Source organism: Malus domestica, chromosome 16 (genome assembly GCF_042453785.1).
Source record: "Malus domestica chromosome 16, GDT2T_hap1".
NCBI lineage: Eukaryota > Viridiplantae > Streptophyta > Magnoliopsida > Rosales > Rosaceae > Malus > Malus domestica.
The window spans coordinates 34,511,341-34,583,429 of record NC_091676.1 but is presented as its reverse complement, the minus strand read 5'-3'; the positions used below and the strand labels follow the sequence as shown (position 1 = coordinate 34,583,429).

At 37.1% G+C, this 72,089-nt stretch overlaps 2 protein-coding genes and 2 long non-coding RNA genes across 4 annotated transcripts in view; all 4 read right to left on the bottom strand.

Moving 5' to 3' along the window:
- Positions 1–1,404: 1,404 nt before the first annotated feature.
- Positions 1,405–8,492, bottom strand: LOC103405777 (pentatricopeptide repeat-containing protein At3g58590-like). Its single transcript, XM_070816102.1, has 6 exons — positions 8,202–8,492; positions 7,549–7,684; positions 7,190–7,275; positions 6,681–6,710; positions 5,632–5,708; positions 1,405–1,805 (listed from the first exon to the last, which is right to left on the bottom strand). Exons 2-6 carry the CDS (start codon positions 7,555–7,557, stop codon positions 1,405–1,407), a joined length of 603 nt encoding a protein of 200 aa, XP_070672203.1. The 5' UTR covers positions 7,558–7,684; positions 8,202–8,492.
- A 31,030-nt stretch (positions 8,493–39,522) lies between these two features.
- LOC139192639 (uncharacterized) lies at positions 39,523–40,977 on the bottom strand. Its single transcript, XR_011576870.1, has 2 exons — positions 40,788–40,977; positions 39,523–40,710 (listed from the first exon to the last, which is right to left on the bottom strand). It is a non-coding gene; the product is annotated as an uncharacterized lncRNA (long non-coding RNA).
- Positions 40,978–49,552: 8,575 nt separating this feature from the next.
- LOC114822085 (uncharacterized) lies at positions 49,553–51,795 on the bottom strand. The gene is made up of 2 exons (XR_003770175.2): positions 51,401–51,795; positions 49,553–49,690 (listed from the first exon to the last, which is right to left on the bottom strand). It is a non-coding gene; the product is annotated as an uncharacterized lncRNA (long non-coding RNA).
- An 18,568-nt stretch (positions 51,796–70,363) lies between these two features.
- Positions 70,364–72,089, bottom strand: part of LOC103405810 (protein TORNADO 2-like) — a 2,512-nt gene continuing 786 nt past the window's right edge. Inside the window, exons 1-2 of the mRNA XM_008344819.4 lie at positions 71,780–72,089; positions 70,364–70,805 (exon numbers count right to left, since the gene is read on the bottom strand). The exon at positions 71,780–72,089 is cut by the window's right edge and continues 786 nt beyond it. Of these exons, the coding sequence (XP_008343041.2) occupies positions 70,494–70,805; positions 71,780–72,089 (622 nt within the window). The 3' untranslated portion in view covers positions 70,364–70,493. The remainder of the gene's footprint in view (positions 70,806–71,779) is intronic.

Sequence of the window (72,089 nt, the reverse complement as noted above, 5' to 3'; positions counted from 1 at the left end):
ATTCTTATAATTAAGCAATGAAGTTGTTGTGGTTCTAATGCCAATAACGACTAAGAACAGCTGAAAATGTGAACTCACTTGGTAGGTAACCCAAATGAAGCATTTCTTGCAGTAACAATATAGAAGCAGGCAAATAGATATTAAAGTAGGGAACTTTAATGAAAAGGGCTTGGACTAAGTTTATTTTAACAAAAAGCCATGCTATAAACTTTATTTAATGAAAAAGAATTAAATTTTAATGAAAAACCCTTAAATTTTAATAAAAAGGACAAAAAAAACTTAATTTTTAACGAAAAGGACACAATTTAAAAAAAAACAAAAAAAAAACAAAAAATCTGACGCGCGCACAGTACATGTACACTGTTTATGAAACTGAACACTGTTTATAAAACTGAACACTATTTATGAAACTGCACTATTTATGAAACTGAACGGTACTATACTATTTATTGGTTCAATTTTATAAATAGTGTCTAGTTTTTTGTCCACTTTCATAAAATGATTTCTAGTTCTTGATCATGTTTCATAAATAATGCCTAGTTATTGGTCCAGTTTCATAAATAATGTATAGTAATTGATACAATTTCATTAATATTGTCTCTTTCTTGGTTCGGTTTCATAAATAGTGTCTAGTTATTGGTCAACTTTCATAAATAATGTCTATTTCTTGGTCATAATTCATAAATATTGTCTAGTTCTTAATTCAGTTTCATAAATAGTGTATAGTCCAGTGTTCAAATTATGCTTAATTCTTGTTTTCGTTTCATAAATAGTGTCTATTTATTGGTCTAATTTCATTAATAATGTCTACTTATTGGTGAAGTTTTATAAATAGTGTTTAATTCTTGGTTCAGTTTCATAATGTTTGAAACTTAGACCCTTATTGGTCAAGTTTTATAAATAGTGTTTAATTCTCATTAATTATATTTAAAAAGCTGTTTTCAATTACCAAATTAAAATTTCCTCACTTTTTTCATATACCTACAATAATAAATGTAGCTTTCCATCCAATTTCTTGAGCTTAGGTGTCATCTTCGAGAAATTTTTCCTTGTGCCCGTAACACAAATGATATACCACATGTTATTATATAAGTGTGGTAGAAAATTTTATTTTTTATGTTATTAAATTTTTAACACAAGATTCTCACAACTTGTATGGAGTGCTGTGTTCTGGGTACATTGAAAAGTTTCTCATCATCATGATTACTATTAGAAAACAACACCACAAAAATAAAACAGGATAATGTAATTCAATTCGAAGTTTTTTTTTTTAATTCTTTGCAAAAAAAAAAACAACTATTAATGTAGCTAAATGATGGGACAAAAGGTAGGAGAAAAAAAGTGGACTGGGGTGGGGGGGGTATACGCCCAGTACTAGTGGGTTTGTTATGTTTTTTTTTTTTTTTAGTCTTTTGTCCTTATTATTAAAATAAGGTTAGTGGGTGATTTTTTATTAAAATGTAAAGATTTGAAGCCCTTTTCATTAGTTTTTCTATTAAAGTATCCCCAAATCAAAGCATTCCAGGAAACCACATTTTTCGCATATATCTCATTAAAACAGCGATGGGCATTGTTTAAGTTACTACAGTTAACATAAAAGTCAATCAGTGCACTACCTACAAAAACATTAGATTCAAAAGCATTATGGATTATCTTAGCATGAAAAGACTCGCCATAGCACGGCAGCTCCAAATGGTTACAATAGTTTATACGGCTGACAAATGTGATCTCACTAGGCAATACTGCATCCATGGACATTTTGGAGAAGAATTTGAGTGCTTTCCAAGATCTCTCAGTTTTTGCTACTGCACCAATGAAAGTATACCATGATACAACATCCTGAATAGTAGCCTCATCCAAAACTTTCTCAGCCGAGCATATGTCAGTGCATTTCACGTACATACTCATAATAGAATTCACCACAAGAATTTCACACTTAAAACCATTCTTTATGACTAAAGAACGCAGTTGTTCCCCAATCCCAAGTCCTGTTGGCATGAAAATGCCCAAAAAAACACCCACAAAAGAACCTACAGACAAAGTATAATTCTTTCTCGCAAGTTCTCGAACTAACACCACACTATAATCAGCAAACCCATGATTCCCAAGCACAGATATCACTGAATTCCATGTGACCAAGCTCTTACAAGGTATATCTTCAAATGCCCTAACCGCTTCCTTTAACAACCCATGCCTTCCGTAAAAACCCAACAACGAAGTCCCCACAAAAGCATCGACATCAAACAGACCATTCCTTATTACCAAAGAATGCAACTGAACCGCATGATAAACATCCAATGACCCACATGTCAACAACCCACCAAACACATACTGAGTTAGTTCAAACCCATAACACCTCATCTCAGAAAACATTCCCCCCAAGCTTCCCCTACGTACCCGCATCTACTGTAAGCACTAATTATGATATTATATGACACAGTGTTTCTATCAGGCAGTTTGTCAAACCATTGACGTGCAACTGACAATTCTCCAAGTGACAAATACCGGGACATGATGTTGTTGCAAACAAAAATGGGTTGGGTCAGAGATGGACCCATTGTGATGCTGAGAGCTTGGAGTGATTTTGTTGCTCTAAGGGACTGAACCCTTGAGCATGCTCGCAGTAGTTGCAGAAGACGTTTGTCTCGTTGCACTTACGAAATCTTCATGCGTGCTTATGCAGTTGGAAGCAAAATTTCTTTCACACTCCCCAAATTTCTAAATTCAGTCACATAGACAGAAATGAACCGAGAAAAACAAAGTATAGTTACTTACAAAACACAATCTGAATCAAAAACTGACTATAATCAAGGATTTAAATTTCAGTTTTGGTAGATATTTTGGTAGCCCATTTGTAGAAAAATATCGAAAGATATATCGTCTTTGTGGAAATATCGGTAAAAACAAAATAATAGAAAGTAGCAATAAAAGCATACAAATCATCTTTGAAACTTACAAACCCTAAAACTAACAAATAATGCACCCAGTTAACATATAAAATTTGTAACATAGTTGACTCACAATAAATTTGCTTCTCTCTCTCTCTCTCTCTCTCTCTCTCTCTCTCTCTCTCTCTCTCTCTCAAAAGATTGGACCATGCCTCCATAGAAGGAAAGGCCAACCGAAATTCCACTTGAGTTCACGACAATACACCAAAATACCACTGAAACTTCAACAGAAATTTCCACAAATTTCCTGATTTTGGGAGACATTAAAAGAAAACACAAATATTTTACCGATATCGCTGAAAACACAAATATATTCCAATGACATTCGGAGAAGTTCAAGAAAGATGTCTTAACCCCTATCAATTATCGGAACCCTGATTTTACCGATATATCAACCGAAATATCGGGACCGTTGGCAATTTTTAAATCCTCGACTATAATAAGCCTCTAGGCGTGTTTACCAAACCGAATTTGAAATGAAAGAATCGGAATTGCACTGTTTCCAAGTCATTCCGTTGTTTACTAAAATTTTAGGATAAAAAACATACCCATATAAAATCCGGAATCACACTCCAGAAATTCTCAGATTTGGATTCCTAGGAGGGACTTGGTATTTGGATTCCTAGAGAAACTCTCCATCCGGATTCCAACTTTTATACCGAAACAACCTTCATGATTTTTGGCTAATCGGAAGTATCCCAACAACTTCACCTTTCCAACCCATCACACAGTCCTGCAATTTCATATTTTTCAACTAATCAAAACAATTATGAGAATCAAGTTTCTAACAAAACCCAGAATGAGAGAGAGATATGGGCTCCTACGCACCCTTCTGTTTTGAGAACCCAAGAGGACGGAGAACTTTTTTTTTTTATCCCTGAGGACGAAGACCTTCATGTTCTGAGAACCAAAGGGGGCTCTAACCTCTTTTCTTCTTACTACTTATTGCAATTTATTTTTCTCTTTAATAAATTACTTTTATGAAATGTTTTTTTTATCTTAAAATCAAGTAGAGATAGATCTACTTCTACAGGGTAACAAAATGTAAAAATATTTGTTAAATGTTTGCCCTTTGATCTTAACTCCTAACTAAAATGTTATTGAAAATAAATATAGGATAAAATTGTTAGGTTTTTGGCTCATCAAATATGTCCTAGTTGGTTTAGGATTGTTTTAGGAAACCTAGAGGTATATACCGATTCTTGTCCTAGAGGGATTAGGAAAGAATTTCAGTTTCCTTATTCAATTTAGGTTTGGACTTCTAGAAGTCTATTTGGATTTGGATAGTGTAATTTCCTAGTCCACTTAGAAATAGGAATTCAATTAACCTTGGGACATGTAAGCCAACCCTATATCTATAAATAGGGTGCGGCAAGGCTGTTTTTATAGAGAGAAAGAAAACAGTCAGACAATCAAGAGTTTTGAGATTAGTTCTAGGGTTGTCAAAAGTTCTGTAATCTCTATTATTAATCAAAGGAGCGGTGATTTCTCTACCTAGAGAAATCACAACTGGACGTAGGCAAAAGTTCTGCCGAACTAGTATAATTCTTGTGTTTTTCTAAGTTTTCTAATATTTGTTAATTTAGTCTATTGCCGTTGGTTACATTAAAGAACAGGGTCTAGTGTGCGGGTTTTTTCAACAAAAATAAAACAAAAAATAATAAGGGTATTTCAGTAATCATATTGATTTATATTCTGATTCATCTGAATTAGTAAATAACTTATATGAACTAAAGTTCATTCATATTCCGATTCCAGAACATTTAAATAAACAGTTTCAACAGTAATTTGATTATGATTCCTCCTAATTCCAACGCCTCCTCAATTCAATCTCTCCTCAATCCAATTCCTTTTATTTTGATTACGGTTAAGAAAACAAGTTAAGTGTGATATATTCAATTATCTGGTTCTGATTCCTCCTAATTCCAACACCTCCTCAATTCAATCTCTCCTCAATCCAATTCCTTCTATTTTGATTACGGTTAAGAAAACAAGTGAAGTGTGATATATTCAATTATCCAGATATTTGCACTGCAGTTCTTACTTGGGCAACATCCTGAACTAATTTGCAAACTTTAGTAGCATAACAATGAATTTGTCATTTTACATCAGTTACTGAGACAACATTTGCCAATGAATTTTTTGTTAAGTGGAATTTCACTTGTAAGTAGAAGCACTACTAGAATTTTGGCTAGAGGACACCATTTTCATTGGTGTCTATTATAAAGATTGGCCACTGACATTGGTGGCAAACCTCAATTGCCACCATGCAGCCACCAAATTGGAGTGGGTGTCCTACGTAGACATCTCTATTGTAACAATAGCTACCCTTAATACATTGGTGGCATCTGAAAACAGTGCCACCCTAAATCATTGGTGTCAAAGTTGCAAATGGTGTTTTTTAAAAAAAAAAGGATGCCTCGTATGTTACAGGCACCCAGATTGCAATTTCATATTTCTTTGTTTTTTTTTTTTGGTGAGAAATCAAATTGTAATATCATTGATATAAGAATACAACTACAAAGTTGCATAACTGATCATTTATACAATTTTGCACAAATGTTGGTAAAGATGAGTGGTAACAAATAGACTGGAAATTTATAATCAATAAAGGTCTAAATGACAAAAGCTTCCCTTACCGAAATCACAATTCTGTTACAAGATTAAGTTACTTTAGACTTACATTTGCACGACTTTAACTTATCCAAAGTGCTCGCTTTGCAAATCCTTGTAAAATCTTTGCTCCACACTATTAGTGATCTGCGGGGAGAAAATGGAAACACGTGAGATGGAACATAGAAAGAATTTCTTTTATAAGCATGCACTTAAAGCAAAAGTATAGAATTGGACATGAACATGATTTTTCCTATTACAACTAATTTCAAAACAGAAATTGTCCTCATATTTTCTTTTATAAGTAAGCTAAATCAATTTCTAGGTGATTACGTGCCCTTAGAAAAAAGAAAGAGATAGACATGCATCGACTCTTACATTGTAGATCATATTACATTTGTGAAAAGGAAGAGAGACCTCACGGATTGCAGTGCCGAGAAAATGACCTTTGTCATCATCCAACATTCCAGCAGTCAATTCCAATATGATTTAAATTAATTATTTGTTTCTGTTGGTTTACTGGGAGGAGGGTGTTGCTAGATGTTCTTGTAGAATGCTAAAAAAATTATAATAACAGAAAAACCGTATATTAAAAAAAAAAAACATAACTAGAGGTTAAGTTTTTTATTTTGGGATTAAAAGATGATTCTATACAGATTATATTATAGCTTGGCAAGAAATTCAAAAATTATAAGAGTCGCAGATTTGCATATAAAAACCACATAAACTGCATTAATATTTCAAGATAAACCAAAGCCTCCACCAGAGAAACAATAAAAAAGTTCATATCTAAGATCTAAACATTATGCCACATCTATGGCTGCAAGGTATAATTCAACAAGAAGAGTCATTAGAGTAGGCTTCTAGTTTTCTTTACCTCTTCAGGCATAAGTTACAAAATAATGCTACATTTTATTTTGGGAGCACTCGAGAAAAAAGTTGTAATGCTTTCCTTGCAATTTTCTATACTATCTGCCTCATATTGTATTTTTCACTTTATTAAATTTGTTGCTTCTTATCCTAAAAGAAGATCACCATGAGCCAAAGACCATGTTCCAAAAAAAAATCCAATCCCTTGCGTCATCAATTAACTTCATGCACCAAGAATGAAATGAGTACCTGCTTAAGTCTTGCCTGAGTCCTCTCGGCCTGCAATAAAAAGATATTGTTACAAAATGGAATATGAAATAAATAAGGCAACAAAGGAGAGCAAGTACAACATAGACACCTCCCTGTTTGGTGGCATGTTTAGATGTTTACTATAGTTAGTTAGTTATTTTGAGTTTGGAAATCTATTTGGCCTGGCTGGTTAGGCCTCTAGCTCTGTTTGTTGTACTTTGGGGACTGCTTTGTAGTCTGTTATTAATAAATTTCCTTCTTTCAGAAGAAAAACAGGTAAAATGCAAACATAGAATTACAAGGTCTAAACATCAACTTGAAAAACCAAAATATCAAAATCAGATAACTTAAAAGAAAAATATAGCTCCCCCACATACTCATGAACCCAGGCATCATGCACAAATACAAGAAATCCAAACCCATTCCTCATTTCAAACCAATAGGCAGTCTGAAATATAGGCCATTGAACCAACAATCATATTGGGCATTCAAAAAAGTAATCTTCTCACCTTATCTCTAATGAAGCTTTAAACCTTCTCCTGAATGATCTCATATGTGCTTGGTTCCTCAACACTCCCAATGTGCTTGAATAATGCTGTCAAAGAAGTTGTGCATACAAGAAGATGAGGCACATTATGAAAGAGAGAGATTTCGATGATCCTAGATGTATCAATTGTTGAACATAAGGCTAGTAATAAAAATACATAAATCTGCATAAAATGTGTATGCGTTTGTACATATATACATATTTACTTATAAATAAAAATGCTAACTTACAATCTGATGTAATGAAACATCAGTTAATTTGTAAATAAACATGTAATCTGTAATCGTGCACCATCACTTAATTTGAAGAGCACAAATATACCTTTAACATCTTGCCTCAAAAGGGCAAGAAGTGCTTTATGCACAGCATCATGCTCCACAAATTCCTCTAAAAGCATCAACAAAGCCCAACATCAGACTTATATTACACAACCACCATACTCCCAGGATCACAATTCCTAACAAAGAAAGGAAAAAAAATTACCAATGTGTTGAGGTGTAACATATGCCAAGAAATAGAAAGTTAATTAATTAATTTACAATTGATTAATTAATTAAAAATGATGGGAAGCAGTCGGTTGAAACAGGTAGAAAATGGAGCAGTTCCTCCCCCACTTTCCTCCAACGTGCAAAAGAGGAGTTGAAAAAAAAACTGCCCACTATTTCCACGGTGTTTCACAAATAAGTTCCACAAACTCAAGTCTATAGAAAGACCTGAAACGGATTCAGAAGGGGGACAGAGAGGACAGCGGAGGAAGAAAACAACAAAGTAGAGCACAGCAAAATGCTAAAAGAGAAACGGAGAACAACTACAGGAGACAACCTTGATTCACCTTCTTCGTCCCCAATCTTCGACATGCATACAGAAAATGGAATTAAAATTCGAAATCTAGAATCTATCCAAAAACTGAAAGCTTTTATTTTGAGAAAGCACTTACACTAGAGAACAGCCCATGAAGAGAGGATCATTATTACCTCTTTGGTTGAGGTCCGATTTCGGCAGACTTCGCCGGAAATTGGCCGGATAACCCGCGGTCGCCGTTTCTTAGATCTAATTTTGAGGAAATTTGGCTTCGAATTTGTAGAAACTAACTTGGGGGTTGGAAAGAGGAAGGGAAGAGAATTTTGGAGGCATAATTTTACGGTCATTGGTGACCGGGGGACGGCGGCGCTGCTACATGAGAGGGAATAGGGAGAGAGAGGATACCAGAGGGAGCAGAGAGAGAAAAAAGAAATAAAGAAACTTCAAAAATATCTAAACAGACAAAACAAAAGAATAAAAAACAGTAATATTATTCGTAACATGTTTTTATATCACATTTCTATACCATATTAGATGGCATTTGATGTGGACAGCCACATCATTTGAAAAATTTGCAAAACCCAAGGAAATGAAGGAGAAAGACTCCTTATATACAACAATCATCATTTAATTAACTAGTTTTTCTTAATTATTAGTTTATTAAATAATGAACTAAATTTAAAAATCTGATTAATTCAAATGATGTACCTGTTCACATCAAATGTTATCTAAGATGGTATAAAAATATGGTAAAAAAACATGATATGAATAACATTACTCAATAAAAAAATATGTCTATAGATGAGTTTGGCATCGATGCACAAACTCGAATACATCTATTTGAAATTGTCAAGGAAGAGGAAAGTAAAAAATTGCCAAAATTCCAATTGTTAATCACATTTCTATAAGCCACACTGATTGTAGTGGCCTTATTTCAAGGCCCACAGATAATAAACTTAAGTGATTATAGAGTTAAGAAAGGCACGAATCTTCCTTAGTGTGTAAAGAAGGGTGTCCTATAGCCCTTTTTCTAGTAGTGAAGGTTTTAGGTTTGACTCCTATAAATGGCAAGTTTGATATCTAATTATTACGTATTATGTGATTTAACCCAACACCCCACACCAGAGCGTAAAAAAAAAAAAGATTTCATGTAATTACTTTGCTACATGATGATAACTTATAGGGTTGTTTTATTAGCACCTCACACATTGATGAATACACCTCACATAAAATTTTAATATCAAATGCCTTATATGCCTAATATGAAATTACTTATATGCCCTAATTCTTATTTTTCTCACTACTTTGTTTTTGGGTTATTCTAATCATCCGTTTTTGAAAATTTGCCAATAATTTTTTGTTCAAATTGATTAAAAACCCTGCTCTTTTTTGGAAATTTTGGTGTTGGATATGTTGGAAATTCGCCAATATTATATGTATCATGTACTGTGTAGATGCAAAATTAATTTCAAGAAATAGAAATAGAACTCAACAGTCTGTTCTTAATTAAGTATTCTATTTGCTTGATGTGTATATTAACGTTGCAAATATATGTGATGGCAAAAGAAGTATTCATGCAAAGAGAAGAAACTTTAGATCATGTTTGGTCTGATAATTAGAAGCCTAATTAAGGAAACAAGTGACTCGGTGAGTTCATAGGGCTAAGGGCAAAGGAGTAGCCAACAAGTGCATCTCCTTAGAATGGCTAGTGGGGATTAAGGGCCTATGAAGATGGGTGAGAGAAATTTTTATACATTAGTTTTCTATTTCATTTAAGTATGATGAATGATTTATTGATGGCAAAGAAAAGTAACCACAATGCAACGGAATTGTGGGGGTGGCTTAGCTATTTTGAGAAATGAAATATACTTAAAAAAATGTTAAAGTAATTTGCTTCTAAAAAGAGATAACGATAATCTCTTATAATTCAAGTTTTAAGGTATTGAAAGGTTGGAGATCGTCTTCTAGCAAATACCTTAAATGTGGGGGAGTTTACTCAAGTGTAATTAGCAAATTACTTACCAAGTCCAAACACATTGAAGGAATTACGTTGCAAAACAACTACTCTCGAATGAAATATAATTTCATAAATGGAAGTGTGCACCATAAGAGATAGTCATCAACATGAGTTTTCTATTTCTTTAAGTATGATGAATGAATTATTGATGGCAAAAAAAAGCAACCATAATGTAACGGAATTTTGGGGGTGGTTTAGCTATTTTGAGAAATGAAATATACTTAAAAAGAATTAAAAGTAATTTGCTTCTAAAAAGAGATAATGATAATCTCTTATACTTGAAGTTTTAAGGTATTGAAAGGTTGGAGATCTTCTAGCAAATACCTTAAATGTCAGGGAGTTTACTCAAGTGTAATTAGCAAATTACTTACCAAGGAATTACGTTGCAAAACAACTACTCTTGAATGAAATATAATTTCATAAATGAAAGTGTGCATCATAAGAGATAGTCATCAACCTAGTTGATCCAATTATTAAAGGTTTGACTAGAGAGTACATTGTATCATCAAGAGGAATGGATTAAAAGCCTAAGTCTTAAGAATCACCACAATGGCAACCCAACCTAGCTGACTGGAGATCCCAAGATCTGGGTTCAAAGGGACAACCGAATTGTGGATGATTCAATGGGAGCACTACGGAGATAATCTCCTACCTATGTCCTATGATGAAACGGTTCTATTTGCAACGCGTTTAGGATAAGCTTTGCTTTTAATAATTCCTATACTTGGAAATAACAAGTGGGGTATTACAAGATACTCTTAATGGGAAGTCACCTATGTTGAGTGAGGAATGCGGTCGTTCCTATGAGAATTTTCTGAATGGCTTAGTTCTCTAAAGCACTCATGTGAAACCTAAAATTGTTCAGGGCCAAAATGAACACAGCTGAGCAAGTGTCTAGATGAGTATTGTGTGATTACTATTGTCTTGGTTTACACAAACTGTAACAACTCGTCCCGATAGAAGGGGGTATTTTTGTGAAATTACACCTTAGGCTAGATCTTTTTCTTTTAAAATTTGTTTTTGGGTCTTAATTGGTGAGCCCAAGGGGCCTACCCCCTGTTTTTTCTCTGGTTCCCTTCCCCTTTTCCTTCTTTTTCTGATTTTTTTTATATAACTCTCTCCTTCTCTCCCTTTCGACAACTCTCTCTATTCTTCTCTGATGGACCCCCACACCCACACTCAGTTACACACGCACACCCTAGGACCCTCCCAAGCAAGAACTCGAACCCAGGACAGGTCTGTGGTGCACTACAGAGGTGGAGACCAATATTCTCTTCCTCTCTTGTCGAACTCCAGCGAGTACCTTGAATTTTCAACCTTGGTAAGCTTGATGACTCTCTCTAATCTTCCTATTGATCGATCAAACTCTACTTAGGACTTATTTTAGGTGCTTTGTTGAAAGTTTGTTGTGAGAAACAACTCAAAGGTTTATTTCCCAGTTTTACAAGCGAGTCTGACGGCTTTCGAGCCAATTTCCAGCCAAACCATGGAGAGTTGGCCAGTGTGAAAGTATGAATCTCTTTGTCTCACTGAGTACTACAACTTTCCTTTTTGTTTCACCCAATTTCGTTAAGTATTGAAGAAGTTATACTCATTTGAATCTTACCCAGTTTCTAGCGACCTCCATGGCTTTTGAGGCGTTTTCCGGTCAAACCATAGTGAGTTAGACATCAGGCAAGGTACCATTCTTTTTGTCTCTTCGAGAACTACAATTTTTATTTTTGAATCACTCAATTTCGTTGAGTATTGACAAAATTATGAGCATTTAAAGTTTGTCCAACTTTCCGGTCGAAATCCGGCCTTACCTTCCGTTTAGCTCCGGCGAGCAGCAACCACACCAGGCCCTTTAGGCTGTGCCAAACCGAGGGCTTAGGCCCGTTTAAACCCAAACCCTTTATTTTAAATTGTTTTTATTTTATTTATTAAACCAAGGCCTTTGGGCCTTATCTAAAACCCTAAACCCTTTCGAATTAGGCTCTCGGGCCGTGTGGGTCTGGACTCGAGCCCAGAGATCTCTTAACCCAATCCTAAAACCCCTAAGCCTAACCCACCTATTTATCTAAACCCTAAAACCCAAATTCTAAACCCTTTTCCCTATTTCCCACAAACCCTAAACCCTAAAGCCCTAAACCTAAACCCTAACCCTAAACCAGCCGACTAGGTTTGACCAAACCGATTGACCTGTTGACTTTAACCCGTTGACTTTGACTTTGACCGGTCAACGTTCAACGTTGACTTTAGGATTGACTTTTCGGGACTTCATTCGGGACCCCTCCTAAGCTAATTTCGACGTCCTGAATCCGTTTCCGACGTCTATTTTCCCAAATTCAATTGTTATAGTAGAGTTTTATTAATTGGACTATTTATGTGCTTAGGGGCAATATTTGTCACGTTTCCATGATTTGCTAGTTTGCGTGGCTCTTCGGCGGCTAAGTATCTGTGAGTGGACCATTCTAAAATTGCATGTTTTGATAGTAGAAATGCATACATGAAAAATATGATTTAATGATTATGTTCTATGAAACGCTTTGAGATAACATTCTTACTGAGGCTAAATTGAATTACTACTATTTTTCCTATAACATGTGTTCTTATAGAATATCCAATGGATGACGATATGATATTTATAACATGTTTCGAACACCTCTTTATAATATAGATGATGGATGACTTTATACTATGAAGTTGCTTTTCAATATATATATGTTCAATGGTTTTGTACTTACCTAATGGTCCTTTCCGCTACGGGACGTAGGGATAAATTCTGGTCCATTCCGGATGACGGTTTGGTATTGGCATAGGGCCTGGAGTGTGTTTCCTCTGGCTATTAGCACAGGGAAGGGGAGCCGACATGGGGCTTGGAGTGTATTTTCCTTTGACTGTCTGCTCAGAGACAAGGAGCTGACATGGGGCTTGGGGGTTATCGGACATTCACTAGTGATTATTGTAATACAAGTTATGATTTGAGACATTGCATATCATGCTAGGTTTCGGAAACCTATGTTTATCATGATATATGAGTTTTCATAAAACCTGGGGGTTAGTACGTTGATAACTGTTTAACTATATATATATATCAACTTGGTCTACTCATGTTTGTTTTGTGCTCCCTTTAGGACTTAGAATCGAGGCATACAATCCCTGCGTCAAGGCACTTCCGCATTGGCATCTTCAAGTCATCTTGGTGTGGGACCCATTCTTTTATTTATTCAATTTTATATTATTTCTTTTAGTATTCTAGTTAATTGTATGCTCTGAACACGTTCCTTAAATGCATATTCTTTATTCTTTTATATTTATAAACCTTATCTATTCCTTGTTTTCAACATTTGCACTCAATAAATGGCTTTTGTCACGCTCGGGTGTTGGAGAAATATCGGGATCAGGGCGTGTCACAAACGGCTGAGCAGTTCAAGACATCTCGTTCACTAATTAGCCAAGTAAATTCGATAGTAATTCACTACGGAAGGTTCAAAGCCAAAAGCTACATATCCCAATGCGGTACTTTTCCTACTGAATTCTCTCTTAGTGTCTGTATTGTCATTTGCATAGTGTTGAGTCAATTTTCATTCATGTGGGGGATTGTTGGAAAATTTAATATTATTTTTATTATATTAAATTAATTAATTGAATGGAAATTAGAAGTGATGCCTTTTGGTAGAAATATGTGTCTATCCTAATGAAGAGTTAAAGGTTTTGACTCTTCATGAATGATCACATGTTTTCCAAAAAAGTATCTCAAATTCTATAAATAGGGAAGCCCCCTATAAACATAAGATAACTTTTCATTATACATACATTCATACATATAGTGCACTAAATATTATAGAGTCTCATTGTATCCATATAACAAAGTGTTCAACACTTGCCTTGACCGTATTTTCTAGGTTTTTCTAATCCATTATGTTATGTTCATTTAACATTGGTTACTTATGTGCATGCATTATTTTGATATATAATTGCATGACTTAGTTCTTAATTTTTTATGTGATTTAATATAACAATTAGACCCTAATTATTTCAACAGTTAAACCACCAAAATTTGAAGATTGAAAGCTACGGTTTCACCATCACCATATTCATCTCAAGAACAAAAGTTACCAAACAGAGTAAAGCGTGATGAGAATAAAATAAACGACAAAGTCAATGAAATCCTCCTCTTTCCCCTAAACTGTCTGCCTCTTGATTGCATGTCATCCAGGTTTTGATGACTCATTTTTTGAAGAAGCCTTTGTGCGGCTGCTTGGTTTTGAACAGGGACAGCTTCCATCTCTGTGGAAGCCATAATACATCGGCATTGAATTACAAAGTAAAAACATGCATCTGTACCATGCATCGCTATTTTTTTCGTTTTTTTACAAAAGATATTTGTCGCGTACAATAACAATAAATATATTTTATACTTTTAACATATGGTTTGTACGTATGATTACGTTGTTCTAAAAACAGGCTCAATTATGTATTGGAAGGACAAGCTTAGTAACGAAGATATCCGAGATAAACTAGGAGTGGCTGCAATTGAAGAGAAGATAATTAGTTAAAATGGTTGAACATGTGATAGAAGACCTATAAATTATCTGCTAGAAAATGTAATTTTGCGACAGAGACTCATGGTAAAAAGAGTAAAGAAAAACATCACAATACTTGGAAAAAGACATTACATGGAATATTTGGAGCTGAAGGAAGATTTGGCGAAAAACCAAACACAATAATGTTCCAAGATTCATACAGCTGATCTCGTTTAGGAGAATAAGGCTTTGTTGTTGTATTTGATAGATTGGAAGGAATTATTGAGTTTTTACAACTATATATGAACCAGTAGTGGTGGTGTCACATTTTAGTGCCGGTAATTCTATTACTTTTTTGAGTTTTCATGAAATCATGAATTCTTTGGTATGTATTAGGCCTGGCAAACGGGTCGTGTATGTCGTTTTCATGTCATTTTGATGTAACACTTGTTATCTTAACGAGTCGTGTCATGTCATACCTGTTATCTTAGCGGGTCCTTAATAGGTCGGGTCACTTTACCCAACGGGTAAAGTGACTCGACCTGTTATGACCCGTTAAAAAAAATATATTTGTTTTTCTTAAATTTGCACATACCACACATTGCCACATAAATATTACTTCAAAACATTAAAACACATTTGTCGTTTAAGTACTACATCTCCACTTGAAAATAAGAGCCTAATCAACAAACATCTATACACTATTAGTCTATTACAAAATATTAAATGTGCAAGGATATGCAAAATGAAAGAGTTTTGTTTTGAAGGTTGTGAAGCTTTTCTCAAAAGTTTAAATATTGCCAATGGAACTCAAAGATTTCATTTTATTCCTTTTTACAAAATCCTCAAATTTTCATCGATCATCAAGACATAAGATTTTGTGGTATCTACTAGTGTAAATATTTTAATTGAAGATCGAATTCATTCATTGTATTCATATAGGCTCAATGAGTGTAGGTGTAAAAAAATCATCAAAATCAGAGTTAAAATAGCCCTTAAATTGTGGTTTTTTTGGTTCATAACCATCGAAAAGTTTTGTCCCGTTACTTGATCTCTGAATGTTTGTTTTGTTGCAATTTTTGGCGTATGCGGTCTCAAATTATATACAAACATGTTTGACGATTGGATCGTTGAAACTAGTTGCGTAGAATGCGTATCCCATCAAAACAATAGATTCACTAACACTTAAGAGTTTATTCATACTTTCATCAAGTATAACATAAGATTTGTGGTATCCACTAGGGTAAATATTTTAAATTGAAGATGTAGTTCATTCATTGTATTCACATAGGGTCAAGGAGTGTAGCTATATAAAAACATCAAAATCGGAGTTAAAATAACCGTTAAATCGTGATTTTTCGTTGATAACTGTCGAAATTTTTTGTCCCATTACTTGATCTTTGAATGTTTGTTTTTCACAATTTTTGGCGTATGCGATCTTGAAGCACGTACAAACATGTTTGAAGGTTGGATCGTTGAAACTAGTTTCGTAGAATGCGTATCCCATCAAAACAATAGATTCATTAACACTTAAGAGTTTATTCATACTTTCATTAAGTATAACATAAGATTTTGTGGTATTCACTGGTGTAAATATTTTAAATTGAAGATCGAATTCATTCATCGTATTCGTATAGGGTCAAGGAGTATAGCTGTAAAAAATCATCAAAATCGAAGTTAAAATAACTGTTAAATCGTGATTTTTCGTTGATAACTGTAAAAAAGTTTTGTCCTGTTACTGGATCTCTGAATGTTTATTTTTTGCGATTTTTAGGATATGCAATCTCGAAGCATATACGAACAAATTTGACGGTTTGATCGTTGAAATTAGTTTCATAGAATGCGTATCCCATCAAAACGATAGATTCACTAACACTTAAGAGTTTATTCATACTTTCATTAAATACTTTAAATTGAAGATCGAGTTTATTCATTGTATTCATATAGGGTCAAGGAGTGTAGCTATAAAAAATAATCAAAATCGGAGTTAAAATAACCGTTAAATCTTGATTTTTTGTTGATAACCGTCCAAACGTTTTGTCCCATTACTTGATCTTTGAATGTTTGTTTTTCGCAATTTTTAGCATATACGATCTCAAAGCATATACAAACAAGTTTGATAGTTGGATCGTTGAAACTAGTTTCGTAGAATGCGTATCCCATCAAAATAATAGATTCACTAACACGTAAGAGTTTATTCATACTTTCATCAAGTATAACATAAGATTTTGTGGTATCAACTAGTGTAAATATTTTAAATTGAAGATCGAATTCATTCATTGTATTCATATAGGGTCAAGGAGTGTAGTTGTAAAAAATCATCAAAATCGGAGTTAAAATAACTGTTAAATAGTAATTTTTTGTTGATAACCGTCAAAAAGTTTTGTCCTATTACTTGATCTCTGAATGTTTGGTTGTTGCAATTTTTGGTGTATGCGATCTCGAAGTATATACAAACAAGTTTGATGGTTGAATCGTTGAAACGAGTTTCGTAGAATTTGTATCCCATCAAAACAATAGATTCACTAACACTTAGAATTTATTTATACTTTCATTAAATATAACATTAGATACACTATTGTAAATATTTTTAATTGGAGATCGAATTCATTCATTGTATTCATATAGGATCAAGGAGTGTAGCTGTAAAAAATCAACAAAATCGGAGTTAAAATAAACGTTAAATCGTGATTTTTCATTTATAACCGTCGAAAAGTTTTGTCCCGTTACTTGATCTTTTAATGTTTGTTTTTTGCAATTTTTGGCGTATGCAATCTTGAATTATATACAAACATGTTTGACGGTTGGATCATTGAAACTAGTTTCGTAGAATGTGTATCCCATCAAAACTATAGATTCACTAACACTTAAGAGTTTATTCATATTTTCATTAAGTATAATATAAGATTTTGTGGTATCCCCTAGTGGAAATATTTTAAATTGAAGATGAAGTTCATTCATTGTATTCATATAGGGTCAAGGAGTGTAGCTGTAAAAAATCATCAAAATCGGAGTTAAAATAACCGTTAAATCGTAATTTTTCATTGATAACCGTCGAAAAGTTTTGTCCCATTACTTGATCTCTGAATGTTTGTTTTTTGCAATTTTTTGCTGGTGCGATTTCGAAGCATATACAAACATGTTTGACGGTTGGATTGTTGAAATTAGTTTCGTAGAATTCGTATCCTATCAAGTTCAATGGTGTATATATATATATATTTATTTATTTATTAAGTAGATTTAAATTTATTTATTTTGTACGTATAACAGTTAAGAAATTGAATGGTATGTATATTTAAGCCAAACCAATGGTCACCAATTTTTAATAAGTAATTTAATATATATATTGTCATAGACCGTCCCGAAATATTCAGTTTCGACGATGTGAAATGACTATTTTTCCCTTGGACGTTTTGTGTGATTATGTAATTTAAGTTTGGAAGTGATCTAATACCTTAAGTCCCTAATATTTGGAACCAATTAGGACTTAAAATTGTAATGGTTTTGTGGTTGTTTGGAAGTCAAACAATTTTGAACCACACACACTCTCTAACTCTCTCTCTCTCCCCTTCCCATGCACACTCTCTCTCCTCCTTCTCGATTTTCTTTTGTTTCCGTCAACTTTGTACAGACAAACTCCAAGCCTTCCATTTTAGGCACGGATCGATGTTAAAAAGGTAATGTTCTTGTTCCCTACAAGCTCTTGAGTCCATTCGTACTATTTTTAAAACTTGAAACCTTCGAAAACCCTAGTTTCTCTCGAACTCCGAGTTAGGTACTTTTCATGCACTAATTGTTGTGAGTTTTTAGGAGTTTTTAAGGGCATAGGAAGCTTTAGATTGTCTTCACGAAGCTTGGAGAAGAAAAATGAAGTGATTTAGACGTTGGAAAGTTGAGTTTCGACGAGTTACAGGTTTAGCAGGATTATCGAGGGATTTTCCGGCGAGTTCCGTGGGTTTTAGGGCTTTTGAAAGGTATGGTTGTGTTCTATTCGTATTAAGCTTTAAATTGGTTTAAGTTTCATGCAAATTGGTTGAGAAATGGATGAGAAATGAAGGTTTTAAAGTTTTCCAGTTTCCGGCGACGGTGACGGTCGTCGGAGTTTGAAGGTAGGGGATGACGGAATATTCCGTCAACTTTGATGAAATATTCCTAACGGCGTTGGTTAGTTTTAACGGTTTCCATTACTTTTAACCGAATATTCCTAACGGGGTTAGGGGATTCCGTTAGGGTCCCTACGCGTGGCCGCCCGTGTTGCCGTGCCCTTGCCGGCGCGTGGGACGTCGGAAAATTTTTCTAAAAATATGGGGATGTTCGTGAGGTTGTGTAGATCACGTTGGTATATTCAAACATCCCATTTGAGCAATGTATGAGAAGTTATTAGCTAGTATTGGTTATGTGCTTTAAATTAACATTTTTATAGTTGTTTCGCATATAAGGGAGACGTATCCCAAGGACGAGTGCAGTCAAGGGTGACTCGGGGGCTACTACCTTTCGACTTACCAGTGAGTGGGCTTTTGGTTTTTAGTATATAATTATGTACTTGATATTTTCCCAAAAAATGCGTTTAAATGAAAGTATGCTTTGAAATGCCATGCATATAAATTTATATTCAGTATATGAACTAGTATATGATGCATAATAAATAATTGTGGTGTTGTGGACACTCAGGTAAGCTCAGGTGAGTTTTGGAATTGTAAATGTGAATAACGGTTGTGATCAATTGAGAAGCATAGAGCTCATAAACCTGCACCCCGGGTGATTGTGATTTAGCCAAAGATATGGTACAGGCCTATGCTCACATTGGATCCAATTTAGGTACACAGTCTTGTCGTACATAGCATTATAGGTGGTTCCGACTCGTAGGTGACTAGTGATTTATTGCACAGCTATTATGAGAGCGTAGTGATGAGCATGACTATATTACACCTAGTCTTATCGTACAGACCTTTCAGTGGTTCCGACTTGTGTGCAGTGTAGTGTCGTATAGGTCATTTGTAGTGACTCCGGCTAGATTGACTAGTGAGCTATGAATTCAGCCGTGCATATTTCTGCAGGGGTTCCGGCTAATGTGTTATTTTCCATGAATTTATTTTAACCTGAGTTGCTTAACCTGTTTATATCTTGGCTTGACATACTTATGATTTTGAATTGATACATACCTAGATATATGTATATATTTATATTTTATTTCTTGGAAAAATTATGCATGTTTTACGGCGAGGGGTTAGAACTTTCGAAAGTTAAATGTAATCTCAAAACATTTGTTTTTGCCCGCTCACATTTTCTGTTTTGTGCCCCTCCAGGTTTTAGGTAGACTTGTTGTTGGTGGCATTGAGGATCACGGTGGTTCTGACATAATAAAATATTCATAGGATATCTTCTAGTATTGTATTACTAATACTTGTCCTACCGGACTGCACCTAGACTTTTTATGCTCTGATAAAGAGTATTTACTCTTGTATCTCACTCATAGCACTTTCTGCTTATTAGTGCACATTAGTAACTTTTGGCTTTTATTTATTCGTATATTTCTTATTCTTATCGTTTCTGCACTGTGCACATGGTTACGTCACCCCCACGTGACGGCCAGCACGCCCTGATTCTAGGTCGGGATGTGTAAGTTTGGTATCAGAGCCTAGGTTTAGTAGTCCTGTATATCTTGTAAATGATCTAATCATTGTGATTTCTTCTGTTAGAACTATGCTGCCTCGTAGAGAGCCACGTCACTCAGCTGAGCCTAGTTTTCCTGATATTGTTCAATTAGGGAAAGCTATAGCTAATGCCATTCAGTCTTCGCTCTGTCCTCCTCAAAGGACACCTCTTGAGACTGTGTATAATCTGAAGTGAATCATTTCATGGGAAATAAAGGACATGAGGGAGCAGAGAAGAGGCTTAATCATGTCGAGAAGACTTTCCTTATGATGCAGAGTTAGGGGAATCTTCCTCTTGATAGGTGGGTCGAAATGACTACCTGGTTTTTGGGTCCGGAGCCTACATCCTGGTGGAGACAGGAGTCATATCAGATGCCACTAGAGGTTGTAGCCGATTGGGAAGTGTTTAAATAGTTGTTTCAGAAAATGTTTATTCCCCCTGAGTACATTGATCGCAAAAAACAAGAGTTTACTCATTTAAAACAAGGAAAGATGTTAGCGAATGAGTATTACAGGAGGTTCACTGATTTGTCTCGATATGATCCGGAGGTTGCTGCTAATTCGGTTGAGATGCTCTATCGTTTCAGGTTGGGCACTAAGAAGAAATGGCGTTCCATAGCGACATCAACTCCCTGTGCCATTTACCAAGAGTTTTATGAGGTGTTACTGCAGATTGAGGATTCAGAGAACATGCCTAGTGAAAGTGAAGATGAAGAAGAAAATAATGGGAACCAGAGGCGAGATGATAAAGGTAAAGGTCAATCATCTCAAGGGCTTCGTAAGACCTAAAATTTCAAGAGAAGTGGTGTCAGTTCTAGCTCTTCTAGTGGAGGTTTGAGCTCTAATGTACAGAGGAGAGATGGTAGATTTGCTGGAGGCCCAAGATTTCAAAGGCAGAGGGACTTTGGTGGTTCAGGTGGTTCAGGTGCTCCTTTATGCCGCAAGTGTAATAATAAGCATTTTGGAGAGTGTAGGAGAGGCAGCAATGCATGTTATACTTGTGGACAGATGGGGCATAGGGCTGCACATTGCCCTTAGAATTAGCAGAAGCCTCAACAGCCTTCCTTACCTCCACATGCGCCGACCCAGCAAGTTTCAGGATCTAGTGGTTATGGCCAGACTGGTCGCGGAAGTGCTAATCATTATCAGGGCGACGCTGATCCTTCTGTTTTAGGGTAGTATCAGTACTCGCAGGACCCTCATTATCAGAGTGGTTACCCTCAGTATCAGGGAGGTTTTATGCCATATCAGCCACATTTAGTAGGTGGATCCCAGTGGTACCAGGGGGATAGCCCCAACAGGTAGAGATTACTGCTAGTAGTGCAGGATCTTTAAGGCAGTCTGGTCAGCCAAGACAAGGACGAGGTATTCATGCTAGCAGAGGTCGTGGTGGACGACAGCAGAATCAAAGACATATCCATAACATGACTCTGCAAGATGTTTAGAACAATCCTGATTTAATCATGAGTACGTTAAATATTCTTGGTCATTTTGCTAGAGTATTGATTGATTGTGGTGTTACGCATTCTGTTGTTTCTCATACATTTGCTCAAATGACGCAACCTCATCCTACACCTCTAGGATACGATTTAGAGTACTCTAAGCCTAGATGAGAGAGGTCTTATGTTGATCGGGTATATCCAGGATTTCCAGTGATGGTGGAGGATGTTATTATGCCCGCTAACCTTATGCCATTAGACATTGTTGATTTTGATGTGATTTTGGGCACTGATTGGTTACATTATAATCGTGCCAAGATAGATTGTTATGGAAAGACAGTTACTTTCCATTGTCCTGGATTACCTGAAGTTACATTTGTAAGAGAGCCTAGCGGGGTGAGGCATGGTGTTATTTCTGCCATGAAAGCCAAAAGATTGTTGTCGAAAGGTTGTCAGGGATATTTGGCTCATATGGTGTTGAATGTTGATGCTCCTAGCAGTGCGGAGGATGTGCGTGTGGTCAGACATTTTTCGGATGTGTTCCCTGATGATTTACCTGGATTGCTGCCAGACAAAGATGTGGAATTCGTTATTGATCTACTTCTAGGTATGGATCCTATATATTTGACTCCTTATAGCATGGCTCCTGCTGAATTAAGGGAATTAAAAGTTCAGTTGCAAGAATTAGTGGATAAATGTTTTATTCAACCTGGTACTTCACCTTGGGGAGCTCTAATTTTATTTGTGACGAAGAAAGACGGAACCTTAAGGCTATGCATTGATTACAGGCAATTGAATCGGGTAACAATTAAGAACCGTTATCCATTACCCCGTATAGATGATTTGTTTGATCAACTCTGAGGTGCCTGTGTGTTTGCTAAGATTGACTTGAGGTATGGTTACTACCAGTTGAAGATTAGAAATGAAGATGTCCCCAAAACAGCTTTCAGGACTCGATATGGTCATTATGAGTTTCTTGTGATGCCATTCAGGTAAACTAATGCACCAGCAGCTTTCATGGATTTAATCAATCGAGTATTCCAGCCATATTTTGATAGGTTTGTTATTGTATTTGTTGATGCACAAAATCAGTGAGGACTTTGGTACAACAGAAAATGTTAAGTTTGTGACCTTCGCTAGATTGCTTCGGTCACTAGTGTGGATAAGTATGTAAATGGATGGGGAAAGGGGGAGTAAACACAAGATGTACATGGTTCACCCAGATTGGCTACGTCCACGAAGTAGAGGAGTTCTCATTAATTGTGAAGGGTTTACACAAGTACATAGGTTCAAGCTTTCCTTTAGTGAGTACAAGTGAATGATTTAGTACAAATGACATTAGGAAATATTGTGAGAGGATGATCTTTATTTATAGAAGAGAGTTTCTAGTTTCATTCTGACATTGACACGTGTCGTGTTGTGATTGGCTTCTGATGTTGACACGTGTCACGCTATGATTGGCTTCTGATGTTAACACGTGTCGCGCTATGATTGGCCTCCTGGTTGGAAGGAAACTCTTCTGGTTCTTGACGGTATACATTGACCGGTGCTCAGTAGTTTCGGGATTGGTCAAGTATGGCATAAACAGTGCTCCCCTAAGTTCCTGAGTGAGGGAAGCTCCTTGGTTGGGGAGTTGCAAGATCCAAGCCATTGAGTAATCACGAAACTTCTAAGTACCGAAGTGTGGTATCATTTTCACTTGCCTTATCTGTCTCATATGTAGATGTGGCATCTTCTCTAGAAGTACTTTTCCTCTATCAAGGGGTGGTATCTTTAACCGATGAAGATGCACAAGGTAATGTATCAATTTCACTTGTAGCTTACTTGTAGTTTCGGGCTTGGTCAAGTGCAATACAAACCCTATAGTAGGAGTCCCCCAAGTCACCGAGCTAGGAGATTTGCCGAATGAGGTAACAGACAAGGTAAGTAATCAGACTTCCAAGCAAGCAACCTAGATCAGAGGTTCGACTTGGCTTCCGATTGATTGTTCTCCTTCTCCTTGTGTCGTACACAACAATAAGGATAAGGAGAAGCAAATGGAGAAGAGATGATATGAGATACTTTTACTTTTGAAGAAGTAACTTTCCACAGCTTATTCTTGAACTGGGCTGGAGGGTTTTCTGGTTTCCTCCAGAGTATAAGGCCAACTCAAGAATTTAAGGGTCGAAACAAGTCCATCAAATCAAGAATGCGTTCGACCTTGATGATATGGGATACTTTTGCTATTGACAAAGTAGTGGATGTATCGGCATGTGTTCTGTTACGCTTGTCTCCACATGTTTCATTGTGCTGAGGGTCAAAACAAGTCCATCAAATTGAGAGACTCTGCTGAGAGTGCCCTCTCAGATGTGAAGAAAAGTTGAGCATTTTTTTTTATTTGCAGGTCTGCCTGGCTGTGGAGGATGGAGGTCAACATATATAGGAGTCTCCCTAACAATAAGTAGCTGTGTTATTCCTTTACCCTTCTTGGTCATAGCAATGTAGTGGGAGCTGCAAGCCTCACGTGTTTTAACTTTGTCAGAGCGCTTTGAAAAAGTGGTCTGTGGTATCTGGAAAGCTGATGTTGCGTGTGAAGATTATAGACAAGCTTTATCCAAGGAAATCTGGATCTCGAAGTTCGGAGAGCGGTGCCTTTTCGATTTTCGAACAAGCAATCCTATCGAAGATCTGGCTCTCCAGATTCAGATAACGGTGCCTTTTTTATTTTTGAGAAAGCAATCCAGTTGGGAGTCTGACTCTTGAGATTCGGAGAACAGTGTCTCTTCGATTTTTGAGAAAGTAATCCTGTTGGGAGTCCGGCTCTCGAGATTCGAAGGGCGGTGCCTTTTTGATTTTTAAGCACATAATCCTGTTAGGAGTCTGGCTCTCGAGATTTGGAAAACGGTGCCTCTTCGATTTTTGAGAAAACAATCCTGTTGGGAGTCTGACTCTTGAGATTCGGAGAGTAGTGTCTCTTCGATTTTTTAGAAAGTAATCCTATTGGGAGTCTGACTCTCAAGATTCGGAGGGCGGTGCCTCTTCGATTTTTGAGCAAGCAATCTTGTTGGGAGTGTTTTCTTAAATGTGAGTAAAGGTTGGGCATTTTTGCCAGTTTGCCTTGCCACGGAGCATGGAAGTTGACACACATTGGGACTTTCTAGTTATCAAGCAGTAGTGTTGTTCCTTTACCCTAGTGGGTAATAGTAGGGTAGCTGGACCTTCAAAATTTATGTGTCTAAACTTTGTCAGAGATATTTGGTAAAGTTATCTGTGGTACTCGAGGAGCTGATGTTACGTGTGGAAAGTGGTGCCTCTTTGGAATCCGGATAGTGGTGCCTCTTCGATTTTTGAACCAACGACCCTATTACCCTTTCTTTTATAATAGCACCAATTGTGTGCAAGAAGTACATTCAGAGAGTTATTGCTTGTAGGAATTTTCCCCTTACATCAGAGATTTATTGCACTTCATTTCTCCTTCATCATTTCTGAGAATGTTTGGCCCATCCGACCGTCGTTTTGACTTGAACTTTGGTGAAGAGGCAGTCATGCCTTCTCAAGACAACATATGGCGCCCATCATTCTTATCCCCTACTGGTCCTCTTACCGTTGGGGACTCTGTGATGAAGAATGATATGACCGCTGCGGTGGTGGCCAAAAACCTTCTCACTCCCAAAGATAACAGACTACTTTCCAAACGGTCTAATGAGTTGGCTGTTGAAGATTCTCTGGCTCTCAGTGTTCAGTGTGTAGGTTCTGTGTCTAATATGGCCCAACCCCTATTTGCTCGAACTCGCCAAGTTGAATCATTGGCGGCTGAAGTGCTAAGAGGGCTCAAGTATGAGAATAAACAGTTGCATAGACTCGCACATGACCATGCAACAAACATGAAGAGAAAGCTCGACCAGCTACAGGAATCTGATGGTCAGATTTTACTTGATCATCAGAGGTTTGTCGGTTTGTTCCAAATGCATTTATTGCCTTCGTCTTCTAGGGCTGTACCGCGTAACGAAGCTCCAAATGATCAACCTTCGGTGCCTCATTCTTTTAGGGTTCTGCCTAGTACTGAGGCTCCGAATAATCATCCTCTGGTGCTTCCTCTTTCTGAGGCTCTGTTGACTGCTGAGACTTCTCCTGAGCAACCTTTGTGAAGGCACCCTCTTGTTTGTTTATTTTGATTCATGTATATGTACATATTTGTAACTTATCGAAGATATCAATAAACAAGCTTTGCTTCATTTCAACGTATTGTGTTAAATACACCAAGGCCTTCTTCACTAAGTTCTTTGAATTTTTCCTTTTGTTGAACCTTGTATGTTGAAGCTTTGTGAGTGAAGCATGTACGTTAAGGTAATGCTCTCTGAATTTCCTGAGTGGGGAAAACTTCTTGTTTGGAGACTTGAAAAATCCAAGTCACTGAGTGGTCGTGAGACTTCTGAGTATCAAGGTGCAGTAGCATATGGTAGGAGTCCCCCAAGTCTCCAATCGAGGGAGTTGACGAATGAGGCATTTCCTTTCTAAGTGGTAGCCCAAAACTCCTTCTTCATATATATTTGTTATGAAAGTTGTTAGGCCCAAAGAAGAGGAGACCTAGCAATTTTTTTTCGATTTTGTTTTTCGAATTTTTTTTTTCAAATTTTTGAATTTTTGAATTTCCGAAATTTTGAATTTTCGAATTTCCGAATATATATTTTAAAGCTTTGTAGGGGAAGCTTTGGTATTGAAGTTTTGTAGGTGAAGCTTTGTTGGGTACCATGAATTGATTTTGCTTCACATTATCTTGATCAAGATAGTGTGAAGCTTTTGTAGGTGAAGCTTTTGTGTTAAAGCTTTGCAGGTGAAGCTTTTGTGGTGGGTGAAGCTTTTTTTGGTGAAGCTTTTATGGGTGAAGTTTTTATGGTGGGGAAGCTTTTGTGGGTGAAGCTTTTGTGGTGGGGGAAGCTTTTGTGGGTGAAGCTTTTATGGGTAAAGCTTTTGTAGGTGAAACTTTTATGGTGGGGGAAGCTTTTATGGGTGAAGCTTTTGTTGGTGAAGCTTTTATGGGTAAAGCTTTTGTAGGTGAAACTTTTGTGGTGGGTGAAGCTTTTGTGGTGGGTGAAGCTTTAGTTGGTGAAGCTTTTATGGGTGAAGCTTTTGTAGGTGAAGCTATTGTGGGTGAAGCTTTTGTAGGTGAAGCTATTGTGGGTGAAGCTTTGGAGTTGAAGCTTTGTAGGTGAAGGTTTGGAGTTGAAGCTTTTGTTGGGTACCATGAATTGATTTTGCTTCACACTATCTTGATCAAGATAGTGTGAAGCTTTTGAGAATTTGTAGTTGTCTTCCATTGATGAAGCTTTTGTTGGTGAAGCTTTTGTGGTGAAGCTTTTGTGGTGGGTGAAGTTTTTGTGGGTGAAGCTTTTGTGGTGAAGTTATTGTGGGTGAAGTTTTTGTAGGTGAAGCTATTGTGGGTGAAGCTTTTGTAGGTGAAACTTTTGAGTTGAAACTTTATAGGTGAAGGTTTGGAGTTGAAGCTTTTGTTGGGTACCATGAATTGATTTTGCTTCACACTATCTTGATCAAGATAGTGTGAAGCTTTTGAGAATTTGTAGCTGTCCTCCATTGATGAAGCTTTTGTTGTGAAGCTTTTGTGGTGAAGCTTTTGTAGGTGAAGCTTTTGTGGGTGAAGCTTTTGTTGGGTACCATGAATTGATTTTGCTTCACACTATCTTAATCAAGATAGTGTGAAGCTTTTGAGAATTGTGGTTGAACTCCTTTGATGAAGCTTTTGTTGGCACCATAAATTGGTTTTGTTTCACACTGTCTTGATCAGGAGTGTGTGAAGCTTTCTACGAGTTGTAGTGTTTGCATTGTTACAGAGGGGAAATGTTTAAAGCAGATGCAAGAGGGCTGAATAGCTTGATCTTCGTATGCCATGCACTGAAGTTGTTGTTGGCTTGCAATAAGACTTTGTTGGTGACTATAACTCTTGTTGGGCATAAGTGCTCCCCTAGTTGAGTTGTCAAGCTTGAGGGTTTTTGATTATTGGTGAATACTAGGAGTTCACATGTACAAGTTGTACCACTCGTCTTCTGGTAGGTGGAATGAATGGTGAGTTGCTTTCATCACTTGGTTGGTGGTACGAATGTGAGTTCCTTCATCACCTTTAATCACATTTCATCATCTAGTTGGTGGCACGAGGCTGAGTTCCTTCTTCCCCTGGTTGGTGGCATGAATGGCAAGTTGCCAAATGATATTAGAGTACGGGTTGTTCATTTCATCACCTGGTTGGTGGCATGAAGGATAGTACGAGTTGTACATTTCATCACCTAGTTAGTGGCATGAAGATGAGTTCTTTCTTCACCTGGTTGGTGGCATGAAGATGAGTTCCTTCTTTACCTGGTTGGTGGCATGAGTGGCAAGTTGCCAAATGATATTAGAGTACGGGTTGTACATTTTATCACCTGGTTGGTGGCATGAAGAAGAGTACGGGTTGTACATTTCATCACTTGGTTGGTGGTATGAATGGCAAGTTGCCAAATGATATTAGAGTACAGGTTGTACATTTCATCACTGGGTTTGTGGCATGAAGGAAAGTACGGGTTGTACATTTCATCACCTGGTTGGTAGCATGAAGATGAGCTCCTTCTTCACCTGGTTGGTGGCATGAGTGGCAAGTTGCCAAATGATATTAGGCTGCGGGTTGTACATTTCATCACCTGGTTGGTGGCATGAAGATGAGTTCCTTCTTCACCTGGTTAGTGGAATGAGTGGCCAGTTGCGAAATGATATTAGAGTACGGGTTATACATTTCATCACCTGGTTGGTGGCATGAAGGAGAGTACAGGTTGTACATTTCATCACATGGTTGGTGGCATGAAGATGAGTTCCTTCTTCACATTTCATCACCTGGTTGGTGAGAATAAGGGCAAGATGTCTAGGCACATTGTAGCAAGTGTTGAATGACCCAAAAGATGTTGAACCCTTTCAAAGCACAGTTGGCTTATGTATGAATGTGTTGGAATGTATGATTGAACGAATATACTGTGAAGCTATTCGTTTATTTGTATAGTCTTGTTGACATATACTTAGACTTTGTTTCATGTTGGAAGCATTCATGTTGAAGCTTTGAACCCGAGTGTTTCATTGCTAGGAATGTAAGAAGATTAAGACCGAGTTGTCTAAATCACCTCTTTATTGAATTCATGCCAAATAGTCTTCATTACATAAGATGCCGAACGGCTAAAGCTTAACACTTGTACAATGTGAGTTTACTTGTAATAGTACTTCAAGTGATCAGTGTTCCATGGATGCCCAAGGGTCTTGCCATTAGAGCTTCTAAGCTTGTAGGAGCCAGAGCGACTGATGCCAGCAACTTCAAACGGTCTATCCCAGTTTGGACTAAGTGTTCCTTCACTCTGGACTCTGTCGCAGAGTAATCTTTTCTTTAATACCCAGTCCCCCACTTTGAAAGAACAAGGTTTGACCCTTGAGTTATAGTAGTTAGAGATATGTTGTTTGTAGGCTACATTCCTCAAGTGAGCCTGGTTTCTGTGTTCCTCAACTAGATCTATGTTAAGGGTAAGTTGTTTGTCATTTTCGCTTTGCGCGTAGTTCTAGACTCAGAACATTGCTTGCTCAAGCTCAACTAGGACAACTGCCTCTGTACCAAAAGCAAGTAAGAATGGGGTTTCTCCTGTTGATGTCCGATACGAAGTGCGGTATGACCAAAGAACTTGGGGCACAAATTCTAGCCAACAACCTTTAGCCTTGTCCAAGCTGGTTTTCAAAGTTCGCTTGATTATTTTGTTGATGGCTTCAACTTGTCCATTAGACTGGGGATGAGCTGGAGAGGCAAAACATAAGTTGATGTTGAACTTAGAGCAGAACATCCTGAACTTATTATTATCGAACTGTCACCCGTTATCAGTGACTATCGCATTGGGAATGCTGAATCTGCAAAGGATGTTTTTCCATATGAAGTCTTCTATTTGTACCTCAGTAATGGTTGCCAAGGGTTCTACTTCGGCCCATTTTGTGAAGTAGTCAACTGCAACGATTGCATAACGAACCTTGCCCTTCCCTACAGGTATTGGGTCGATTAAATCAACCCCATTGGGCGAAGGGCCAATGGCTGATCATAGGAGTGAGCGGCTTGGGAGGGGAGTGAGGAATAGTTGCGTAACGTTGACACTTATCACATGAGTGGGATATTTTGATGGCATCTTGGTGGACTGTTGGCCAGTAATATCCTTGCGAAAAGCCTTGTGTGGTAGGGATCGAGATCCAACATGATCTCTGCAGACTCCTTCATGTATTTCCCGAATGACAGTTTCGCCTCTGCAGGCGTAAGGCATCTTGGGTATGGTAGGTTAAAACCCCGCTTGTAGAATTGGTCATTAATGATTAAGTAACGGGTAGCCTTGTATTGAATTTGCTTAGCTTGGACTTTGTTATTTGGAAGGGTGCCATGAACAAGGAATCTATAAATCGGGGTAATCCAACAATCCCCCTGTTGTAAGTTGTACACTTCCGCAGCCATGGTGCTTAGTGCTGCCAACAATTTGACCTGAATTTTTCTCCCAATCTTGTCTTCCACCGTTGAGGCGAGGTGAGCCAAAGCATCTGCATGATTGTTTGCCATTCGAGGAATTTGGGTGATATGGTAGTGGAAGTGCTTGAGCAACAATTGTGTTTGTGCCAGATATGCTGCCATGGAGCTATCCTTAGCTTCAAAGTTATTGGTGACCTGGTTAACCACCAATTGGGAGTCACTGAAGATATCAATTCGTTTAACCCCAAGGTGTTTGGCCAAACATAAGCCTACTAGGAGGGCTTCATATTCGGCCTCATTGTTCGACGCCTTGAATTTGAAACGAAGAGCATACTTCATCGCCACTTTGTCAAGGGTCGTAAGGATTAGTCCTGCTCCACAACCCTGTTGGTTGGACGAGCCATCAACATATAAACTCCATGCTGGGGCTGTTGGTTCTATTTTCTGAGCTTCCGAGGGTAATGAAACCACTTCTTTAGGCATAGAAACAATGTCAACAGGATATGTGAAGTCGGCAATGAAGTCTGCCACTGCTTGGCCCTTTTTAGCTGGCTTTGGTTGGTAGGAGATCTCAAACCCACCCAATGCTATCGCCTATTTGACCATTCGCCCAGAAGTGTCAGGACTTTGGAGTATCTGTTGAAGAAGATGATTGGTAAGCACGATGATGAAGTGTGCTTGGAAGTAAGGGCAAAGTTTTCGAGCAGACATGACCAATGCTAGAGCAAATTTCTCAATGTTGGAGTATCGTGTCTCCATATCTTGTAAGGCCTTGCTAGCATAGTAGACAGGCTGTTCGACATCACCATCCTTTCGAATAAGAACTGAACTTACTGCTGAAGCCGATACCGACAGATAGATAATCAGAGTGTCACCAACCTCAGGTTTGGAGAGCACATTCATCAGTCCCTGTAATGTACTTCTTACTTCCCTAAAGTGCTTTGAAGAATGGAGCACATCTGTCTGTGGCTATATAAATGAACCTAGTTAAGGCTGCCACCTTGCCTGTAAAGCTTTAGATGTCTTTTGAAGTTACCGGTTCATTCATGTCGATGATTGCTTTAATCTTCTCAGGATTAGCCTCAATGCCTCGTTGGCTTATCATGAAGCCTATGAATTTGCCAAAGCCTACGCCGAAGACATATTTGTTGGGGTTCAACCTCATTCGATACATCTTCAAAATGCTGAAAGTTTTAGACAGGTTGGTGATGTGTTGGTCAGCATGTTTGCTCTTGACTAGAACATCATCAACGTAAACTTCCATGCTCTTCGCAATCTGTTTGGCGAACATTGAATTGACCAGTCTCTGATAAGTTGCTCTTGCATTCTTTAGGTTGAAAGGCATGACTTTATAGCAATATAGTCCCCTGTTAGTAGTGAAGGCTTTGTGTTATTGGTTCGGAGGGTTCTTAAGGATGTGGTTGTATCCTAAGTAAGCATCCATGAAGCTCAAAAGTTCACACCTTGCCGTAGAGTCTATCAATCTGTCTATAAGAGGAAGAAGAAAGCTATCATTCGGGTATTCTTTGTTTAGGTCGGTGCAATCGACACACATTCTCCAAATGACCTTTTGGAGCAGGAGACTTTCCTTGGTCGGATTCTTCTTAACAAGGACAACATTTGCTACCCATGTTGGATAATTGACTTCGCGGAGGAAGCCTATGCCTTTGAGTTTTTCAACTTCTGCCTTCATTGCCTCGTACCGTTCAGCGTCATAAGATCTTCGCTTCTGTCTCACTGGCTTGGTCTTGGGGTCAATACTTAAGGGATGACAGATGATATCGGGAGAGATGCTTGGCATGTCCTAGTATGACCAGGCGAATACCTCCGTGTTCTCTTGCAAAAAAGAGGTCAATGCCAACCGAATGGGTAGTGACAAGGTGGTGACAAGGTGGTGCCAATCTTCACCATGTCATCTGGATAATCTTTTGAGATAGAGACATTCTTCAACTCTTCAGCGGGTTGTACTTGTTAGGTGAAAGAGTCATCTCGAGGATCGTCGGGTTGACTGTTGCCATCGTGAAGATCTAAGTTGGCTTCGTCTGGGTTGGTCTTTATGACTTGGTCATGTACATAAATGGTTTCCTTGGGCACAGGCAGGTGCTTTTGCTTGACCGAAATGTTGTAACATGATCATGCACTAAGTTGATCTCCTCTGATGTAACCATTGCCATAGGGGGTTGGAAATTTCATCAACAACATATGTGTGGATACCATGGCCTTGAGATCATTGATGCCTATGCATTCGAAGATGACATTGTATGTCGTTGGGAAATCAACCACCAAGAAGTTAGTGGTAATGGTAAATGTGTACGGGCCTGTACCAATGGTGAAAGGTAAGTGTATGCTCCCCAAAAGTTGCACGATATCACCGGAGAAGCTTATCAGAGGGGAAATCGAGCAATCGAGCAAGTGTTCGGCTACATTAAGTGCCCTGAAAGCTTTAGCAAACATGATATTGATCGAAGCCCCCGTGTCTACCAGGATTTGTCGTACTTCAAAGTTGGCTATGTGAGCTTCCACGATCAATGGGTCGTTGTAAGTGTAGATGATACCTCTTTCTTCCTCAGGGTAGAAACATATTGGATCCCAGTTAGGCTTTTGATACTTACCTCCCTTGATGTCTTCCACGTGAAACACTTGGTGGCCAGACCTTAAAGCTCGTTCGCTATTTTTCATGGCCCTGTTGGAAGATTTAGATATGGGTATGCCACCGCTTATGGAATATATCACATTCACCTGGCATTGGTTACGGTTACCCCTTAGAGGGTGAATGAGGAATTGATCAATTTTTCCTTCACGTGCCAAAGCTTCAATATGATCACGAAGGGTGATACACTTCTCGCCGTCATGGCCGTTATGCTCGTTGTAGCAACAAAACGTGCTCGTGTTCTTCGTGGGCTTGTAATCCGGGTGCCTTGGCTTTGGCTTCGGTATCAAGTGTGCTATGATGGGGTAAATGGCCATGCATGTGGCATTTAAAGGTATGTATGCCTCATACCTCGGGGTAGGGGCTGTCCTGACATGTGCTTGACTTACTGTGTTGACTACTTGAGGTCGAGGATTGTCATGGCGATACCCTTGGTTATTGCGGTAGTGTTCCTTACTCCTTTTACTAAAATGAGACTGGTAAGGATGAAAATCTTTCCTTTTGCCCTGAGATTGATATATCTGTTGACTTGGCAAAGTATTAAGTAAGGCAGGGGGAGGCACCGCTGCCATTTGGAAGGTCGAGGTCTTCTTATTTGGTCGGATCTAGCTTCCACTCCCATGTATTATAGAGGGTTAATTTCTAGTATTAGAAGTCAATGTCTCTTAGTCACAGACTACAGAAGTCCTTTATTTAATGTCGCACTCCGGCTTCCTTTGATTTTGTTTTCTCATATCATGAGCAACTTGCTTTGTTATCTTCTTTGTTGACCATTTTCATTCTTTTCTAATCAGACTTGATGCATTTTGATCATAATTTGTCTGCTTTTCCAAATCCATATCTGTTCTGTGCTTTCATCTTCTTCAGAGAAATATATAGCAATTAATGTTAAATTTTATTAATGTCAGCACATCTGAAGGGCGAGCTATATATATTGCCTATTTTCCTGCATCGGCAACAATAACGGTTGTGGTGGTAAATCCTTATCAAAATAAAGATTTGTCACCATCTTTTCTGGAAAAACTATTCCGTGATGCATGCCAAGCATTATCAATTCAGCCACCTCCTAGGAATGGTATCGTTATAAAGGTAAACATATCGATTTCTTCAGGTGAAGATTTCCTGGTTTTTTATTATTATTTATTTTTAACTTTCAGTGGTTCTTGCCTCGGCGGAGGCATGATTGTAAGCCTATGCCATCACCTCAGAGTAAGTCTTCCAAGTGTTGGCATTGATCATGTACTTGAAGAAACAATCATGTAGGCCTGTCGTGAAGGCCTTGAGGGCAGTCTTGTCATCTGCCTCAGCGCAACGAGAATACTCGTGGCTGAAACGACAGGCATACTCTCGTAGTGACTTGTCTGGCTTCTGGCGAATAGTGTACAAGTGATCTGCAGAAAGCAAGCGATCGGTCTGGGAGATATGTTGAGAGACAAAGAGTTTCCTCAATTCCTCAAATGAGTCTACTGTCTCAGGTGGAAGACTGCAATACCAGTTTAGAGCTCTGCAAGAGAGGTTGGAGGGTAAGATAAGACATCGCTATTCGTCGGTGTGCATTCGATATGCCATGGTGGACTCAAAGAGGTTAAGGTGTTCAATTGGGTCTTCCCTTCCAGTGTAGAGTTGTAAACCAAGCTTTTGTTTTGTCTTTGCTTGAAGGGGGGTGTCGAGCCTCCTCCTTGTGAGAAATCCAGGCCTGGGTTGGTTCCAGTCAGGTATCTCGGCTCGACGTTCGGCCTTCAACTTGTTTACTTCCTCAAGGAGCTGTATGACAAGGAGGTCCTGAGTGGAGTCATGTCATGTACCACTGGGATTTTCTTTCATAAGTCTTCATCACCTCTTAGAAGTAGGAAAGTTTGAGCAAGGGCGTGTGATTTTTCCATGGACTCGTTGTACTAACTTCTAGGGCGAGTCTGTCGGAATACCTCAGAGTCCCCTGTACCTTCATGTTCCTCTAGGACCTGTCGTTCCTTCCTTAGATTGGCAGCTGGCCTGGGTCATAGGAGGGGACTGAGTCTTTCAGAAACCCTTGGGTCATTGATCTTCGAGCATATGTGGAGGGGATTCTCTCAACGTTGCTTTAGGAAGTCTCGGCAGTCACGATAAACGGCTTTCGATCCTTCCAACCCTTCTGCAAGGTGGTGTCTTCCTCCACTTCTCCTGCTTCGGGTCGAAGCAGTTGGGTTAAGAGAAGTCTCACGTTGATCAATGTTTTGATGATTAGCTCGCTCCTCATCAGGGATACCCATGTCGAAAGAAGGTGGCCCTCCATGTTGGGGGGCACCTAGATGTGGTTGATATCCACAATGGCAACAAGCTCGCATGTTTGAGTACGCCTAGTTTCGTGGAGCATCTCAAAAAGCTTCTCATACTGCTCCTAGATGACCTCATTCTTCATTGCTATTTTGTTGTTCTGAACTTCTAGCTCATCGACTTTAGCTTGAAGAGCAACCCTCTTTCCTTCATTCTTTTGTTGCTTCGCACTAGGTGAAAGAGGGGTGTCATTCTGTGTGTTGTGGCTTCCTTCGCTCCCCATGTTGGAGAGGGATGCCTGGTCAAAAGAGAGTGTACGAATGGTGGAAACCAGCTTGACAAAGCTAAAGAGAGTGAGAATAAGTGTTGTTCCCACAAACGGTGCCAAATGTTGATGCACAAAATCAGTGAAGACTTTGGTACAACAGAAAGTGTTAAGTTTGTAACCTTCGCTAGATTGCTTCGATCACTAGTGTGGATAAGTATGTAAATGGATGGGGACATGGAAGCAAACACAAGATGTACGTGGTTCACCCAGATTGGCTATGTCCACGGAGTAGAGGAGTTCTCATTAATTGTGAAGGGTTTACACAAGTACATAGGTTCAAGCTCTCCTTTAGTGAGTACAAGTGAATGATTTAGTACAAATGACATTAGGAAATATTGTGAGAGAATGATCTCTATTTATAAAAGAGAGTTTCTAGTTTCATTCTGACATTGACACGTGTCATGTTGTGATTGGCTTCTGATGTTGACACGTGTCACGCTATGATTGGCTTCTGATGTCAACGCGCTATGATTAGCCTCCTGGTTGGAGGGAAACTCTTCTGGATCCTTGACGATATAACGTTGACCGGTGCTCAGTAGTTTCGGGATTGGTCAAGTATGGTATACTCTAAGACTATAGCAGAGCATGCTAGACATCTTAAATTGGTATAGAAAAATTTAAGGGAACACTAGTTATATGCTAAATTTAGCAAATGCAAATTCTGGTTAGGTCAAGTGGCATTTTTGGGACATGTTATATCAGCTCAAGGTACCCGAGTGGATTCTCAAAAAGTGGCGGCAACTGTGGAGAATTAGGAACAACCTCGAACAGTCATTAAAGTATGAAGTTTTCTTGGCCTTGCAGGCTATTATAGACGGTTTGTTAAGGATTTTTCAGTGATTGCTTTACCATTGACGAGGTTGACCAGAAAGGATGTTAAGTTTGAGTGGGATGATAATTGTGAGCAAAGTTTTCAGTAGTTGAAGTATTATCTCATTCATGCACCTTTAGCACTCCCTGATGATAGTGGTAATTTCGAGGTCTACAGTGATGTTTCTTTGAATGGTCTGGGTTGTGATTGATGCAACATGGTAGGGTGATTGCTTATGCTTCAAGACAGTTGAAACGTCATGAAAAGAATTACCCTACTCATGATCTGGAGTTAGCAGTTATCATCTTTGCTTTGAAGATTTGGAGACATTATCTTTATGGTGAGAAATGTAAGATCTTCACGGATTATAAGAGTCTTCATTACCTTTTTACTCAGAGAGATCTTAATCTCCGGTAGCAAAGGTGGATTGAGTTACTTAGTGATTATGATTGCACGATTGAGTATAACCCTGGTCGTGCAAATGCAGTGGTTGATGCACTTAGTAAGAAGACTTCAGTTAGAATTAATGCCATCTATGATTGTCATGTTTCTCTCCTTGCAGATTTGAGGTCTACTAGAGTGGAGTTAGGAGTGGAAGATAAAGATGAAGCCTTACTTGCAAATTTTCAAGTTAGGCCAATCTTAATTGATCGTGTGCTCGAGGCCCAGACGAATGATAAAAAGACCCAGGAAGTAATTCAAGCAAGGAATCAAGGGAAGAAGAAAGATTTCAGAATTCGAGAAACTGATAGCATGCTTATGCAAGAGAGTAGAATGTATGTGCCGAATAATGCAGAGTTAAAGAAAGAAATCCTTGATGAAGCACATATTTCAACATATGCAATGCATCCAGGAGGTACCAAGATGTATCATACCATTTGACCATTTTATTATTGGCTGGGTATGAAATGAGAAATTGTCGAGTATGTGAGTAGGTGTGCCATTTGCCAACAGGTTAAAGCTGAAAGGAAGAAATCGTTTGGGTTGATGCAGCCACTTCTCGTTCCACAGTGGAAATGGGAAAAATATTACCATGGATTTTGTGTACAAGCTTCCTCGTACATAGAATGGTTATGACAGCATTTGGGTGATAGTTGATCGGCTTACTAAGTCAGCACACTTTATTCCAGTGAGGGAAAAGTATCCATTAAGCCAATTAGCTAAGTTATTCATATCGAAGATTGTGAAGTACCATGGTGTGCCAGTTGATATTATCTCGGACCGAGATCCTTGATTTACTTCTAAGTTCTGGATAGCGTTCCAGGAAGCTCTTGGTACGCGATTACTTTATAGTACGACATATTACCCTCAGACAGACAGACAATCTAAATTGACTATTCAAACATTAGAAGATATGCTGAGATTTTCAATGCTGCAGTTTGGCAATGGTTGGCATGATTGTTTGGATTTTATGGAATTCGCCTACAATAACAGTTACCATTCGAGTATTGGTATGGCACATTTTGAGGCACCCTATGGCAAGTCTTGTCGAAAGCCATTATGCTGGTCAGAAGTTGGCGAAAGAGTTTTGGTGGGCCTGGGGATTGTGGATGAAACTACTTAGAATATTCAGGTAATTAAGTCTAACCTGAAAGCGGCCCAGGATCAACAAAAGAGTATAGTACACAGACATGCCACTGACCGGATATATAATGTAGGTGATTGGGTATTTCTGAAGCTATCACCTTGGAAAGGTGTTATGCGATTTTCAAGAATGAAATTTCAATGCCTTGCTGTTGAAATTTCAACGCCCATTTTCAAGAATGAAATTATCGTCAATACTTTAGGTTTTAAAGCTAGAAGAATATTGCTTCCTACTTAAGAAAAACTACCGCCAATTGGAACACTACATGAGTGTAACATTAGTTCAGCGTCACGATTATTGATTTTCACATTCTCTACACATACAAAATACCTCGAACTAAGAGTATACAATGATACTTCCCAACTCCATTCATATAACAAAACGATTATAATCATTCGAACCATTTCTTGATAGATTAAAGGTAACTCCATATCGATACTCGTATTTTCCAACTAAAATAGAATAGGACATGCTGAAAGTGTTTGAGAGTAGATACACAATAGTGCACTCATAGATGCTGATTTAATTTTGCTATTACCGTTGTTAGAAACTTAACTTGTTCCAAAAAGTAAGTGTATTAAGAAGTTCTAAGGTAATGAAGGTTGGACACACTTTTCTACATAGGTGTACCAGTCGGTTTTTAATGAAAATGAAAATTGTTAATTCTAGGTCATAAATATGATGGTTCATCTTTAACGGTTCTACCGCTAAGAAACATAAGCGTTAACATACCACGATGTCTCTACACATCTAACCTCCCAAGAAAACGTCACCATGAATTTCAAATTTATCAATACTATCGAAAATGTAAAAAGGAAACCATAATTGGAGAAAGGACAACACTTAAGCTAACCGATAATCGATAACCTCAACAAAACTAAGAATATCTTAAATCTCTCATAAAGCTTGGTGAGAATTTCGACCTTCATCCTTAAGACTCTTTTTAGAATGAGAAAAGAATATCATCAAAAAGGCTACTACGAAGTAAGCAGATTAAGGAAAACAACTCGAGTTACAAAGGAGGGGTCGGCTAGACTAACAACTCGAAGTAGAGGATAACAATTTTAATCATCACTTAAAGAAGTTCCTAAAATCTAGGTATGACTCTAAGGTTCAAAGTTCCCAAATAAAAGGCTTGGTTGAATAAATTTTCTAATCAATAAGCTTTATTAATTGAGTTCTTCCAATGGTGTGAGCCACTTGAAAAATACATGGAAATTAGTTTGGTCTGAGGAAGTAGATCAATGATACAATCTCAAATAAAAACTTTGGAATGTGACACCTGAATGTACATCCTCAAAACATACCATAATGTTTCCCTTCACCATGCCACAGACTATAGAGTCTTCACAACTACCTCGATATTCCGTTCACTCAAACACCTTAGCTCTACTTTAGGGCCATCAACTTGTCACCACTCTACATCTTTCCATGATGAGGAAATTCTTCACCTTAAGGCAAAGGACGCTCGCCAACGTGACCTTCTAAAATGTCAGACGAGTAGACAAAACCGCTTAAAACTTAGGAAAAACTAATATATTTTTCGTATTCGACGAGATGGAAAAATTCAAGCATCCGGTTAAGAACCAAAAATGCTCACATCATGCATGTGATGAATGCAATACTGCCCAACTTATGCTCTAATACCAAACTGACACACCCCGATCCGGAATGTCCACTAGGACCCCAAATCGAGCCATGCTGGCCGACACCTGGAAGGTGATGAAGCCATAAAGTGTGATAATGTAAAAAAAATTGTGAATGAATTAAAATCTAAAATTTCATAAGTACATGAGTGTGCGATGAGCGGGTCTGGACCCATTTCACGTGTGAATTAAAATCTAAAATTTCATAAGTACATGAGTGTGCGATGAGCGGGTTTGGACCCATTTCACGCGTGATACAAAGCATAAGTAAAGTACAGTAAGGTAAGATAATGATTATACCATCAAAAGAAGCCACCTACACTGGGAAGTGCCCCGAATCCTCGTCGATACGGAACTCTATTGCTAGAACCTGGAGGGGTACAAAAACAAAAAATGTGAGTGAGTGAAACAAAACTCTTCAAACCAATTCCAACTACCAAAGATAGTAGCCCCTCGTCGCAATACCTGTTTAATTTCCCAGAAAATAATAGGCGTGTCTATAAATCAAAACCATAACCAAAATGATAGTCTTACAGTTATGTTACATCAAATATCTTAATAGGAATAAGTAACCCAAGTGAAATAAACCAATAGGAAATGGCAAGTTAGCTAGATCCACCCATCATGTACGGTTGAATCAATATCTCATTCCATATATGCTAGCATCTCATCACATATCTCATTATAAATATATGCTAGCATCTCATCATATATCATCACATATATGCTAGCATTTCATCACATATTTCATCATAAACATATGCTAGCATCTCATCATAAATATATGCTAGTATCTCATCATATATCATCACATATATGCTAGCAATTCATCACATATCTCATCATAAATATATGCTAGCATCTCATCATATATCATCACATATATGCTAGCATTTCATCAAATATCTGATCATAAATATATGCTAGCATCTCATCATATATCATCACTTATATGCTAGCATTTCATCACATATCTCATCATAAATATATGCTAGCAACTAGCATCTCATCATAAATATATGCTAGCATCTCATCATATATCATCACATATATGCTAGCATTTCATTACATATCTCATCATAAATATATGCAAGCATCTCATCATATATCATCACATATATGCTAGCATTTCATCACATATCTCATCATAAATATATGCTAGCATCTCATCATATATCATCACATATATGCTAGCATTTCATCAAATATCTCATCATAAATATATGCTAGCATCTCATCATATATCATCACATATACTAGCTTATTAGTCAGAGTCACCTCTAGTGACCTGTACGACTTATCCGTATCTCCTTATATACCTTATTAATCATTGCTAGTATATAAGTTAGAGTCACTTATAGTGACCTGTACGACTTTATTTATATCTCCTCATATATCTCATTGATGTGAAAAATAAGTTAACACACAAAATTAAACCCTCTTTTTATCAATTGTAGTAAAGTATGTAAGTAGGGATCGTTCTAGGCCGGGGATTAGGAGGGATTGCTAAATCACTTGGAAACTGACTTGAAAACGTAAAAACAAAGTTTAAAACACTAACTAGACTCAAAGAATGCAAAACTATACTTTAAAACACTAAAACAAACCAAAAGACTCAAAACAGCCCCTAAACACTCAAAACTACCTTAAACACACAATATGGGCAATTTTGGGACTCTAACACAAACTTGGACGAATTTTGGTTTTCTAATGAACTAAAACACTTAAAAACATAATCTAAGACAAGTTCTAATTAATATGACTCAAAGAAATAAGATGGGGATGATTTTGGACGAAAATAATTAAATTAAGACAAGAACAAAGTAAACAAATTCTTAGACAAATTTAAGTGAATCAAAACAGATTGTAAAATGAATTTGAATGAACTTATGGATGGAAGGCTAGCTAGGAGGTTCTTCTCCACACATGTCACACATGCATACAAAACGATTTCCAGTTGCTTTTCGATAAGCTATGAATACTCAACGCCCCAAATTAACCATGAATTGCACTAATTAACCCTCAGTTTTTCCACAAGTTATTGGATTGGATGATTGCATACGACAACCCAAGACATTCCCTACAAGTTCCCTACATGAATTGCATAATAGAGATACAAGCAAGAATCATTAAGTTCTATGAAAAACATAAGCATTGACGAGGCACTCGTTACTATGATTTGCATGAAACTTATGCCAAGAATTTACTTAACGTGATTGTGACTAGCAACCTTCACTACTTGTGAATATAAGTTCATAACGATTAGGTGAAACTCCCTTATATTCTAGCGTTATATTCATGCATGAAAATTAAGCGTGCACTCTCAACCAACATACACAAATCATTTTTTATACGATCGGATAAGTAAATTGAATTCACAACTTATGAATCACAACTGGATGTAATCAAATCATATTGCAAGTATGAACATGGTTTCGAATCACCCCCTAACTAAGAGGGGTTTAGTTCCTCATACTCACAAAGCAAAGATACATAAAATTAGACATTGAAATCAAAGGAAAGAAAACACCTAAAATGCTCCAACTTGGGTAGCAAGTGCATCCAAGAATTCTCCTTCGCTTGCTTGCGGCAGATTGCTTTGTGGACGGATTTTTGGGTAGTTTTATGATGTAGAATGGATGGGGAATGGTATGGAAAGGTTTAGGGTAAGTGTGGAGGAGTGTTTGAGGGTTGGAGGGTGGTGGAGAGCTAGGCAAAGAGGGTGGAAGAAGGTGGAGTGGCTGTTATGTTTTCTAGGCACTAGAATGGTGTTTTTGGGGTGTTTTGCTACCTAGGGTGAGTATGGACGAATTTCTGTGATGAATGGTGAATACGAGAGTGTGAACCCTTTGCCAAGGGGTGTAAACATGTATATATAGGCCCCAAAAACCTTAGAGAATCAGGTTAGGCTAGGGAGAATGCACGGCAAAGAGTGTATGTGGTGTGCAATGGTCCAAGGGTGAAAATGAAGTGATGATGCAAAGTGTGAAGGGTAAAATGGAGTGGTCTTGTAGCTAGGGAGCATGAATGATTGTGTACATTGCATAGAGATGGAAAGGGAGGTGAAAATGTGTCAATAAATGGGCCAAAGGTGCAGCAACATGTGGTACACAAGGCATGGGATTCCAAATGTGAATGATGGAGCATCAATTGGTGCATGTTATGGTTGTGAAAGTTGTATAAAATTTTGTGGGTGAAGGGAACAAGAGGTATCAAGCAATTAAGTGTAATAATTAAATGAATTGAAGCATGAAATCAGAAATTATGTAGGGGACAAGAGTGATCAAGCATGGCATGGGAATCCAAAGGGAATTCTATGTTGTTTTGCATGGCAATGAAGGCAAGTTGGGGTGACAAATTTTTGGGCTGAGTTCTTCATCTTTTGGACCATAATTCTTCACAATCTTGGCCTCTTTAGTTCTCAAATTCGTCCATCCACTTTGGCCCAAATATGTGACATGCATTCCAAGCTCCATTTTGCTCCAAAATGCTCCAAAATGCATCTTCTTGCCTACTTTGTCCATAAAATCTGAAAACACACGAAAATGACTTTAAACATTAAAATAACTAAGGAAACACGACATAAATGCACAAGAACAAGCCAACTAAGTCGCATAAATATGCTCCTATCACTCATCAATATACTAGCCGGAGTCACCTCACGTGACCTGTACGGCTGAGTCAATATCTCATCAACTTGCAAGTCAATTAATATCTCATTAACATACTCGCTACCATCACTATCATCAACAAGTACTCACCTGAAGCTTACATGGGCATCCGCAGCATCATTTAGCACTTCGAAGCATCCACAATAATTAGGTTCAGGTAATACACATAAATATGTCATGATGCAATCTAAAACTCAACCATAACATAGTATTTTCAAGTATATATATATATATATATATATAACATGGCGTGAAATGCATAATCCGTAATGCCCTACTCCCGAACTACTTATTTTTGGAGATAATTATGAATGATAAGCCCAACTAGATACTAGTTTAATTAACTATCATTACTTACGTTTCCTTACTTCAAATTCCTGATTATTCATACATTGATTTATGACCAATATTTAACCACAAAATCATAAGGTTAAATTTTATATTTTCCATCAATGTCCCTCACATTACTCAATTCCCTAAACAAGGCTATTGTCTCAGTTATTTAGTCTCATTTATTGTATGGCTGCATCTAACGTCTCGTTAGACTGCCTATGTACCCTAAATAAGGATCAAGCCATTCGTAGTTCACAATAACTAGTTGTCATGCATAATTCACTTTAGAAGCATTTGTGGAACTATCAATTATATACCTATGATAAAAGGAAAAGATCCACTCACCTAGAGTCCACGCTATGATTCTCTAGCATGCGCATCGAGACGTCCCCAAAGATTGGCGCCTATAACAATTATCGGATCACATCTCAGAACTCTTATTAATAGAATACGAAATTCACATAAGGCACATCCTCAAGGACATTCTAAAATAGTTTGAGACTCATTGACCACAAGTCAACTGTCGATCTTTGATCAACGATAGGGTCTACAACCCTGTATAACTCGATCCAGAAGATCCGCATATCGGATTTTCAATCCGTAACTTCCAAATATACACATTATGCTTCTAAAATAACATACTAAAATTTCATTACGATCCAACGGTCGGATCTCGACCAATTGCCCAAAACCAAGTGGTGGTTAACATTTATTTTATAAACTTACACATCCAATTCGAGAAGATCCGTACGTCGGATTCCCAATCTGTAAGTTTCTATGGTCCTCAAATATTACGTACTATAATGTATTAAAATTTGGTGACAATCCAACGGTCAGATCGTCGATTACTATTCTAATCAAGTGGTGAACCTAAATGGGACTTTGCCGGATTCTGCAGATTTTGCAGATTTCCTGGGTGATCTTTAGAACTCCATATCTCACTTGTTTCTCACCAAATTCAACCCATAATATACCAAATCAAAGATAGAGATATTTATAACAAGATTATACCAGGTTGGAGTCCAAATGGTGTCCAGAGGTGGCTGGAAAATGGTCTGAAACACGGCTGTCCGCGGGAAAACTGGTAACTCGCCGGAATTTCTGGGCAACCATTCAATGTCCATAACTTTGTCAATACTCAACGAAAACAAGTGATTCAAAAACAAAAATCATAGTTCTCGACGAGAGAAAGAGATTGATACCTTACAAAATGACTATCTTGCCGTGATTTGGCTGTAAAACGCCTCGAAAGTGGCGGAGGTGGCCGGAAACTGGGCAAACTTTAAATCATTATAACTTTCTCATTTCTCCACCAAATCACACGATCCATACATGAAAATTCATCTACACAACATGAGGAATCGATTTATACCTGTGGCCAAGTTCAATTTGGCCAGAAAAGGCTCCAATTTCACTTAAACCCATCGGAACCCTATAAAGGGTGTGCTTCGATTCGATTTCTTTGGTGTTCCAACACCCCCCATAACTGGTTGGGTCTTGTTCCTGGGTCCAAGGGAAGTTGATTAAGGGTGATGGTGGGTGGTAGAACTCGCTGGATGGTAGGATAGCCGTGGAACCCACCCGCGAACTCGGTGAAGTTCTTCGTGAATTTTGGCCTAAAACCCCTCAATCTTGGGTGGATATGGTAAAGGAGAGGTTACATAAGAGATTTCAGGTGATGGATGGGTGTATTTGGCCTGAAAAAAATGGTGGAAGAGGCCGGAAATTACCCCAGCCGAATGGGATGGGTTTATGGGTGCACGGGTCACCCTGTTTTCCCTTTTTTTTTTTTTTTTTTGATTGGCTGATGCAAAATGGGCTTGGTGAAGTCTGATTGGGTGCTATTTGAAATGAAATAATTTGATTGGTGGCCACTCCCACAAGGTGGGAGTTCTAATCATTTAAACTAAACTTTAACTAACCAATTTCAAAAGTCCGTAACTATACCGTTATAATCCGGACTCGCAAACAGTTTTCGCCTATGCATTCGTACCATACTATACAAATATGCCAAAAGAATAAGTCATACGTTCCTCTAGACGACGGTCAACAAAAATCAAAGTCCTCACCTCCATGGCATTTCGTCAATTCACACTTTTAAAATTTATAAAATTATAAAATTTGAGACGGGTTGTCACAATAATTGTTATAGTTTTTAGGGGTATAAATTGTTAAATTAATATATATAATTATTATAGTATTTTTTTCGAGTGATGATAGGAGCATTTTTATGCGACTTAATTGGCTTGTTCTCATGCATTTATGTTATTTTTCCTTAGTTAGTTTAGTGTTTAAAGTCATTTTCGTGCAATTTCAGGTTTTATTGTCAAAGTATGCAAAAAGGAGCAATTTGGAACATTCTAGAGCATTTTTGGGCCAAGATTGGATTGTGCAAGCATGGAGGCATGAGGATGGACGAATTTGAAGACAAAAGAGGCTATGAACATGCTAAAAATCTGGTGAAACAAATACAAGTTGCAAGAAGGGATAAATTTCTAGAAGTATTGACCAAAACTTCACTCAAAACCAAGAAATTCTTCAATGCCGTGGGCATTGATTCACTTTCACCAGAAATTTGAGTGATGATGCAATGCTTAAATCACCATGACATGTGAGTGGATGATGCAATGCTTAAGTCACCATGACATGTGAATGGATGACTCAATACCTAACCCACCAACAATTCCCACTCTTGCCGTGCTCACCTACTCAATTCCACCAGAATTTTGTGTTAAACAAGTCCATCCTTTTCCTATAAATACCATGGTAGCAACCTCATTCAAATCATCCAGAAATTAACCATTCTCCAAGCCTTGCCTTGCCTCTCCCTACATATCTAAACTCCTTCCCATCCATTCCTCCACATAACCAACCCTTCAAAACATCACTCCAACCTTGTGTTGCAACAAAGAAGAAGAGGAAAGTTCTTGTACGTGCTTGCTATCCAACATGGATCGTTGGAACGTTTAGGTGTTTTCTTTCTTTTGTTTTCAATGTATAATTCTATTTATCTTTGTTTTGTGAACATGAGGAACTAAACCCCTATTTAGTTAGGGGGAAGTTTGAAGCCATGAACATGCTTGTGATATGAATTAATTTCTTCCAATTGTGATTTGATAAGTTGTGATTGCAATTCAATTATCTATTTTCTTCATAACTGATTCTTGTATGTTTATTAAGGATGCATACTTAGTTTTCATACATGAATTAGATGCTAGAATATAAATGAGTTTCACCTAATTGTTACAAGTTTATATTCATGAGTAGTGAAGGTTGCTTGTCACAATCGCATTAATTGAATTCTTGACAAACGTATCATGCATTCATAGTTACAATTGCCTCGTCAACACTTATGATTTTCATTGAACGTAATGATCTCTGATTGTATCTCTATTATGCATTCATATAGGGGACTTTTAGAGAATAATTTGGATTGTCGCATGCATTCATCCAATTCAATAAGTAAAGGAAAATCTGAGGGTTAATTTGTGCATCACGGTCAATCTGGGGTGTTGAGCATCATAGTTTATTGAAAAGCAATTGGAAATTGATTCATGTACAAGTGTGTCATGTGTGAAGAACGAACCTCTAACTAATCCATCCATCATCTTATTTCTCAAATTCATTTTATAATCTGCCTACTTAAAAATCTATTTAAGTTTTAGTTTATTTGTTTTACTTTCAACTTCACCAAACCCAAATCCCCCTTTTACTTTCTTGTTTTAAAAGTCTTTGGTTTACATTTTTAACTTTGTTTCTTTTTGTTTTTGAGTCAGTTTAGAGGTTTTAGCAAGCCCTCCTAATCCCCGGTTTAGAACGATACCCTACTTACATCTATACTACAATTGTCAAAAAGAGGGTTTAATTTGTGTGCTTATAATATTTCGCATCAGGTGATAAAATTATAAAATTAATATTTTGCTTATTGTGTATCGTGTTACCCACGTGTATACCCAAACCAACCCGTTATCTCAATAGGTGCTTATCGGGTTACCCGATAACGACCTAATTCGTTATCGTGTCAACCCGAATACCTGTTAATTTCGTGTTGTGTTGTGTCGGGTTATCGGGTCCTGTCAGGAATTGCCATGCCTAATCTTTATCCGATTGAGAAAATGATTAAAGGGATGAGACAATATTTCATATAACGGACATCGCTGAAAGAGTTTGTCCCTCAACGGACATCTGCTTATGTCAACCAATAGGATTGGCATGAGGCGGAGATGACTGCAAAGGAATCTCTTGAGTTTGCAAGACGATGTCAGGGTGTTGGTTCCAAATATGGGAATGAGAATCCTCTTAGGATCCTTTTTGTGAGGATCCTAGGGATTATTTAATCGTGTCCGTTTATCGTACATCGTGCGATCAGTTTTCGTCAGGTACTGTTTGTGTTTTATTTTAAATAAAAAGTTCAAAATGATTTCTAATCTCACAATGTACGATAAACAGACACGATTAAATGATCTCCAGGATCCTCAAAAAAAGTATTCGAAGAGGATCCTCATTCCAAATATGGTAAGTTTTGTCACATGTTTGAGTATGAATCGTTCTGTTTTTTTTAAAAAAAAAAACAAATGATAGTATTTACACTAGAAAGGTGGGGTAGTGGGCTAAAGCCTTACAATGAGCTTTCCATAATAATGTGGCTCTAACATATTTAAGACAAAAACAAATTTACCGCATTATCAAATTACTACATAAAAAAATGTATAGCCTTAATATAGAGCCTAAAAGGTATATGTCCCCTCATTAGGAGATAATCTTTTTTAGAGCCCCAAAGATTTCTCAAAGCTCTAAAATGGGCTTTATCCACCACTTTTGCAGCATCACATATAGGGATAGTTCGGCTTCTTTTGGTTCGATTTTTTGTCAAAACCGTAACCAAACCGAAACTTCGGTTCTATTCAATTTTCTTTTGGTTTTGTTCGGTTCGGTTTTGGTTTTTTTTTATTTTATAAAACTCGATCTTTTTTTAATATGAAATTGAGAAAAGAGGCTTGGATTGGTAAACTACTAATAAGAAAAGGGGGAAAGTAGAAAATGGGAAGGTAGTTGTACATATACAAGATCATATAAACCAATCATATTCTATCAACAACCTCAACTGCAAAGAAAAATGATCACTGTATCCATTTAAAAAGCAAACAAATAAATAAGCTCTTCCAAGTTCTAAAGCCTTCCAAAACTTTCTTTTATAACCAATGAAATATCTTCTCTAATTGAACCAAGTATGCTTCTTCAAAAAGCCCCAGGCTTAGTTTCAAACTTGGCAACAAAGTTTCACAAAAGAAACATCATGGACATACATTCATAAAGTGTAAAGGGATTCGGTTCGGTTTCCGAACCTCCAAAATTGAAACCAAACCAATAAGGTTCAGTTCGGTTTTTTTTCAGTTTCGATTCGATGTTCGGTCTAATGTTTTTGGTTTTCGAGTTTTTGAACCCACCCCTAATCATATAGAGTCTCTCATCGGGGATGCTCTTAATAGAACTTGCAAGAAGAGAAAAGTGTACTAAGATAATACCCGACGATGATCTTGATATATTCATTAAGATATTTGCAATTGTTATATATGTCAATTCCGTTGTATATGAATTGATTGCTGACACAATCTGGTGCTGATTTCTGGTTGTGTTGCTTATACAGAGAACGCTCTGCTTCTTTAGCTAACAACCTATCTTCCTTTGTTTCAGACATAACAAATAGTTGGTTGAAAACCTAAGCAAGGCAAGCGCCAATTCGAAGATTTAAACTTTACAACCAAGTACTCTCAATCATTTGTCGAACAATTTCTCACTTGTCTTTGGAAGAAAAATCTGTCTTACTGTCGGAACCCTCAGTACACTGCAGTTCGCTTCTTTTACACTGTCATCATCTCGTTAATGTTGGGAGCAATTTTTTGGAGATTTGGAGCTAAGAGGTTTCCTTCTTTTTTTTAATCGTTTGATTTTATTACAACTCTAATAGATTTCGAGCTAAGATGACTATCTGTACCATTAGGTTTTATATACGACATAAATTTACTTTCATCCCCAACAACTTTGTAGAAGAAACCTTCTTCAAAAATCACCATCTTGACCGACTTATATCCCAATTAAGCCTAAAACGTCAAATTGGCAGTAATGTGCAGTCAATATTCTTTTATTTGCCACGATCAAATGGCTTAGAATTAAATTATGGAATTTTGACACAATTATCTTCAAAGACTCACGAATCCAGAATTACTCCAAAATTCCTTCATTTTGTATGATCATCCACATGTCCTACAATTGAAATAGAGAGCAAAATATTAAAATTCTCTCAAATAACCAACAAATTATAAGTAAGATTAGGGTAAAATATGGAATAATATCGACTCATCACAGTCCATCTTGAATAATTGTTTTTAATTATGCTTTCAAATTGGGTCTATTCTCGAATCATTTTGTTTATTATGTGGTTGTTGCCACTCAAATGCTCTGGAATTTCAACCTAAAATAATGCATTATTGATAGTTGAATAGCTATAATCACGACAAATATGTCATTATTATAATCTTTTGGGTAGTCTCTGTCCCTTCGCGTTCGTTTCTTTCCTTTTTTTATTCTTTCTCTCTCTCTCTCACTGCAACTTACAGGCCAGCAGTGAAGAAATTCAACTATAAGTAGTCGATTTTGTTCACCGTCATCCTAACAACTCTCTCATACTTTGATCCAAATCAAAAGTGAACGCAAGTAGTCAAAATAAAATGTTTGGTGAGTACTATAAACTATATGGAGGTTTATTTTAGTTTAGCAGATTGATTACTAAGTATTTGAACACACAACGGTACTTTGAAATTTATAAGATCTCAACTGAAATATGAATTACAAGATTTCCTTATGTATTAGACCAATTTGGTTTGAGCATAATTGAATTGTTTGATTTGAGAATGAATGGTCTTGATAACTTGGATTCATATAAGATTTAAGGTTTACACTTATTTTCATTGTTAAATCATATATATATATATATATATATATATATTGTTTTCTCATTTTTATTGAACCTGTCACTTATTGACGTTGACAACTTCCATTTTTTTTCCAATTTGTAATGGAGCAATGAAAACACCTACACAAGAAGAAAGAAGAGAAAGAAGGAAGTTTTGAAATGCAATGAAAGATGATGTGGGGACTTGCAATGATAGAGTTGTATAACTATTTTGCGGCATATATGGGTATGAGTAACCAGGGATGTGTAATCCCATGAGTACTGAGACCAATTTTTGAAAAGTTGATTCGTCAAATAATTTGTTGTATAAAGGTTGTTAAAATACATTTTACAATAAGCACTTCATTCCCTCCTAGACACCTACTTTGGCATCTATTTTGGCTTTTTATTGTAAATAAGGTTGTAAATAGATTTCCACCTGTATATTATACAAGTATTATCTATCATACATATATTTAGAACTTTCTACGTGTTTATACGATTTTACAACTCTTAACATTGCGTGGCCACTCTCACTAGTTTAATTCTAAAACCTACAAACACTAACAATTACAAAATAAAAAAGTTTAGAACATTTATAATAAATAAGTTAATTAAATGTGTTTCTTGTGTGATAGAAACAGAGATGAATAAGAGAGAGAGAGAGAGATACAAATAGAGATGAAGAAAGAGAAAAAGGTAAAGAATGAAAGAAAATCCAATCGAGTTGGATACAAATTTGTTTACAACTCTCTAATTTCCGTATGTGCGAGAACTAATAGCGACCATCGTAAAGGCTTTAAGTAAAAGCAACCTATTCCCTAACATGAACCAACAAAACTGCATTGCCCAATACATGCGAGAACTAAAAGTGACCATCATAAAGACTCTAATTAGAAGAAATCCATTCCCCAGTATGAACCGAAATACAGTTATAATATCACAGAGAATCAAATATGTACAATCTACTTACAGTGAACTTTGGCAAACTAATTCATTTCACACATTCATATGATACATACCTGAGAACGATTATTCCCACCACCATAGCTTTGTTGCTTTGGTATGTGTTTTCACTGAGAAGAAAAGGAAGCATCATTATTCAATTTAGTCCCAATATACGTAAGGACGATTATAATAGTACAGAGAATAAAAACGCATAAATTAGCAAAGACTCTACTATTCTAATCCTAATCAGTTCATGAGCACATATATAACTAATGTGCCCTGTCTCCCATTATAACTAAAATCACCCCCAAATAACACCAGCCAGCCATACAAAGCCACCGGTCACATCAAATATCAGCCGTGATTTAAGTAACCAAATTCAGTGAACAGAGTTCAGATAATGAAATTCAAATAAGTCAAAATAATAGAAAGTCTTGGCAGGACAAAAATCAATAAAATACATAGAATAATTAAGAAAGAATTGGAAAATTATAACTAATGTGCCTTGCCTCCAATTCCAAATAACACCAGCCAGCCATACAAAGCCACCGGCCCAAATATCAGGCGCGATTTAGGTAACCAAATTCAGAGAACAGAGTTCAGATAATGAAATTCAAATAAGTCAAAATAGTAGAAAGTCTTGGCAAGACAAAAATCAATAAACTACATAGACTAATGAAGAAAGAATTGGAAAATTTTCAAACTACTAACCCTACAATGTCTCACCCACACAACACCATATCACATTTATCTCCGCCGCCAGCACCAAATACAAATAATTTGAAAACCTAATGGAAAAAGCACGATTAATCAGAAAATGGATTATTATAAACAAAAACTCCCTAAAGCCAAAAAAACAAAATCCATTGAAATAAAAATCTACAAAAATAAATTTGCAAAAGGGATGGTAAAAAAAATTATTGATGAGGGACTGAATGTAGATGAGACTTCTCCTTTAACTCTTGAAGATCAATGCTATCAACGTGGGTGTCAAGAAGAGGAAGAGAGCAGTTTCATTTCCTATAAAAAAATGAAGAAACAGAGCATTAACAAACAAACGCACGAATCTCAAAGGAAATTGGTAAGAAATAATCCCAATTGAGAAATTAATCAAAAACCATAGATGAAAATTCAGAAACTCAACAATGATTCTAAACAGAACCTTGAGTACCCGCAATGTTTTTTTAACCAATTCAACCAAATCTTTAAACGAAAGAAAGAAAGAAGAGAACCCAGTTGATGAAAAGCCTTAAAGAATCATGTGGTAACCTATTGAGCCTCTTATTGTAATACTGAGATGATAAACATGCTATAATTTGTGTTATATTAAGATGATAAACATGCTATAATTTGTCTGAATCAAAATTCATTTTCAATCCTTTTCTGCTTGAGAGGATTTAAAAATCCCCATGTTCTAAATTTTCAGAATCTCTAATCACTGAAGAATTACACTATATAGTAAATAAATTTGAAGAAAAGCATCAAAGTTGTATATGAAAAACTTTAAGAAGAACGATCACAACTCACACGGTTGTGGGGATTTCTAGATTGCTCCCAATATATTGTGTGGATATCCAAAACCGTAAGAAACTGAGAACTGTACTACTCAATATTCAGGTACGGGCTCAGGTTCAACTGTGGAAATTCCTTGTCCGATCTAATTTGTTTGAATCAAAATTCCATTTGAAATCAATGCGACAAACAAACTTAATACATAATTCAAAAGGTGGTGTACCTGATTTTGAAAAGCCCCTTGCATGCAGAGCACAAAACCTAGGTTTAGCAATGGTGAATGTAGCAGAGACAAAATTAAAACCAATTGTAATCAAAATGAAACCCCAACTAAACACTCGGGGTATTCCAATGTCCTTTCCCAGCAAATTAATTAGAGATGGACCAAATTAGTGATATGAATTGGTGAAAATTGGATGAAGAATAATTAAATTGGATGAAGAATTGGTAAAAGCATGCATTTTGTTGAATGAAAAGTTGTAATCAAAAGCTAAATAGTACCGAAAGTTAGGGTTAGGGATTTGCACAAAATGGAAAACTTACTTAAATATTGTGATCGGGAGAGAGAGGATCAACGGCCAGGAGACTGGGCTCCTGAAAGTGGACGTCCGGGATCGAAGGTGTGAAGAAGGATGAGTTCCAAGCCGCGTCCCGGAGTCTGGTTCCGAAAATTGGGCTCTTTTCAATTATTCATTTGTATATAGTGGTGGTATGTGGGTAGTTATTGTGTAACCTTCAACTGAACTCATATGGTGGGAATCATAAACTGCTATCTAGTTTTGATCGTGGGAATCATCAAATTGTCTGGTTTCGATCGTGGGAAGTTGAAGTAGAACTGATAAACTCAGAATTGTCTATTCTTTTTCACTTTCCTCCCGCGTTTCAAATTCTGGAGTTAATGTTTTTACTATTTTTTCCCTCTTTTGGTATTAAATCCTTGATTTGCACTCTATCATTAAGTAAGGATATTTTAGGAGTATAGAATGTTTCACCAAACTGGGGCTCTCACTTTATATATATATATATTAAAAATTAAGTAAAAGCAAACTGAAGGTAAAAGAAAAAAGAATGTGCTTACAAATTATTCAAGTTATATAAAAATTAAAAGTAAGTAAAAACAAACTGAGGGTGAAAGAAAAAAGAATGTGCTTGAAGATTATTCTAAGTTAACCAATTTCCCAAGCTCAGGGGGAATAGTTCCAGTAAACTGGTTATTCTCTATGATCTTGAAAACATATTATCCTTCTTTGTCGTTACAATATGCTAATCAAAGCTGAGCAAGAACTTAAATTGATGTTTACAAATAATATAAAGTGATAACGAGAGATCAAGCCAGATAAAATAGATTAGTGGAGCCAGGAAATTGGCATGTAGCCCTGAAGCTTATGCCATGCAGTACTCACGTTTGTGTCCCAAACAAAAAGAAAAACAATGTACAAAGTGATATGGGAAAGATAGACTCATAGCCAAAGACTTAGAGTACGGATTTGCATGGTTAAAATGAATTGAATATTTCAATTCAATTTTCTTAACACATATATAAGAATATTTGATATGATTTTCGGGGTCACATCAGTATAAGCTATAAACCAGTAACCTTGAACATAAAGTCGACCAACTATTCACCGAGAAACTTCGGAGTCTCTAATGACGACCTAAGGTGGTGGTTGTATTAATTAACCAAAAACCCATCATATTCATATCCAAAATTGCATGTAGAGACAAGTATAAAAAAAATGTAAAAAAAAAAAAATATTCAAAATCCCTAATTTCAAAAGCCCTAATTCAGAAACTCATATTCAAAATCTAACAATCTCCATGAGCTTTGGTTGAGTTTATTGCAAAAATTTGTTACCTTGTGTAGTGAAGAAGAGTGAGGACTGAGATCGAGAGCTCAATTCATGCGAGGTGGAGTGGACAATGGGTGGAGTCGCGATTCAGGGGACAGATTCACAAGTGAGGACTGAGGATTGCTGTGTGAGGATTCACGATTCAATTGACAAATTTGGATTATGTCACTGATGTGGGAGGACTAAGGAAGGAGGAGAGCTCGATTTGGTTTCAGCGGAGGAGATGCGAGACTGAGAGTGAAGTGAGGTCAAGATAGAGGTTATTTTAGGGTTAATTATACATGAACATTCAAGATTTAATCTCAACCAAGCCGACGATCCATATAGGTTCTCCATTTTAATTTAAATATATATATATATATATATTTGGGATTCCTATACCATCTTTCGGTGTGGTTGGGTTAAGTTAAAGGAGAGAGAGAGAGAGTGGAAGGAGAGAGAGAGAAAGTGGGGTTAGGGGGAGAGAGAGAGTAAGGAATGAGTGGGTCATAAGTCTTTGAAATAATAATAAAGAATATATAATTGTGTCTTTTGACAACACCAATGATATATTTAAGTTTATTTTTTGAAAAAGTAGGTAATGAGAAAAAGGAAAGGAAGGTAGGATTGTAGTTTTTGAAAAACTCATGTAATGTTATTGCTCACCATTGTTTGGTGTAGGGTGCGATGGGCCTTGATCAATACAAGCTAATATTAAAATATGATTTTGTGTCCAGACTTGTGAAGCAAGACATGAACATTGTGTCTATAAAATCATTTGATTTAAATATATTAAATCAAAGAGCCCAAAAATGTTTTTTGTGTTTTTATAAATTGATATCTATAAATAGGGGCACAAAATTTGGTGCTCAAATTTCAATAGGCACAATATACTTTACTGAGGACACAAACTAATATGTCTTTTTGTTTAAGAAAGCACATTTGAGATATTTTTGTGCTCATTGACATTAAAAAGTGCGCGCCCGCGCCCGCACACACACACACACATATATATATATTTATATATACGTGCTCAATGAAAGTGAAAAGGACACAAATCAATTGTGTTCTTAGATCACTTTTTTTTTTGTAGTGGATGTCACTAAACTTCTTGTCGAAATGCCTATACATACCCGAATCAATTGTTTGATCTTCTTATCACAACCAAATTTCGAACCAATGAGCGGAAAGTAGAACTTAAAATCAAATTAGCACATTACAAGTCCAAATGAACTGAAGAAAATTTGACAAACAAAATAAGGTTGCCATTTTGCTCACGTGCTTACGACATTCGTAATCCTTCTTGCACTCCCTGGTCGGCTAGATTTAGGAACGACCATTGTGCTCAGGCTTGTCCTCTTTTAAGCTCCCTGGGTCTTGGGCTTTGCATTCTCTTATCGGCCTTGCTGGGTTCCTCTCTTGGTTGGATCCATTGTTTGGGCCTAAAAGTGCCTAGTATTAACAAAGAAAAGTTGACAAAGTGTTTTCCTATTAAAGAAAAAAATAAAAAGTTTATTGAGGAACTGTGTATTAGTTCTTTCTTTAAAATAAGCAGGATATTTTAGTTTTACCAAATCTTTTTTATTGCTTAATGAAGCAATTTTTGGTATTAAAAAAAAATACCAAATGGGTTTTAGTCAGTCTAGCTTAATCCCTAAAGATAGTCTAATTTGAAAACACTTTGTTAAAGACCCTCGGGTTAGGGCAAGTAAGGTAACAATTTACAAAATGATTTTTTAAAGAACTGTTTTGTTCTATTAAAAAAAAACGAAATTGTTATTGGCATCAAGATTTTCATTTTGCACTATGAACTTTCTTTATTATAATGAAAAATAAACTTGTGAGAAGTGAAAAATAAGATTTTTGAAGTGTAAATAGCAGTTTCTAAAATAACTGTTTTGCAAAATGAAAATGAAACAAAAGTAACAACTTTGTATTTTTTGTAAATTTGAAAATGTTTTTGATAGTTTAACTTTAGAATTTTTTTTTAAAAAACATTGAAAACGTGTCCAGTGCTAATATCAATTCACCCCTCAGTATCCGTTGTCTAGTAAGATGAGTTTCGATCCAGTCCCTTTTATAGTGGATTGAACTTTGACTGGAAAAGTGCCAGAAGATTTTTCGTAGTGGAAGGGTTTTACCTTGTTAAAATCATTGTGCACGGAAAAGGATCTCTTTTTCTTGGGAATTCTAGAGATTCTGCAATTGTGTTTGTTTATCGTACATCGTGCGATAAAAAATCATTTAAAATTTAAATATAAATAGTACATAACGAAAACTGACCGCACGATATATGATGAACATACACAATTGCAGGATCCCTAGGATCTTTAGGAAAAGCGAGGATCCTTTTCTATTGTGCACCTGGAGGGTGTGAAACTTAGTTACCCCTTGTTTTTACATTATGTTGTTTAACATGAATTGCAAGATTGTCTCAATCGTTCGATCTTATTTGAACAAATTTGTGTGATATTATTGTGTTATTTGTTTTATTGAGAAAGCACAATTTTTTTAACACGTCCTATTTAAATTTCAATATCGTATGACATAATTGTAAGTAAATTCTGCAACGGAAAAACTTATTCATAATTATCAACTTAACCACTTACCTGTAGAAGACATCGTCTCAGAGAACTAGGATTAATAACTGAAGTTCTTCTGCAACTCTACACAACCGAAAGCAAGGCTCGCTCAATGGGGCTTGAGTTTTCTATAAACTTGCGTGTCCTGTGAGAGAGCAGGGACCTCAGTTTTATACTTCATACGATGGAATTCAATCAGGATCCCTCCCATTAAGTGATCCTTATCAAAGAGTAGCCTTATCACCGTGAAACACTCATGCATTATATCAGCTAGAAGAGTTCTAGTCTTACCGAGAATGTATCTGACTTGAATCTCCAAAGAAATACAATTCCTGATAAGTCTACCACAAGTGTCAATCCTAATCTCCTTATCATTCCAAATGTCTTTAATCAAATCACAAAGTGTTTGCTCTCATATAGAACTTACATTCTCCCACTAGAGCAAATACTTTGTCAACTTGTATAGTTTATACTTAATATGGAATGAATCTGAATTGGCCATGAGATTAGTCTTTGACATTTTCTCGATTTACCAGTCTCTGTCATTAACAAGTATTCATGAGAACTATAGGGCAACACACTCAACTTTCAAAGAGTACCGTCCCCATAATTACTTACAATGAAACTAACCAACACATGAGACTCCAACAAGATATAAAAACAATGTAAGACATGACTGGATATGTATTTGTAATATGTCAAACATTTGGTCCCCTTCAGGATTGAAAGCAATCCCAGTGCTTCTGAACGAAGCCCTTAGGTTGTTTTTCCTTCATGATAATTCAAGATCATTAATCATCATGCATAAAAACATTCATGCATTATCATAACTATATGCTGTATACTTTTTGGGAACTTTAACAACCTTACAACATTTTTCTTTATTAGCTAAGAAGCCTTTATTATTAATACTCGAATACAACTTCCAGAACATGAACTGCAACTGAAGAAAACTAACATTTAAAATGAACCTGATATGCAGCTCCCACTGATTTCCTGCATCAGTTTGCTCCCACTGGTTTCCTGCATGAGTTTGCTGCATCAAAATCACCCATTACCCCTATGCTTTGCTGACATGCTTCTTGAAAACCGCTATGATAACAGCCTTATTCAATGGATGAACAATCATTGAATTAGTCTCCAATTACTCAATCTTGACCAAACTAGCTACCACCTTTTCTCGAGAAATGAGATACTTCATATCCAAGTTCCTTGTTGCATTTTACCTTTTATTATTCTAAGTGAAAAATATAGCTACTCTGTCGTCAAATAAATCTGTATAGGTCTCAAGATTGAGTCTACCTCTTGTAGTCCTGTTATGAAATTCTTCAACCAAATGGCTAGATTCACAGTTTCACAATAGGACAAGTATTCTGCAAACATAGTTTGAAGCAACCACATTCTGTTATTTTACACTCTTCCAAGATACTGCTCCACATGCCATTAAGATCACACAACCCCATGTTGATTTCATATCATCTGGACAACCCGCAAAATCTAAGTCATTGTAACCTTCTAAAACGATGTTTTATGTCCTTATGTAGACTAACATATGATCTTTGGTCCTATGTCATTCTGTAGACTAACGTATGATCTTTTAGTTCTCTAAAGATATCTCTACACTCTTTGCTGCATTCTAGTAAGCCTCTCCAGCACTGGATTGGAACCTACCAAGCACCGAAATGGTGAAGACTAAATCAGGCCTTGTGCACACTTGTGCATACATCAAACTCCCAACCCAGGATGCATATTGCTTATCTTCCATCATCTTCCTCTCCAAGTCTGTTTTGGGACACTACAGTTCGATCAATATATCACCCTTTGATATGGGCATTTCTGTAGTCTCACATGAAGACATATTAAATCTTTTTTATGTATGCTCTTTGTGGAAAACCCAACAGCCCTCTTATTCTCTCACTTTTGATCTGAATCCCTTGGACATAAGTGTCATCTCTCAGGTCTTTCATCTCGAAGTGTCTTTGCAAGAAAACTTTAGTTTCATCCAACAAACTATGACTATTTGTGGTGAGCAATATATCATCCACATAAAGAACTAGAATGATAAAATTGCTCCCACAGAATCTCAAATAAACACAATTTATCTGATGGGTTCTCTATGAAACCTTCTTTTACAACTCGATGAAATTTTAGGTACCATTGTCTTGATGTCTGCTGTAATCCAATTGTCTATTTTTGGACTCGAGATGACTTGTTTGAAAATCCCAGGATCACAAAACTCTGATAAATTAAAATCTGTCTCTACCAAATACACAAAATATGATGAGAATGTTGACTTTCTTACCCTATCTGATTTCCTCAAAACAGTGGAACATTACCGACTGCCAAAACTGTTGACTCCAGTCGGTGGTTACCGCCATTCACGGCTGCTTCATCTTCATCCACGTGTCCTTGCTGATTTCCTGCATGCGGTTCACCGTCTAACAACACCTCAATTTCAGTGTCATGCTTCAGTTCATTGCCACTTGAAACTCTTTCCTCCACGTGCCTTGTATGATGACGAATTTGCTGCTCACCATGCAACAACACATCATTTTTGCCATGCTGAAAATAGCAATCATCATAGCCCTCATCTTCTTCCACTTGACTTGGAAGTTCAACCACTATTGCTACAGTCGGTGTTGGCTCAGTATTAATCCCTATTTGGCCATTTCAGTATTAATCTCCATTTGACCATCTTCTTGTTGGGATTTAAAAGACTTCTCTACTTTAGAGATGTCTATCTCACAAATAAGAATGTAACACAACGGAAATTGATAGGCAAGAGAAAAAGAATATTCAAGGTAACACTCAAAACTTTTCTTATTCTCACACAAACTAATACAAGAGAAATCACTCAAACACTCTTGGAAGCTATGAATGCTTCTTCTACTTATTCTCACTTTAGAGAGCCTTCTTGTCTCTCTTACTTCTTCTTCTTCTTTCTCACTTCTCTTTTCTTCTTCTTATGTCTTTCATTACAACATACTCACCTATATTTATAGGCAAGCATAACCAACCATACCAAGTGTGAATACCAAGTGTGAAATCATCCTAGCCATAATTCTTGATTCTGTTAAAGTAGCCCACCAACATAGACTTTGCTTATGAACATAATGAACACATGCCATATTCATGCTAGAATTGTCTAGCATTTTTCAATGCATGCATCCACCATTCTAGAAGCAAGATTACTTTTCAACATCCCCCCTTAATCTTGCTTGTGACGCCGATTGAGTTTCTCAGTCTGATAAAGACTTCTTGCTTGAGTGGCTTAGTGAATATGTCTGCAATTTGGTCTTAAGACTTCACGTATTCCACTTGCACATCCTTTCTTGCAATGCACTCTCTTATGTAGTGATAGCGGGTATCTATGTGCTTGCTCCTGTCATAGAATACTGGATTTTTTGCTAGAGCTATTGCAGACTTATTGTCGACATAGATCTCTGTTGGTTCTTCTTGTGGCATGCTTAATTCTGTCAGCAAGTTTCTCAGCCAAATTACATGACAAACACATGCGGTAGCAGCTACGTATTCAGCTTCACATGTAGATAGTGTGACAATCGGTTGCTTCTTCGACATCCATGTGAATGCAGTGTCTCCATTGAAGAACACAAATCCAGTAGTGCTTTTTCTATCGTCAGAATCTCCTGCCCAATCACTGTCGCTATATCCAACAAGTTTGTAGTTACTAGAACTTGAATAGAACAAGCCAAAGTTAATAGTACCTTTAAGGTATCGAAGAATTCTTTTGGCAGTCTTCAAGTGTGTAGTTGTGGGATTCTCCATGTAGCGACTGACTAATCCGACGACATAGAGAATGTCTGGTCTTGTGCATGTCAAGTAGCGCAAGCTTCCAACTAGACTCTTGAAAAATGTTGGATCTACACTTTCTCCTTCATCATGCTTGGTTAGTTTGACTCCACACTCCACTGGCGTGCTTATGGGCTTGCAGTCGTGCATTTTGAACTTTTTCAGTATCTCATTTGTGTAGCTTTCTTGGGAGATGAAAATGCCTTCTTCACTCTGCTTAACTTCAATGCCTAGGTAGTATGCCATTAGCCCGATGTCCGTCATCTCAAATTCTTTGGTCATCACTTTCTTGAACTCTTCAAACATGCTTGGATTACTCCCAGTGAAGATTAGATCATCCACATATAAGCACACAATCAAAATATCTCCATCTTTGACTTTGACGTAAAGAGCATGTTCATGAGGGCACTTGGTGAAGTTGTTTTCTTGGAAGTACTTGTCGATGCGACTATTCCATGCTCTTGGCGCTTGTTTTAACCCATAGAGGGCTTTCTTCAGTTTCAGAATCTTGTCTTCATGCCCTTTGATTTCATAGCCTGATGGTTGCTGAATGTAGACTTCTTCTTCAAGGACTCCATTTAGGAAGGCGGACTTCACATCCATTTGTTGAATCTTCCATTTGTTTTGAGCTGCCAAAGAAATTAGCAATCGTATCGTTTCCAAACGAGCAACAGGTGCAAATACCTCATCATAGTCTATTCCGGCTCTTTGACTATAGCCTTTCGCCACTAGTCTCGCCTTGTATCTTTCGACCTTTCCGTTGGCATTTTTCTTTGTCTTGTACACCCACTTGACTCCGATGGCTTTGTGTCCTTTTGGAAGAACAGTGAGTTCCCATGTTTCATTTTTCTCGATTGCTTCGATTTCTTCATCCATTGCTTTCCTCCACTTAGTATCTTGTACTGCTTCTTGGAAGTCGACTGGTTCACAATCAGCAAAGAGACAGAAAAGTGTAGGATTATCAAGTCTTTCAGCCACCTCATAGAGATCTCGTATACTTCTTGTGCGTGGTACTTCTCTTTCATTTAGGCTCCCACTTGATGATGTTGATGCTGGTGAATTGCCATGATTGGTTGATATTGGTGAAGCAGGTGGAGTAGTGGATTCTTGTTGAACCTCTCTTGCTTGCTCCATCGTCCCTTGTTCATTCTCTTCTTCAAATTGAGGAAAGAAATGAAGATCTCCTGCATGCGGGCCAAAATCCCATTCTTCTTCTTCGTCGAACGTCACGTCTCGACTGATCACCGTCTTTCCATTGTTTGGATTATACAACTTGTAGCCTTTTGAATTTGAGTCATAGCCGATGAAGATGAACTTCTCACTTTTGTCGTCGAGTTTGGCTCTCCTCTCGTCTGGTACATGTACATGGGATATGCTTCCAAAAACTCTTAGATGAGAGATACCTGGTTTTCTTCCACTCCATGCTTCTTGCGGAGTCTTTCCCCACACACTTCTTGTTGGAGATCGATTGGATAGGTAGACAGCACATGTTACAGCTTCTGCCCATAACTCCTTAGGCAATCTCTTGCTTTTGAGCATACTTCGAGCCATGTTGAGGATAGTTCGATTTTTTCTTTCCGCCACACCATTTTGTTGAGGGGATCTTGGAACTGTCAAAGGTCGACGAATTCCATTGGCTTCACAAAATTCTTGAAATTCCTTTGAAGTGAATTCTCCTCCTCGATCAGATCTCATGGCTTTGATCTTGCAACCACTCTCTTTTTCTACGGCGGCTTTGAACTTCTTGAATGCTCCAAAGACTTCTGATTTCTGCTTCAAGAAATAAACCCATGTTTTTCTTGAAAAATCATCAATGAAGAGAAGGAAATAATTATTTTTACCCAAAGAGCTTGGTTTTATAGGACCGCACACATCGGTGTGAATGAGCTCAAGTGGCTTCTGGGCTCTTGTGGTCGACTCCTTTGGAAAGCTTTTCCTGAATTGTTTTCCAAGTAAACATCCTTCACAAACTTGATCAGGGTGGCTGATGCACGGTAATCCTCTCACCATCTCCTTCTTAGATAATAACTCCAATCCCCCGAAGTTAAGATGCCCAAAACGAAGATGCCAAAGCCAAGATATGTCTTTGTAACATATCTTGAGACACTTTGCAACATCGTTTTGAATGTTCATGGGAAACATCCTATTCTTTGACATTTTCGCCTAGGCAATTAATCTTCCTTTGTCATCTCTAAGAAAAAGGATATAATTTTTTGTATGAAAATCATAACCTTTTTCTAAGAGTTGACCCAAACTCAAAATGTTGCTTTTCATATTGGGAACGTAGTAGACATTTGAAATTAATTGGTGACCGCCATTTTCAAGGGGAATAAGGATGTTACCTTTTCCTTTTACGGGTATTTTGGATTCGTCTCCAAAAGAAACGTTGCCACTCACTGATTCATTGAGCTCTACGAACACGCTTCTTTTTCCACACATGTGGTTGCTGGCGCCGGTGTCAAGATACCATGTATAGTCTTGGTCTCCATCATTGTTCTTGCATGCTAGTAGCACAACGCCATTCTCTTCTTTATCTTCTTTCACATAATTGACCTTCTCATCAAGTCTGTTGTTTGGAGCTCTACATTCCCAAGCATAATGCCCGAACTTTTGACAATTATAGCATTGAACTTGAGATTTTTCATACCTCAAGTTTGAGCGTCCTCTCCCACGACCTTTTGTTGAGCTTTCTCCTCTTTCGTAGTTGCTATGGTTGTTGAAGTTCCAACTTCGTCCACGTCCATGTCCACGCCCACGTCCGCGACCTCGGCCACGACTTCTTTCGTTTTGGCTTCTCTCGTTGTCGAAGCTTTCTTCTTTCTTCTTTGGCTGAACATGCGTCTTGAGAAGCTGCTCATCATTCCCTTGCCTCTTCTTATGTTTCTCTTCATATGCTTGTAGCGAGCCCATTAAATGCTCTATACTGATTTCTTCCAAGTCTTTTGTCTCTTCAATCGTCACAACAATGTGCTCGAATTTGGGGTCCAACGAGCGTAGTATCTTCTCCATAATTCTAACATCTTCTAATTTTTCACCGTTTCTTTTTAATTGATTGGAAACGGCTAAAACTCTTGAGAAGTAATCGGAGATTGATTCAGACCCTTTCATTTGTAAGGATTCGAACTCACCTCTTAATACTTGAAGACGAACCTTTTTCACTTGTTCGGCTCCTTTGTAAGAGGTTTGAAGCTTCTCCCATGCTTGCTTGGCGGAGGTTGCACTTGAGACCTTCTCAAAACCATTGTCATCTAATGCTTGGTAGATGAGGTAGAGAGCCTTCTTGTCTCTCTTTCTTGAATCTTTCAAACTCTCCTTCTGGGGTTGGGACAGAGTAGCTTCATCTTCTGGCTCAGTGTAGCCTTTCTCCACGACTTCCCATACATCATGTGCTCCCAAAAGGGCCTTCATTTTGATACTCCAATTATCGAAGTTGTTGTTGTTGAGCACTGGAACTTGGAAAGCTGCCATAGCGTTGTTAGCCATGGCTCTGATACCACTTTGTTGGGATTTAAAAGACTTCTCTACTTTGGAGATGTCTATCTCACAAATAAGAATGTAACACAGAGGAAATTGATAGGCAAGAGAAAAAGAATATTCAAGGTAACACTCAAAACTTTTCTTATTCTCACACAAACTAATACAAGAGAAATCACTCAAACACTCTTGGAAGCTATGAATGCTTCTTCTACTTATTCTCACTTTAGAGAGCCTTCTTGTCTCTCTTACTTCTTCTTCTTCTTTCTCACTTCTCTTTTCTTCTTCTTATGTCTTTCATTACAACATACTCACCTATATTTATAGGCAAGCATAACCAACCATACCAAGTGTGAATACCAAGTGTGAAATCATCCTGGCCATTATTCTTGATTCTCTTAAAGTAGCCCACCAACATAGACTTTGCTTATGAACATAATGAACACATGCCATATTCATGCTAGAATTGTCTAGCATTTTTCAATGCATGCATCCACCATTCTAGAAGCAAGATTACTTTTCAACACTTCTTGCCACGTTTGTCAGGTGTCAATTCCACATACCCCGCATGAGTGTTTGCATGTTGTTGCAATCGGTGTAGTCGGTGCTCACTGCTGCTGGCCACGTTTGTTTGCTGGTTGTCGGTGATCGCAGCTGCCACTCACAGTTACTGACTCATCATGGCTTGCATGATCATAAGTATGTTTCTCATTGAGCAACAGCACATTATAGGTGCTTTGGTGTAACAGACCATCATCATTACACATACTTAATTTCTTATAATTGATCTGTAATTTCAACCAAGGCTGCTGCAATCGGTGAATGTTCAGCATCATTCCCCATTTAATCATCTTCTTCAAATATAAGATTGTCATTGTCCATCTCTAACTCCATAAACAACTTGGTAGATTAGTCTTACAAATCGTACTCCTTACTATGTCCATTAGGGTTCTCCTTCTTTTCTTAGCCACTTCGTTTTGCTCGAGATTTCTAGTGTGGTGTATTGAGCTACAATTCCATTTTCTTGTAGAAAAAGAAAAAAGGGCAAATGGACTAAGATGTCTGCCAGTTTGAGTGTATCTACCATTGTATTCACCTCTCCTATCAGACCTAACCTCCTTAAATTTTTTTTTTTTTTTTCTTCCAATTGGTTTTCGATGTCAATTTTGAAATCTTAAAGTTTCAAGTGCATTTGATTATTTTGAATTAGATAGATGAAACAAAATCAAGAAAAAGTAGTTTATGAAATATTTATGTCCCTCTATAGTTTGTGTGGGAAAAAAGACCACAAACGTCCGTATGGATGATTTCTAAAGTTTCTTTGCTTCTTGTTGATCCTTTCTTTCTACTACTTGTCATTTTTCCCTTAGCATAATCCACACAGAACTCAAAACCATTAAAAATTACGGGAGGCAAAATATCATTATTGACAAGTAACTCATCCTTTGTTTTGACATATGACCTAGCCTCTTTTGCTATAAGTTTGATGATTGTCGAGTCTTAGTATGTTCATTTGAATGTTAAAATAAATTCGACTTTGTTGAGTTTTATTTGATGTTCTCCTTGTTATGAAGTTCTGCAATGAATTCGTAACATGAATAGAAAAGCTAGAGTCAAGCCACCATTTAGTGCTAGGTATAATAATTAAATTAGACTCAAAACAAGCAAAAAAGTTTTTACCTTTCTTCATATGGCAAGCCAAGCCTTATACAAAAATAATGTTTGAGAATCGATGGCTTGTTAGGTTTGGTGTTTCTTTTAGGAGAGGGAACCCTTTTGGTAGAATTCTTTCTAGTATCGGTGGTTAAGGGTGTATGTGCCTCGGTGGTACTTCGTACATAGTTCAAAGACTTAATCTTCTCATTTTCAAACTTTTTCATCCTTTCCTCCTCACTCACACATACTGAAATTAACTCATTCACATCCCACTTTTCACGCAATGCATTGTAGGACAATTTGAGATGTGTATAACTATCAGGCAGGGAACTCAATATCACATGTACCAAGAAAGTTTCAGGGATTAGTACCTCGAGAGCTTTGAGTTTTCCAGCGATGTCCACCATTTTTAAAATGTACTCACACACACTCTCTATGCCATCATGTCTCATGGTTGTCAGTGAATTCATGAGATTACCTGTTTCAATTTTTGGTGACTCTTGGTACTTTTCTTCAATGGACTTACGGAAATTGTTTGCATTGGTAGCATCCGTCTCAGTTTTTGGTGACTCTTGGTACTTCTGGTCAATGGACTTGAGAAATCCTTTGCATTGGTAGCATCTGTGAAGGCTCCTCGAACCACATCAATCATGCTTCTTTTGATAATCAATAAGGAAATTCTGTTTGATTTGTGCCACTTTTCATATTTAGACTTCTGACTTGAGGTGCTTCCATCTGTTCGTGTAGGGGGCTCTTCAGTTCTAAGTGCTAAGTCCCAATCCATGACACCTAGCACGATCTCAAGATCTTGCTTCCATTTCTTATAGTTGACACCAGTGAGTGGTTTAACTGTATTAAGGTGCATGGAGCTAGGATTCATAACTGTCAAAGCACATAGTTCAAGTATTAATCTTTAAATCCCCAGACTATAAATCACCTTTTCAACATCTTTGGATTGATGAACATGTGAAGACTTTCTTTAATCATATCACCTTTATAACCAACATTCGAATTTCTGTAATCAAAATTATAAACCTTTGTGGTTTGACAATAGTAATTCGATTCAAACATTCGTATATAAAGTGATATACTACTTAAATTCTAAGCATGAAAGAATGATCTTCTTTAGATGACCAGTGATCATGTCTTGAATTTAAGCACCATCACTGGTATGTATATCTGAATGAAAATATATGTCTTTATGATCAAGGATAGCTTTAGCTATCACTTGATCGTGTTCATATATATTTCCCTAATGATATACTACCAGTTCTGTAACCTGCGAGACAAGGAAAAATTTCTTGATGCCTTCGACATAGGGTTAAATGATATGTGAAGGGCTCTGATACCAAATGTAAGTAAATTCTGCAACGGAAAAACTTATTCACAATTATCAACTTAACCACTTACCTGTAGAAGACATCGTCTCAGAGAACTAGGATTAATAACTGAAGTTCTTCTGCAACTCTACACAACCGAAAGCAAGGCTCGCTCAATGGGGCTTGAGTTTTCTGTAAACTTGCGTGTCCTGTGAGAGAGCAGGGACCTCAGTTTTATACTTCATACGATGGAATTCAATCAGGATCCCTCCCATTAAGTGATCCTTATCAAAGAGTAGCCTTATCACCGTGAAACACTCATGCATTATATCAGCTAGAAGAGTTCTAGTCTTACCGAGAATGTATCTGACTTGAATCTCCAAAGAAATACAATTCCTGATAAGTCTACCACAAGTGTCAATCCTAATCTCCTTATCATTCCAAATGTCTTTAATCAAATCACAAAGTGTTTGCTCTCATATAGAACTTACAATAATGCCTTAATATGAAATGACAAAGTTTTACAGAGTCTTTAATGAAATTCTTGTGCTATGCAGAGATCCTTAACGAAAAATGTAAGAAGTTTTTCGGAAAATATTGTTGAAGCTTTATGCAATTTCGATTGGAAATTACAAAAGTTTTAAAAAGTAGGTGTCGGTGTGAGAGTAGTTTGGGTAAGTTAAGTGGGTATTCTAAGATAATTTTTTATTTAAAAAAAAATATATATGTAAGGTGATTTCAGTAAGTGACGTGTGTTAAAAAAATTGTGGAGTGCCAAAAAACCAACCAGCTGACGTGTGAATCATACTCTCTAATATTTATATCACATTATTAGGGTTTTTATATCACAAATTGTCCTTTATGTTTTGTGAACTCAACAGTTTGGTTCTCAATTGTCATTCCTCATCTATTGCTCTACTCATCAATGAGTTGAATATCAAAGTGCGCAACGAATAAGACTAACAAAATAATAGGAATATTATTAAACAAATAAGAATCCCAGAACGGCTACAAAACTCCAAAGGGTTACATTGTGAATGACTTGTTCTCAAATGAATAACAAGCACGCTATTTATAATAAACTAACCTTAATCCTAAAATGTAAGAAATCAAAACCCTAATGCTAATGGGTTAAGCCCAGGAAACCAAATATTCAAATAAACTAAAATCCTAATATTTTTCAACACCCCCCCCCCCGGCATCAAACTCATGGGGGTATACGATATGGGTTTGCAAACAAGCAGATGTGGATTGGTTCCGTTAGGCGGACTGGTAGGCATGCAAACTTGACTTGACTTGACTTGACTTGATTCTTGATTCTTAACTCTAGATTCTTGCTGCCAAACTAATTCTGGTTCAAACTGATTCTGATCAGTGTTTAGAGTATGAAAAGAACCCGTCACTAAATGGATGAGATTTTCATATCTTAATTGAAGCAACGAACGAACAAACACAAACACTATCACTCGAGTGGTCACAATTCCAAGCACTAGAATGACGGTCACAAAACAATCTCAAACAAGCCAACAACTCGTGTGGCCTAAACACAAACTTAACCATGTTTTTCCCCTTGGCCTTGTGGGCCTAAAACAAACAGCCAAAAAAAATTTTCCTTTTTTTTTTTTTTTTTATCTTTCTTATTTTCTTTTCCTTTTTCTTTTTTTCTTTTCTTTTCTCTTGCCTTTCAACTTCTTTTTTTTTTCTTTCTTTCTAGGCAGAGATTCCAACAGATTCAACATATGGCAAGGTGCAACAACTATCGGTGGAGGATGGTGGTGTTGCGTAGTAGGTCTGATGTGGGCGAGAGCAGGGGGCAGTGGGGCAGATTCTGATGGGGAAGCAACAGGCCGTCAACACAACTGAAAAAATTAACACATTTTTTTCCTTGCAAATTGTCAACAACAACTAGACAATCTGAACATGAACGACAATAGACACAAGCAAACGGATACCAACCCAAAATAGATTAAATCCTGAAGGATGAAACCTGCTTTGATACCAAGTTGAATATCAGAGTACGCAACAAACGAGACTAACAAAATAATAGGAATATTATTAAACAAATAAGAATGCCGAAACGGCTACAAAACTCCAAGAGGTTACATTGTGAATGACTTGTTCTCAAATGAATAACAAGCACGCTATTTATAATAAACTAACCCTAATCCTAAAATGTAAGAAATCAAAACCCTATTGCTAACAGATTAAGCCCAGAAAACCAAATATTCAAATAAACTAAAATCCTAATATTTTCCAACACAATGTTGTCTTTGACATGGTTGGATGTCAGACAATATTGGTGAGTAAAGCAGTAAATAAAGGACGATGTTGATGAGTTTAGAAAAATAAGGAAAACTAATGAAAAGGGCTTGAAAACTTTGAGTTTTAATGATAAGGACAAAATAAAGGGTAAAGTAAATAGTACCAGGATTGACTTTTTAGTGTAAAAATGTGGTTTTTCGTTAAAGTGAACAGTACCAGGTGCTTTTCGTTAAAATTCCCTTTAAAATATTACCAAACTAATGAGTTTACGCTATTTGTGACAAAAAAAAAATACCACAATATTGTACAATATTTGTACTAAGCTTTCTCTTAGATGTAGAACCTTCTAATACAAACAAGGCTCTACTGAAGATGTACTACGAAGTATAGTACAATAATGTAGTCTTTTATCATACGTAAATGGCATTGCAGCAGCTTGTGTCCTATAGTTGCAAAAAGTCTTACATGCATAGTTGATTTATGCATAAAAAGCATCTCAATGGGGTTTGTAATTCAAAAGTAATAACCAGCTTTCGGTTCCCTCCCGCAAATCATGCACGTACACCTTTGTCAACTTTACACAACAATCGAAGTTTCGCAAAATCATAGAACTAAAACTAACCAATATGATAAGAATGTTCATGTCACGAGATAAATCAAATTAATTAAACAACCTAGAGAAAGAAAAGGACTGATAATTCATTAATATAGATTATATGATAATTAGGTATAGCCTTGCTTGTATTTGCGGAAAAGGTCTTCGGTTTTGGCATTCCTAAAGGCACAGCAGCCTATCAAATAAACGGCAACGAGAGCAATAAGAGTGATGAGCAATATAATGTTGGTTCTTCTCCATTCTTTCTTGAGATTAGCAAGTAATCCAGCTTTGCAGGAATCGCAGTTGAAGCAAAGTTGGGTCTGGTCGTTGCTCCATTGCAGGCAATCCATGTCGGCTGCGTTGTTTATGGGACTTATCCAGTACGTTGGATTCACGAACGTGTACCCACATTGTGTGGGTGGCTTACAGCATCCTGACTGTAAAGATAAAAAATTAAATTAGAACAAGGAAGAAGCTTCACCACAAGGAATAAAGCATAAAGAGATCTGTGAGGATTTGTGAAAAAAAGAAGAATCTCTCAAATGGAAGAGTAAAGTGGGTTTGTTTTGCTGAAATGGTTATCAAACACTCTTAATTTTTTTTTTAAACAAAGGATATGATCGACATTAAAGGGTGGAGGAGTGGGTCAAGCCTCACAATGTGCTAGCAATAATGTGATTCAAATTTGTTTTTAACAAGAATCGAACCTAAGACCTTCCACTTACAATAATCAAACATAAATGAAAACTAATATTAATTTGAAGAGCTGAAAATTATAGTGGTATTTGAAAAAGAAAACAAAATATAGAAAAGAAAGGAACAAGACAGGCAAGTGGTAGATTTTGAGAATCCAATAATGTGAGACACGGTCAAAATGGTTAACGCTGATATTTTTTTTAGCTTAATCACTTGTAGCCTAAGAGGTGTAAGGCTTTAACCTAAAAGGCCTATGTCATAATTAATAATGAAACCATTTGTATGTAAATCATAATTTGTTTTGTCAAACCTCCAATGTGGGATTTCCAACGCATTGGATTTGAAAAAAGAAAAGAAATGTTGCAATTAATTTTTTTCTTGCCACAAAAAATGGTACAATAAATTACAGAAAAAGAAAATTTATTTGAATTCAACTTTCTTATCTCTATGCCCAACTACAAAAAAATTAATCTACCAAATTTTCAAATTTGACCTTGAATAAATAAATAAATTCTATAAGCCCAACAAAAAAAAAAAAAAAACGCAAATAGCAAGAATGTACTCTCTACACCTTTTTATGGATTAAAAACACGTAACAACGTGCTTCATTAAAAAAATAATAAATTGGGGAATTCACATCCGATCCCTATAAAGAAAAACAAGCGAATAAATAAAAATAAATTGATGTTGGAAGAAGTGACAGAACAATATTTACCTGTAAGGGGGTAATGTGCGCGTTAAAAAAATCTTGAGCCATGCGATATCTCTGATTCAACTCATCACACATATTTGTTGAGCTAAGACAAGCTCTTATGCGTGCCCACTTAAAAGGGTTTCGAACTCTACGGCGAAGCCAACCGGAGTAATCATCAAGGCGATATTCCAAGTAAGACCGGCTCGGTTCGAGGTGGCCAGAGCCTCTAATGGTGACCATGTAGATGAAAACCACCAGAGCAGCAAGCAAGATTATAAGAACCAGCATGGCAATGAGGTAAGAGATAAGGAGCCATGGGATCCTCCAAAAC

Bases quoted from the DNA above. Each gene is read 5' to 3' on its own strand.
- LOC103405777 (XM_070816102.1), bottom strand. The intron at 5,709-6,680 runs GTACTCATTTCA...TTCTCCCCGCAG, and splicing joins CTCAGGCAAGACTTAAGCAG to ATCACTAATAGTGTGGAGCA. The intron at 1,806-5,631 runs GTAAGTCTAAAG...TCATTGGTGCAG, and splicing joins TAAGTTAAAGTCGTGCAAAT to TAGCAAAAACTGAGAGATCT.